The sequence below is a fragment of the Oryza brachyantha genome, chromosome 3, assembly GCF_000231095.2.
Source record: "Oryza brachyantha chromosome 3, ObraRS2, whole genome shotgun sequence".
In the NCBI taxonomy this organism is placed as follows: domain Eukaryota; kingdom Viridiplantae; phylum Streptophyta; class Magnoliopsida; order Poales; family Poaceae; genus Oryza; species Oryza brachyantha.
In genome coordinates this window covers 17943065-18009863 of record NC_023165.2, presented here as the reverse complement: position 1 = coordinate 18009863, position 66799 = coordinate 17943065, and the positions used below count along the sequence as shown (strand labels likewise).

General features: G+C 44.7%; 4 protein-coding genes across 4 annotated transcripts; 3 read left to right on the top strand and 1 right to left on the bottom strand.

Annotated features, from left to right (window-relative positions):
- Window positions 1-12705: 12705 nt before the first annotated feature.
- On the bottom strand, window positions 12706-20028 carry LOC102721824 (protein DETOXIFICATION 40-like; the record flags this gene model as incomplete). Its single annotated transcript, XM_040521772.1, has 8 exons — window positions 19741-20028; window positions 16105-16736; window positions 15941-15997; window positions 15629-15867; window positions 15387-15505; window positions 14608-14694; window positions 14476-14512; window positions 12706-12725 (listed from the first exon to the last, which is right to left on the bottom strand). Coding segments are annotated over exons 1-8 (1479 nt in total), but the record flags the coding sequence as incomplete, so codon positions are not given.
- Window positions 20029-31000: 10972 nt separating this feature from the next.
- Window positions 31001-35729, top strand: LOC102721537 (tyrosine N-monooxygenase-like). Its single transcript, XM_040522435.1, has 2 exons — window positions 31001-32112; window positions 34836-35729. Exons 1-2 carry the CDS (start codon window positions 31120-31122, stop codon window positions 35478-35480), a joined length of 1638 nt encoding a protein of 545 aa, XP_040378369.1. The 5' UTR covers window positions 31001-31119; the 3' UTR covers window positions 35481-35729.
- A 3265-nt stretch (window positions 35730-38994) lies between these two features.
- On the top strand, window positions 38995-48283 carry LOC102720971 (replication protein A 70 kDa DNA-binding subunit-like). The gene is given in 12 exon segments (XM_015835112.1): window positions 38995-39193; window positions 39318-39444; window positions 45943-46002; window positions 46004-46093; window positions 46173-46211; window positions 46213-46447; window positions 46542-46644; window positions 46890-47018; window positions 47094-47174; window positions 47266-47384; window positions 47469-47631; window positions 47716-48283. Coding segments are annotated over 10 exon segments (1587 nt in total). The 5' UTR covers window positions 38995-39193; window positions 39318-39444.
- Window positions 44530-45051, top strand: LOC107303779. Its single transcript, XM_015834466.1, has one exon. It carries the CDS (start codon window positions 44530-44532, stop codon window positions 45049-45051), a length of 522 nt encoding a protein of 173 aa, XP_015689952.1.
- Window positions 48284-66799: the final 18516 nt, after the last annotated feature.

The following is a 66799-nucleotide window of genomic DNA, read 5'->3' as shown; positions in this document are numbered from 1 at the left end:
TGTTTCTTTTTTCCTTCCTTCTCAAGTTGGGCCGAAGTCAAATTTTACTCCTTTTTCTTTTTTCTTTTTCCCCTCCTCCCTCTCCCGGCCTGATCCGACCGAGCCGGCCCGCTTCCTCCTCCTCTCCCGTGCGCCTCCCTCTCCTCCCCCTGGGCCACCCCGGCCCAGCTTCCCCACGCCTCGGCCCAGCCGCCCGCGCGCCAAAGTCCAGTACGCCTCCCTAGCACCGGCCGAGTCGGACACCACCGCCGCCGCTGCAACCGCCGTGCCCGCAACCGCCGCACCGATTCCGCCTCGACGCTGACTCGGTCTCCCCCAACGACCGCCCGCCCTCACTGCCGCGCCACCCCTTTAAATCCCCCTCTCCCGAGCACCACCGCCGCTTTTTCCCGTCCAACCCGAGCGGCCGCCGCGCCGCCCCGTCGCCGCCGCCGTTCGATCTCGCTGTCAGATGCCGATCCTCGCCGTCCAGCCGTGTCGCCGCATCCGCCTCGACCTCGCCAACCCTCCGCCGACCTTTGCTACCGCCGCGACCTCGCCGCCCCTTCATCCTTTTCGCCGCCGCGCCCCAAGCTCCATCGTCGCCGCCATCCAATCTCACCATCCGTGCCTCGTCAGTCTCTTCGTCGGCCGTCATCACCCGTTCCCGGCCATCGCCAGCCCCGCCGTCGCCGGTCAGCACCTCTCCTTCCCTCTCCTTCCCTCTTTTTCCTCCCGGTTGCCGCCGCCGCACCCATGCGCCACCGCCACGCGCTTGCATCGCCGGTCACTGTCAATACGCCCTCACCGCCACGACCCCTCCTCCTCGCTGTCGCCGCCGTGCCCGCGACGCCCGTGTCTCCCTTTGCCGCCGAACCTCTCGCGCCGTCGTCGCCGCCTCCCCGAGCCGGCCGGCGTCCCCGTCATTGCCGCGGTGCGCCGCGTTCGCCACCGGCGCCGTCCCCTCTGCTGCTCGTGTCGTCACCGCCGCGTCCGTCACGTCGCCGCCGTCGAGCCGCGCCGTGTTCGCCGCCCTCCGCCGCCCGCTCGCCACCGGCGCCATCTCCCCCCCCCCCCCCGACCAAGGCCCAGCTCCCCTCCTGCTCTGTTTTGGGCCACTGACGAGCGGGCCCCACTCGTCAGTCGCCAGCCGACCTCTCTCTCCTCTCCTTTCCCCGCGGGGCCCACCTGTCGGCCGCTGCCCTCCCCTTCCTCTCTCTTCCTCCCCTCGGGCCCACGTGTCGGTCTCTCACCTCCCCCATCTCTCACCGACAGGTGGACCCCACCTGTCGGCGCCGCCCTCCCCTCTTCTCGCTGACGTCAGCAACCCCATTTAATTGCGCAATAATTGATTTAGGACTTTTCTAGTTAACTAAAAAACATAGAAAACTTCTAAAATTCATGACTAATTCCTCTAGTCTCCGTTTAGGCCCATTCAAATTTCATTAAATTCATAAAATTGTCAAGAATCCATTAAAAATACTTTCTTTTACTGTTTAAGTAGAGTTTGTGCCTATTTTATTTATTTTTGTGCTTTGTCGCTTACATTTGGACCCCGTCGAAGCACCGGTTTATTTCGATATCGTCGCCGAAGTTCCCCAAGGACTAGAGCAAGGCAAGTGGCACTCATCTTTGATCATATTGTACCTATTATTACAAATTCCCCGCTTTATTTATTCAAATATGCATTGTTTTAATTAAAGTATTTACTGTATTTATCTTCCGGGTAGTCTTATTATTATGCCGTTGTTTATCTAATTTTTTCATGTTAGACCAGGGGTAAGGCGTAGGTTAATGCTTAGCCGAGCTTAGAACAAGTAGCTCATAGGATCACACTTAATCATTACTAGTTCTAAATAGCTATTAATTATGATTCATTACCCGGTTCGGGTCAATGTCAACTAAATATTGCTAATGGTGGACTGTGGGTGCATGGTTTTGAGAGTCGCACCATGGCAATTAAGGACCGGTTCACGAAAAACCCTGGAAGTAATTTAGTGCTAACCACATGCCGAATGGGTAAGGTGGGATTTGAAACATGGCTTCGAACTATTTGACGTACCAAGGCAAGGGTAGGCGTGATGGAGTATGGGCGGGCAATCGTGGTGTAACGAAAGCCTCTGCTGCTTCCGGATCTACCAAGGCATAAGGGGGGACTGCCCGACTTGGTGTAAAGGAGGGGGTGAAACCTGAAGTGCGGTGCGATTAAATAAGGAGGATTATGTGATGGGTCCTATCACGGTCTCCTTTTCGGTATGCCATGGTGGTATGTCGGCGCACGTTCAAGTGTAGTGGAGTCGTGTCTTGTGGGTACAGTAGTACATCTCTGATCAGAGTAAAATCTATCCGAATAGCCGTGCCCATGGTTACGAGCGGACTCCTAGCTTTGCTGTGATTAGTGAACCTTTAATGATTTGGGTAAGTGGCTTTCACTTGGGACTGCTGCAATGTGGTGTAACGTTAAGTAGTGGTTGGGCCTGTCGCAACGTGGTGTAATATTGGACAGTGTTGTGGTATTTTACAACTCTTATTTACTTATTCTTTATTTTATTTAATTGCCTTTATTCAATTTAATCTCTGTTATTTATTCAAATGCTGCTTTATTGTAACTAACCCAAGCATGTCCTTGCTAATCCTTATGCATCATTTATTACCCTCTTTTCCGTGCTGCTTGTTGAGTATGGTGGTTTATACTCAGCCTTGTTTAATTTCGCCCTCCAGAGTTAGAAGTTGAGTCCGATGGAGGTGACTCTCAGGAGTGAGCTGGTCTACCGTCGAAGCTTTGCCTGTGGACTGGAGCCGTACCTGCTGGAGCTAGTCTACCTACCTTTCCGCTGCATTTATCGTTAGAATAAGTGTTATTTTCAATTGTTTCTAGGAACGATGGTTATGTAATTAACATTGTCTTTTTGTATACACTAGCTGGTCTTAGACAGGGATTTTAATATTCAATTAAGTTCAGAAATTCGTGTGAGAAATTTATTGGCGTGACAAGTTGGTATCAGAGCCTCCTTTGACCGTAGGACCAGTCCAATGGAACCCTAAGAGCCCTCTGCTTTTCATGTTTGTGCACTGTTTGTGAAAGTTAGAGTTGCTTTGAAAATGGGTTAGTGCTTTCCAAAAGCGTGAGTTATTTAAAAGCCAAATCTCTCTGGTTGAAAAGCTTGAGTAAATTAATTTACGGGTAAAACTTTCTTTACTTTGTTTCTTTTATGATTTATTTATCTTGAAACAAAATATTGCATCCATTGATTCTTAATCCTTGTTCTTTGGATGGCCGATCACCCCTTATTCCACCGTGGACTTGGAATGACTGGATTCGTGGCAGAGTTGGCAAGGGTGTCCTTCACAGTAGGCTACCCTTATGAGCCGGAATACACCACGATCCACCCTCTCGAAGGCGAGTTTTCCCACCGCGTTAGACTGGAGCTGCACGAAATCCCTGGCTACCTTCCTAACATGGAAGCAGAAGGAGCCGGAGGCTCGCATGAGCATGCTTGCCAGGAGGCTGCTTACAGCTTGATGACAACGCTCAGGGCCAGGCATGACCTGACGTTCCGTCATTCGGCTTACCGCTCTCATCCGGGTCGTGGACCCAATTCCATGGTCAGCAGGTTTCGGTCTGCCTGGAGTGAGCAAGACCCTACCTTCGGTAGGATGTGCAATGTGCTGCAAGGTCTAGACCAAATGCATCACGATCTTCATGAAGCGTCCAAGGCTCTGAATGACGCCAAGCTCACGCAGATCGTCCATTTGCAAGACAAGATCGACCGTCCGAAGAAGGAGAACGCCAGGCTCAAAGGACTCCTGCCGTCGACCGCCGCTCTCCTTCCGAGTACTAGACGTCGCCTTTAGTTTCGTTCTTTAGTCTTTGTGTGTGTTAGCTCTGGTGTGTTAGGTTCTCTTCGCTTGGGGCTAGTGGTGAGCCATACTACTAGTGGAGTTATGGTTGTACTGCCAAGAGTTGTGTGGTTTTTAAGTGTGTTCCTAAGTAAGATAATTACAGTTCATTAATTAAATAAAGCCCTTGTTTGCTTAGCCTTTTCTTTTTCTTCTTTCTCTTTCTGTTCCCTCTCGCTCATATAGATGGTGAACACTCGCAACGGCAACCGTGACACCGACCATTCCAGCACCGAAGGACCACACCCACCTCCTCCACCAGAGAACCCGTCGTTCGCTCAGATCCTCGCCAGCCAGACGCAGATGCTCACACTAATGATGCAGCAGATGCAACAGCAGCAGCAGCAACACCAGCAAGTGATGCAACAGCTTATGAACCAGCACTAGAACAATCAACAGCATGGACCACCCCCAGTGCAATCCAAGTTGCCGGAGTTCCTCTGTGTTCATTCCCCGACCTTCTCGAGCACCACCAACCCCATGGAGGCAAATGATTGGCTCCATGCCAGTGAGAAGAAGCTCAATCTACTGCAGTGCACTGACCAGGAGAAGGTCTCCTTCGCCACACATCAGCTGACGGGTCCTGCCTCTGCTTGGTGGGATAACTTACTGGTTACTCGCACGGCCACCATGAAAGTGACTTGGGCGAAGTTCTGCCTCAACTTCCGCAAAGCTCATATCCTTGACGGAATAGTCACGCAGAAGAAACGAGAGTTCCGTGCTTTCCAACAAGGTACCAAGACTGTGAAGAGTACCTGCATGAGTTTAATCTCCTAGCGCGATATGCCCCCGAGGATGTCCACATTGACGCCGAAAGGCAAGAGAAGTTCCTTGGAGGCTTGTAGGATGAGTTGAGGAAACAGTTGCTTTTGCGCGACTACGTCAATTTTGAGAGACTAGTCGACAAGGCCATCCGTCAGGAGGACCAGCACCTCCAGATGGACAGGAACAGGAAGGCCCCTCAGTTCAGGTCCAACCAACCGCACCCACAGAAGCCCTGGTTCCACTCCGGCCCTCACCCTCCAAGTCAGCAGCATGGGTAATCAACCTTCATTGTATGCCAGCAACGTCCCTTCAATCCCAACAGCTTCAACAATAGTGGCTCGTGCCAGCGTGCTCCAGCTCAACGTGCTCTCCCTGCACTAGCTCCTCGGCAACAGAATGCTTCTCCACCAACAGCTCAGCCTCCTCCAGCCAGGAAGGATACAGGTGCCAAGCCTGGGTGTGCTACAACTGTGGTGACCTAGGTCATTTCACCGACAAGTGCCCAAAGCCGAAGCGCAGCGGGCAAAGGTTTATGCAAGCTCGCGTCAAGCACGCCACCGCAGAAGAAGCACAGGCTGCACCAGAAGTGATACTGGGTACGTTTCCTGTCAACTCCGTACCTGCTACAGTACATTTTAATTCTAGTGCTACGCATTCTTTTATTTCAAGCAAGTTTGTGGGAATGCTTGGGTTAAGAAGGGAAGAGTTAAGGAACCCAATGCGGGTTAGTACTCCAGGGTATAGCATGATTTCGGATCATTATAGCCCAAACGTGCCCATAGAAATCCAAGGGACACCGTTTCTAGCCAATCTCATCCTTCTCGAATCCAAAGACCTAGATGTCATTTTGGGAATGGACTGGCTTACCAAGCATCAAGGAGTGATTTATTTTGTCAAGCGTACCGTCACTTTGACCAGTGAAGGCGGTGAGGTTGTGACTTATCAGTCGCCGGAGTCAGTGATAATCGGGATAGGTCTAAATCAGATGGAAGCGGAAGAGCAATCATCATAAGTAGTCAAGGATCCGAAAAAGTTTGGAGACATACCAGTGGTCTGTGAGTACCCGGAGGTGTTTCCAGATGATCTCACGACGATGCCGCCAGAAAGAGAGATCGAGTTCCGTATCGATCTGGTACCCGAAACTGCACCAATCTATAAGAGACCCTACAGAATGGCAGCCAATGAGATGGCAGAAGTGAAGAAGCAAGTGGATGAATAGCTTCAGAAAGGTTACATTCGACCGAGTAGCTCGTCTTGGGGTGCCCCGGTTATCTTTGTTGAGAAGAAGGATAAAACCAAGAGCCTGTGTGTAGACTATCGTGCTTTGAACGATGTCACTGTCAAGAATAAGTATCCTCTACCAAGGATTGATAATTTGTTTGACCAGTTGAAGGGAGCCAAGGTTTTCTTCAAGATTGACCTGAGATCAGGTTATCACCAGTTGAGAATGCGGGAAGAAGATATTCCTAAAACAACATTCACTACTCGCTACGGCTTGTATGAATGTACAGTAATGTCGTTTGGACATACTAACGCCCCAACATTCTTCATGAATCTCATGAATAAGGTATTCATGGAATACCTAGATAAGTTCCTGGTCGTCTTCATTGATGACATCCTTATCTATTCCAAGTTAGAAGAAGAGCACGAGCAACATCTGCGGACAGTGCTAGAAAAGCTAAGAGAGCACCTGTTGTATGCCAAGTTCAGCAAGTGCGCTTTCTGGCTTTGTGAAGTAAAGTTCCTAGTTCATGTGATCAATGCTCAAGGAGTAGCAGTGGACACTAGCAATGTGGAGTCGATGACAAAGTGGACACCGCCAAACACAGTCTCCCAAATCAGAAGTTTCTTAGGACTTGCGGGCTATTACCGCCGGTTCATTGAGAATTTCTCGAAGATAGCCAAACCAATGACACAGGTGTTGAAAAAGGAAGAGAAGTTCTATTGACGCTGAAAATAACAATCAATGGTCACACACGTAGGCCTAGGAATCAATCTTAGACCATTCCAGTGCAGGACCTAATTCTTAGAAATACCAGACGTGCCAGTCAATTTGATCTTGTAACTGACAAGATATAACATAGAAAAGCAGTTAACCCTGAATTCGCTATCGGTCGGATAGCCGATACCGCTCCAGGACCTTAGCCGATAGACCAGACGACCGGCTTTATAGGAATTTCGTGATAACAGGTAAAAATATGCTCAATCGGCTAAGTCAGAAGCAGGATAAATATCAGATAAGTCAACCCGCAAATTAATCTCAAAAGATCGGACCCAACCGAGACAGTTTTAAGATTACTCGGCTGATCGGACCGCTCTAACATTTATCATCCGCTAAATTGTTAGCCGATATAAGACTAAACATGGAATTTATACAATAAACTGGAATGCTATACTAATTAATCGCATAAAACAATATCAACCAACAACATGTATGCCCATACCAGATCTAGAAGATCGAACCTAATCGAGACAGTACAGATCTAAGCATAACCACGCATGGCATCAGATAAATATTGTAGCACATGAACAATAAGATAGCAAAGCAGCGTAATCCACCAACCAATCTATTAAACTCAGCCGATTGGACAAACCTCCATAGGTAGATCGCACCAAACACATAGATCAGACCTAACCGAGACAGTATGCGACCCAGCGCAATATAACCATAGAGACATGAAGACCAGTAAGGTTAATAAACCGATCAATGAATTATTCAAGATAATGCTGGCTAGAACCCCAGCAGCAAACCCTCACAGGCCCCCAATCTAATCTGATAACATGAATCAAGCAAACCTAATTGATCGAACCGAACCGACAAAATTAGATCAGCAAGACTCACGCGAACAAATCAGACAGAAGAATTTACGAGAACTTGATCGAGAACTACCATTATCTTAAACCAAAACAGATTAAAATAATAATAGAGCTCAGCCCGCCGATCAACTAAACAGAAGATCGGATACAACCGAGATAGTTCTGCTTTAATTGATCGACGGGTTTTGACGAGCTAGAACTTACGTTGCGAAGCTGACAAACCCCACGCCGGAAGCTCAAGCAAGTCGATGATTTAAGGCGATGCGCCAAGTTCAATTGATCGAGAGATATTTTTTACAAGGATCCCGGACGCCTATATTTATAACCCTGGGAGATAACTTAACCGGATAAGAATCCGCTACCAACTAACTTCACATTATTCGAACTCTAATTAAACAACAGAATCCAAAACAAACTTCGAGATAAATTTAACTAATTTACACGGACTCACGGTTAAATACCGAACTTATCTCCATGCTCTGGGCCCAATCGGACTCTCATTCCTGTTCGATTCGAACTCTATCAGCTGCATCCTCCCCACGTTCAGCTTCTTATCTCTAGCCAATCCGAGTTTCTTTATCCAATTCGATCTTTAACCGTGTTTCAATCAATAACGCCCATTTGCCAAAATATGGCGTTAACAAGTTCAAGTGGTCTGCCGAGTGCACTACGAGTTTTGAAGAACTCAAGCAGAGATTGGTGTCAGCCCCAGTGTTGATTTTGCCAGATCAGGCGAAAGACTTTCAGGTTTACTGTGATGCCTCTAGATCAGGGCTTGGATGTGTGCTGATGCAAGAAGGAAAGGTGGTTGCTTATGCCTCTCGTTAATTGAGACCGCATGAGGGTAACTACCCGACTCATGATTTGGAACTGGCAGCCGTAATGCATGCCCTAAAAATCTGGCGATAATACTTAATTGGTAACAAGTGTGAAGTGTATACGGATCCTAAGAGTTTAAAGTATATCTTTACACAGACGGATTTGAACCTCCGCCAGCGAAGATGGTTGGAAGTGATCAAGGATTATGATCTAAGTATTCATTATCATCCGAGTAAAGCAAATGTGGTTGCAGATGCTTTAAGCCGGAAGAATTACAGCAATGCCGCTGTATCAACGGAAGTTTGTGAGCAGTTGCAGCAGGAGTTTGAACGGCTAAATTTGGGTTTAGTCGAACAAGGTTTTGTGGCAACCCTAGAGGCGCAACCAACATTGGAGGATCAAGTTCGTCAAGCCCAAGCAAATGATCCAGAAATAGCAGAACTAAAGAGGAATATGCGAGTTGGTAAAGCTCGAGACTTTTCAGAAGATTAACATGGAACAATCTGGATGGGAAAAATATTGTGTGTACCTGATAACAAGGAACTAAAGGAGTTGATACTTCAGGAAGCCCATCAAACTTAGTACTCTATCCAACTCGGGAGTACAGAAATGTATCAAGATCTTAAGAAAAAGTTCTGGTGGGTTAGTATGAAGAGAGAAATTGCAGAATATGTCGCCTTGTGCGATGTCTGTCAACGAGTCAAAGCAGAACACAAAAGGCCAGTAGGACTGTTACAGCCTCTTCACATTCCAGAATGGAAATGGGAAGAAATCGGGATGGATTTCATCACCGGTTTACCAAGAACCTCTGCGAGTCATGACTCAATTTGGGTAATCGTTGATCGATTGACGAAGGTCGCCCATTTTATACCTCTTCTGGGATCAGACAAGAGAACGTCAAGTTTTTGGGACTGAAGTTTTGAGTCAGGCGGAAGAAAAAGTCATAATTATCCGCGAAAGGTTGAAAACAACTCAAACTAGGCAAAAGAGTTATGCAGACAACCGCCGAAAAGATCTAGCTTTCAAAGCCAGAGACTTTGTGTACCTTCGTGTCACACCGCTACAAGGAGTGCACCAGTTTCAGACCAAGGGAAAGTTGGCAGCACGGTTCGTGGGACCATACCGAATAATGGAACGCAGGGGAGAAGTTGCACATCAGTTAGAACTCCCTGCTAACATGGCCAGAATTCATGACGTGTTCCATGTGTCACAGCTCAAAAAGTGTCTTCGTGTGCCTCAAGAGTAAACCAACTCCGAGCACATCGATCTACAAGAAGATCTGACCTATGTGGAGAAGCCAGCACGGATTCTGGAAACCAGTGAAAGGAAGACTCGGAACCGTGTGATCAGATTCTACAGAGTTAGTGGAGTCATCACTCAGAAGAAGAAGCGACATGGGAAAGGGAAGATGAGCTCAAGGCCGCCCATCCGCACCTCTTCGCCAGCACCTCCGAATCTCGGGTCGAGATTCCATTTAAGGGGGTAGGTTTGTCACACCCGGAGTTTTATCCTAAGCCTAAATTCCTAAAAAGAAATTGTAAATAATAATTGGCTTAATTAACTCAGGAAAAATCCCTCTAAAGAATTAATTTAATTAAATCGAGGTTCGTAAATCGATTAATTGGATTTAAACTTAAATTGCAGAAGTATAAAATTTTGCCCAAATATTAACTTAAAATTCGGCAAAAGTGGGGCTTTCCTCTTTTTTCTTTCTTTTTCCCTTCCTTCTCAAGTCGGGCCGAGGTCCAATTTTTCTCCTTTCTTTTTCCTTCCTCTTTTTCTTTTTTCTTTTTCCCCTCCTCCCTCTCTCGGCCCGGTCCGGCTGAGCCGGCCCGCTTCCTCCTCTCCCGCGTGCCTCCATCTCCTCCCCCTAGGCCGCCCTGGCCCAGCTTCCCCACGCCTCGGCCCAGCCACTCGCGCGCCAAAGTCCAGTCCGCCTCCCTCGCGCCTGCCGAGTCGGACACCACCGCCGCCGCCGCCGAGTCCGCCTCGACGCAGACTCGGTCTCCCCAAACGGCCGCCCGTCCTCACCATCACGCCACCCCTTTAATTCCGCCTCTCCTGAGCGCCGCCGCCGCTTTTTCCCGTCCAACCCGAGCGGCCGCCGTGCCGCCCCGTCGCCGCCGCCGCCGTTCGATCTCGCTGTCGGACGCCGATCCTCGCCGTCCAGCCACGTCGCCGCCTCCGCCTTGACCTCGCCAACCCTCCGCCGACCTTCGTCGCCGCCGCAACCTCGCCGCCCCTTCATCCTCTTTGCCGCTGCGCACCAAGCTCCGTCGCCGCCGCCATCCACTCTCGTCGTCCGTGCCTCGTCGCCCTCGCCGTCGGCCGTCATCACCCGTTCCCGACCGTCGCCAACCCCGCCGCCGCCGATGAGCACCTCTCCTTCCCTCTCCTTCCCACTTTTTCATCCCGGTTGCCGCTGCCACACTCGTGCGCCGCCGCCACGCGCTTGCGTCGCCGGTCACCGTCAACACGCCCTCACCGCCGCGACCCCTCTGCCTCGCTGTCACCACCATGCCCGTGACGCCCGTGTCTCCCTTCACCGCGCACCTATCGCGCCGTCGTCGCCGCCTCCCCGAGCTGGTCGCCATCCCCGTCGTCGTCGCGGTGCACCGTCCCCTCTACCGCTCGCATCGTCGCCGCCGCGTCCATCGCATCGCCACCGCCGCGTTTGCCGCCCTCCGCCGTCCGCCAGCCACCGGCGCCGTCTTTCCCCCCCCCCCCCCCCCCCGGCCGAGGCCCATCTCCCCTCCTCCTCTGTTTTGGGACACTGACGAGCAGGCCCCACTCGTCAACCGCCAACCACCCTCTCTTTCCTCTCCTTTCCCCGCGGGGCCCACTTGTCGGCCGGTGCCCTCCCCTTCCTCTCTCTTCCTCCCCTCGGGCCCGCGTGTCGGTCTCTCACCTCCCCCATCTCTCACCGATAGGTGGACCCCACTTGCTGGCGCCATGCTCCTCTCTCCTCGCTAACGTCAACACCCCATTTAATTGCGCAATAATTAATTTAGGACTTTTCTGTTTAGCTAAAAAATCGAGAAAACTTCTAAAATAAATAACTAATTCATCTAGTCTCCGTTTAGGCGCATTCAAATTTCATTAAATTCATAAAATTGTCAAGAATCCATTAAAAATACTTTCTTTTACTGTTTTAGTAGAATTTGTGTCTATTTTATTTATTTTTGTGCTTTGTCGCTTACATTCGGACCCCGTTGAAGCGCCGGTTTATTTCGAGATCGTCGCCGAAGTTCCCCAAGGACCAGAGCAAGACAAATGGCACTCATCTTTGATCATATTGAACCAACTATTACAAATTCCCCGCTGTATTTATTAAAATATGCATTGCTTTAATTAAAGTATTTACTGTATTTATTTTTCGGGTAATCCTTATTATTATGCCGTTGTTTATCCAACTTTTTTCATGTTAGACCAGGGGTAACTTAAGTAGAGTTAGGCCTAGATTAATGCTAAGCCGAGCTTAGAACAAGTAGCTCATGGGATCACACTTAATCATTACTAGTTCTGAATAGCTATTAATTATGATTCATTACCCGGTTCGGGTCAATGTCAACTAAAATATTGCTCATGGTGTGCTATGGGTGCATGGTTTTGAGAGTCGCACCCATGGCAATTAAGGACCGGTTCACGGAAAACCCTGGAAGTAATTTAGTGCTAACCACATGCCGAATGGGTAAGGTGGGATTTGAAGCATGGCTTCGAACTATTTGACGTACCAAGACAAGGGTAGGTGTGATGGAGTATGGACGGGCAATCGTGGTGTAACGAAAGCCTCTGCTGCTTCCGAATCTACCAAGGCACAAGAGGGGACTGCCCGACTTGGTGTAAAGGAGGGGGTGAAACCTGAAGTGCGGTGCGATTAAATAAGGAGGGTTATGTGATGGGTCCTGTCACGGTCTCCTTTCCGGTATGCCGTGGTGGTATGTCGGCGCACGTTCAAGTGTAGTGGAGTCGTGTCTTGTGGGTACAGTAGTACACCTCTGATCAGAGTAAAATCTATTCGAATAGCCGTGCTCACGGTTACGGGCAGACTCCCAGCTTCAGTGTGATTAATGAACCTTTAATGACTTGGGTAAACTGGCTTTCACTTGGGACTACTGCAATGTGGTGTAACGTTGAGTAGTGGTTGGGCCTGTCGCAACGTGGTGTAACGTTGAGCAGTGTGGTGGTATTTTACAACTGTTATTTACTTATTCTTTAATTTATTTAATTGTCTTTATTCAATTTAATCTCTGTTATTTATTCAAATGCTACTTTATTGCAACTAACCCTAGCCTGTCCTTGCTGATCCTTGTGCATCATTTATTACCCTCTATTCCGTGCTACTTGTTGAGTACGGTGGTTTGTACTCAGTCTTGCTCAATTTCCCCCTCCAGAGTTAGAAGTTGAGTCCGATGGAGGTGACTCTAGGAGTGAGCTGGTCTGTCGTCGAAGCTTTGCCTGTGGACTAGAGCTGTACCCGCTGGAGCTAGTCTACCTACCTTTCCGTTGCATTTAACATTAGAATAAGTGTTATTTTCACTTATTTCTAAGAACGATGGTTATATAATCAACATTGTCTTTTTGTGTACCCTGACTTGTTCTGGACAGGGATTTTAATACACAATTAAGTTCAGAAATTCGTGTGAGCAATTTCTGGGCGTGACAGTCGGCGTCGGGGTGGTGGGATTTGGTGTCGGCCGAGAGCGTGGGGGCGGCCGGCGATGTGGGCGCTACCGGCAGCGGGTAGAAACCATCGGCGTGGGTGCGACAGCTGCGGACGGTGTTGGGGTGGCGGAGGTGGGCATTGGCGTGGCCAGCAGCGGACAAAGCCGTGGGGGAAGACTTGTGGCGGACGAAGCCAGTGGAGGGCGACCAAGATTTCACGGTGTGTTGGGCGTGAGTGTGTAGTGAGGGGGGCGTATCCTGTGTACGATTGCAAGAGAGAGATATTTTAGATTGTTTTGGGCCATCGGATCCGTAGATCTAACGGTGAAAAATCGACTGAGTCAATTCTGTTAGGGTAACCATTGACAAATTTCAACCCCTCCCTTTTTTATATTAGTATAGATTATATGGATTTGTTATTGGAAAACCAGAATTTAACCTATGACGCATCATGGGCCGTTCACCCCACATCTGGCGGAACCACTTCTCAGTCTTCTCAGTCTTGGGTGAGACCGTGAGAGGTTGCCTGGCCTTGTTACTGGTTCACATCGTGGGTCGCTACTGTACAGTGTCAGCTCCATGCTGACGGGTTGTACAAACTTGTGCTCCACCATTGAACGAAAATTATAATTTTTTTATTTTTTGGGCCTTTTTTTATATTTTTTATTTTTAAAAATAACCCCTCACAAAACTTATTTTTAGACATTGACATTTTGGCCACCTCACGCTAGGACATTGTTATTTGGGCGTAGAAATAAAAGCTTGGATTTGAAAAAAAGTTTTAGAAGGCTTTAGTTTTAAAATAAATAAAAAATGTTTGAAAACTAATAAGAATTCATAAAATCAACCCATTGTGAATAGAGTTTTTACTCGATTAGACGGTAGGTAGCACATGGTTTTTATAGAATTAATTTCTGATGACTTATGTCAGGAGCCTTTAAGTTTAACACATATTTACACTATAAAATATGGATAAATTGTGAAATCTTTTGAATGAGTATACCATCCGGTGATTAATATGATTAAAAGCTTAAACAAAATCTCCTAGCCCCAGATATTGGATTGGACCCTAACATTTAATGAAGAGTAAAGTGCACCAGCGGTCTCTTAACTTGTATGCATGTGTCATTTAGGTCCCTAAACTCTCAAAATACATTTTTGGGTCCCCGAACTTATCCGGGGTGTCATATAGGTCCAAACGAGCTCTAACCCGCTCCATCCGCTGACGTGGCATGCCACGGTGGCGCCTACGAGAAGAGAGAGAAAAGAATAAGGAGGAGAGAGAAACCGACATGTGGGACCCACATGACACCACCAACACATAGACGCCACCGTGGCATGCCACGTTAGCGGATGGAGCGGGTTAGAGCTCGTTTGGATCTATATGACACCCCCGGACAAGTTCGAGAACCCAAAAATGCATTTTGAGAGTTCAGAGACCTAGATAACACATGTATACAAGTTTAGAGACCGCTGGTGCACTTCACTCTTTAATCAACATTCACAAAGGTGCTGCCTCCTGCTTCTTATCCTCCCACTTGTTCAATCTTTTCTTCGTTTCATCCACCTGCACATCAATACATTAAGAATGCGATGAACGTTCGTTTAATTCAGACCAGCATGGTGGCCTATCTGCTGTTTCTTCTTGTATAATATGCATACCTCTTTGTTCCAGTCGGCCCTAAAAATAGTCCATGACAAGAGCAGAGCCTGCATGCAGGTGCCACCGAGCATCCCACCCCAGATGCCCTGAAAATTCACCGCCCAACAAGTTAATTCTGAACGAAACTCTCACAGTCATCCTATACACGGTAACTCTATCTTTTTACTTCTACTTATACTTATAAACTATTCCCTCTGTTTCATAACGTAAGATATTTGATTTTTCTGGTTGCAATGTTTGACTATTTGTCTTATTCAAAAAATTATGGAAATATTATTTATTTTGATTGTGACATACTTTATTATCAAAAAAAATTTTAAGCACGACTTATCATTTTTTTATATTTATACTAAACTTTTAAATAAGATGAATGGTCAAACGTAGCAAAAAAAAATCAAACATCTTATATTATGAAACGGAGGTAGTAAATTTTAAATTTTTATATTAAATTTAGTGTTGAATTGGAGGTTTTTACCATAATTTATTTTTCAGCATTAGCTTTTAAATCATTAAGAATATGTATATAAAAAATTTATTCATAAATTATTTTTCAATTATAAATATGTCACTATAGATGGTAGTGGGCTGGGTAAGGTGCGGGTAAAAGTTTTATCCGCCCACATGCATACCAGCGAGCCTGACTTTTACTCGTCCGTGAGTATGCCCGTGGGTAGAGTTTCATATCCACGTCCACGCCCACCGGGTCTCAGGTACCCGTTAGGTCTTAACAAATATCATATTATAGTGATCACAACAGGAACCATATGTATTGGAGTACCTTTGCTCCAAGATGGAACCTGAAGCCGAGCAGAACACCAACAGGAATGCCGACGATGTAGTAGCATCCCACATTCACGAAGGCTACAAACCTCTGCCATCCACAGCCAACAGCCACTCCTGACGTCGCATCAGCAACAATACAAAAACAAGAACGAGTTTTAGCCCGCTAATTAATTTGCATTCGCAATTACTGAAGCAAGCGTGATTGATTCAGTACAAGGTGCTGTAGCTCTAACTCACCGGAGAGGACCGGCTGGATGCCGTTGAGGACGATGGTGGCGGCGAGCAGCGGGGCAAGGTCAGAGACGGCGCGCGCCACGGCCTCTCCCCTGGTGAAGATGTAGCTGACGTAGCCACGGAAGACGAGGAACATGGCGGCCATGGCGGCTGTTATGGCCAGCGACATCGCCGTCACCACCACCACCGAGAACGCGGCCGCCCTCGGGTGGCCGGCACCCAGCTCGTTCCCAACTCGAACACTGCAAGATACAGTAGTTCATAGATAGTATTTTCACAACATTGTACTAATCGTGTCCAGAGATAGAGAGAGACCTGGCAGCAGCGTTGAATCCAATGGAGACCATGAACATCCACCCGAACAGAGTCAAGCTGCATGCAAGTTGCGAACCCATCAATGGTGAAAGCTTTGCTCTCCACTTCTCCAGATTGTCCATGTTCTCTACGGTGTAGGATGCAAGATAGTGTCGTGTGCTCACCAGACAGTGAGGGCGTCGAGGGCAAGCTGCGGGTCGGGAAGCAGCCCGGCGACGAGGACGACGACCTGGTAGTACCACGTCTCGAGGCAGAGCATCACGGCGGACGACGCCGACAGCCTCAGGAAGCCCGGCAGGCCGGAGAACGCCCGCCACGACAGCCCCGTCCACGTCCTCCGGCACCGCTCGCCGGCGACGATGTACGCGAACTGCGCCGCGACGGCCGCCCACCAGCTGAGGCTGAGCACCAGCGACGCGCCGAGGAGGCCCATGCGGAGCCTGTACACGGCGAGCCAGCCGAGCACCAGGTGCAGCGCCAGCGCCGCCGCGGAGATGTAGGCGCTGGGCGCCACGATGCTCTGCGCCTGCAGGAACTTCTGGATGGGGAAGTTGGCGGCGTACGCGAAGATCTGCGGGATGAGGCCGTACATGAAGAGCTGGGCGGCGTCGGCGATGGCCGGCGACTGGCCGAGATGGAGGAGGATCGGCCGCGAGAGGGCGTAGACCGCCGCGAGCGGAACGCCGACGGCGGTGAGGAGGATGACCGAGCGCTGCATGTAGATGCCGAGCATGTCGTACTTGTGTGCACCATACGCCTGGCCACACAGGGTCTCCACGGCGCTGCCCATTCCCAGCTGAAATTAGAAAAGTTTGTGACCGATTTACCCCCTCTTGATTATTGCAAAGGTACGAATTAGGGTGTGTTTTAGTTCGTGAAAAGAAAATTTTTAGATGTCACGTTAAAGATTTGACCAGATGTTAAAAATAGTTTTCAGACATAAATAAAAAAACTAGGAGATTAATTAGGCTCAAAAGATTCGTCTCATGATTTTCCTCCTAATTGTGTAATTAGTTTTTCTTTTTATCTACGTATAATATGTCCAAACGTTCGATATAATGTTTTTGGAAAATATTAGAATCTAAATAGGCCCTTACTCTCTCTACTCTCATACTACTGTAGATATTTGACATCGCCTGAAATTTGTAAACAACACGAAGTACCCCCAGCACATTCAAAAGAGGTTTGCGATCCTACGTGGCACATGTACCCACATCCATCGAGGAGGCGTCAACGGTGACCTTCAACCCTGTTGTTGCTCTAGGGCTCGTTCGCAAGAAATTTTTTTAAGAAATAATTTTATTACTAAATCTCCGGAAAAAATATTTCCAAATCTGAACCTTTTAGCCACGCCATCAACATCGGCGTGGCAAGACAACGATACCACGCAACTTTTTTATCGTGGTGTGGCGTGGCAAGACAATGCTTTGGCAAGATAATCCACGACTTCATAATGAGCCAAGCCAACGTTTTAGCTCATTTGCGATAACGAGGCAGCTCAAGCTAGCTCGCGAGCAGCTCATGAGCTAAACAAGCCGTATCAAAGTAATTTTCTAGATTACTTTATGCTTTGGTACTTATAATTTAAGTAATCTTGATCATGACATTGTAGAGGCATGAAATTAAATTTACATTGTCTTTTCATATTTGAATTAAATTTGGATTATGTTTTTTATATTTATATTTTGTCGGAGGCTGAGCTCCTCGAGCGGGAGTTCGCTAAACCCCTTTTGAGTTCGGCCCAGGGTGCAGAGTCGGGTCCAAGAAAACCCTCTGATCGAGAGAATGTGCACGAAGAATTATACAAGTTCGGGCCGCCACGAGGCGTAATGCCCTACTCCTGTTGCTTGAGCACTATATGAGTAAATACGTAAAGGCTTCTGAGGGAAAGTTATGCTATGTCTTCTTCTGTTGTTCTTTCTCTAATGGTTGGGCAGGGCCTTCTTTTATAGTAGTCAGGGAACACCACAAACGTCATGATCTTACCGACTACCAAAGCACATGCTATCATTACGCTACATCTTTCAGCCCATCATCACGCTTGGTCGACGATGTGGCGACTTGTCCGGTGTCAAACTGCCCTCAACCAGTCCCATCCATCAGTGGGTAGGTGTAGTAGGCGGCTGTGTCGTCCTTGCTCGATCCCATTAGTCAGAGACTTGGTGGAGGGGGCAACGACCTCTCCTGCATGGTCTCTTCAGTTAGACCTTGGGACCGACGGTCACTCGGATCCAGCAGTCTGAACAGGGTTGCCACCCTCTTTTCTCCGTGGCTGTCCGTTGCATTAAATGCGATGGTGACGGGGTAGAGACAGACTGTCCATGTGATGATGGGGGCGTTGCCGCCCTGTCAAAGGCACATGTCCCATTTTCTCCTCTTTTTCTATGGAAGCGAACAGGGGACGCATGCGTGCCTGTGCGACATTTAATGTGGCGCAGGTGCATGTCCACGCCCATCCTGCAGGCGACGCATGCTTCAGTTGGGCACCAAGGCTATGTCCGCCTCACAGTAGATCCCGTGGTGCTCGAGCCGTGCACCGAGGGGGTCGGGAGCATCCCGACCCCTCCGTTTGGCCGACCACCTTCCCGGCCCAACCTCCGGGGGCACGAGTTTTTTGGGGCTCGACCCTCTTTCCCTCTCAGGCTTTGGAGTTCCTGGGCCCTTAATCGCTTTGCGCCAACCACTCAATGGATACCCCGGGCCCATATCTCTGACATATTTTTATGGTCATTGCAAAATTTCTGTGCAAAGAATCCATGTAAATTTATTGGCTTGCGAGCCTAAGAAGCTAGTTCGAGTTGGCTAACAAGCCAAGCCGAGCTGGTCTACTGGCTTGTTTAGGTAACGAGCCGAACTAAGCTAGTTCATTAACCTAACGAGCTATAGTGAGTCGAGTCGAGCCGAGCTAGCTCGGCATTCAGCCCTAGATAGGTTCACTTCGGCTCATTTTCTAGCTTACTAAAGCCAGCTCCTCTCGAGCCTTTTGTTTGAATCAACTATGTGGATATAATTTTTCTTCTTAAGATATAATTTGTATGGAGTAAACAAAATTACGGCTAAATACCAAACAAGTTGATAAATCAAAAGTTGACATCTTCAATTATGATCTATCCATATCATAAATCACAAGTTAATTAATAATAACTCCACATGACAACAAGTGGACAACAAAAATATCTACATTAGAATATGACGAAATTTGCGCATGAAATAAACAAAGCTTAGGCTGGGCTTGTTTTGGAAACGAGCTAGCAAGAAGGCTTGGCCTTGGCTCACTTGTCTTTTGAGCTAATATCGGGGGCTCATCTTTTGAGCTAATCTTGGAGGGCATCTTTTAGGTTTTTTAAATAAAAGAAAAATGTAAAAAAATATTTGTAAATAGAAAATAATTTATGACTAAACTTGTATAGACGTATCTATAACGATTTAAAAACCAAGCCTATAAAATAAAAATCGGTGAAAAAACTTCGAAATCAACTTAAAGTAAAAAAATCAAAATATGACTTATAACCATAAGCCAAAACGGTGTAATCCAAGCCCTTACCAACCTCACGAGCCTAAGTTCTTTTTTCCACCCCTACTCGCTCAATGCCTCAATTTGAAAGACATTATGGCAATTTCAAAATTGACATTATGCCTCAATTTGAACGACATTATGGCATTAATTAAATTTTATTATTTTGTTTCCTTTTTAAATTTGGCAGTGGAATTGTACGATTAATTAACGGCAGCATCGAAGTGGGGTTGTATGCTACGATAGTATCACGAAGAAACACAGATTGTGGTGGCTGAGTACGAACCATGAGACCGTAGGCGAAGATCTGAATGCCGTTGTTTCCCAGCGACGCGGCGGCGAGCTCGAGGTTGCCGAGGTGGCCGGAGAAGACGAGCGTGGAGAAGCAGAGCGCGTTGTTGATCGCGTACACGACCACCGCCGGCGCGGCGACCGGCGCAAGCAGCCTGAGCTCCAGCGCCGCCGCACGCCACGCGAGGCGCGCCCACGGGACGCCGTCGCGGTTGGCCAGAATGTCCTCCAGCCGGTCGCTCAGGCTCTGCTCGTCGGTCGCCCCGCCACCGCTGTCGGCCATGCTTGCTAGCTACTCTATGTTAGCAGCTGAAGTGAAAAAAAAATGGAAAAAGGATCTATGGAACAAAAATGGCTGGAAGCCTGAACTTGAGATTGATGGTACTGAATACAGATCAGAGCAACATATGTATTTACTTGGTTTTATATTATAAGATTTTCTAACGTTGTCTAGATTTATTTATGTATACAAAATATATTCATGGTGCCCGATGCAATGAACTGACGACGTAACGCGTGACCGCGGCAAGTGCAGGATGGACAGAAGAGGCAAGACTGCATCATGCCATGTTCGCTCCTGTTTAAAGAACGTTTCATCTTGTATATCCTTGTCTGGAAGTTGTATTTTGGATACAACTTGCCTTGGCCTTGTCAGGCCGTTGTCAGCTCCCAAGAGTCGGTGATGCGGGATTATTGATCATTTGATCGCCCAATTTCTTGTTTCGAGTAAAAAACAATGTGTCGAACACCGGGTTTACCGGGGGAAGTTTGAACACTTGCACCTCCTGTATCTCTGACACCACGTGCCCAGGAAAACAACTCTCCCCGAAGGCCGAAGCAGCGTATGGCAGTATCTGTTCTGTTCCATAAACATATATATCATGATATAAGTATTTCTGTACCGATCATAATGATTTCATTTATTTCAGACTGCTACGCTACGGTGTACCGTTAGACAATAGAATAAGCTATAGTCATATTAGACAATAGAATAAGCTTTAGTCATATTACCTTGTCTAAATAATATGTTGTTTCGTAGGTAACATGCTACCTCACATGTATCGTGTATAAAACCTCAAATATATCAGAAATGGTATCATGTCTAGATAACAGGTATCTCACATATATCGTGTATGATACCTTAAAGCATCATACTCGGGTAACATGGTACCTCTTAAGTAACATGTTACCTCATGTACTATTTACGATAGCTGAACAATATCATGTCTGGTACTAGTGGTAGCATGAACAATATCATAAGGGTTCTATCGCCCGTCGTGCACATCTGCCACAGCCGAAGCAGGGCCATTCAGGCCGGATGACCCGCTAGAGCTCAGCATGGTGTACTTCCTCCTATCATAGTCCTCCGCCATCGACCTCGTCTGCCTTAGAATCACCTCACCTTGCTCACCCACAAGGGCAGCTGCAGCGCCCCTGGCCCTAGCCCCGTCGTGGCGCTCTTCGCCGACGACCGGCAGTGACATCGCAGCCGAAACGCTGCTACAGCACCTCGGCGAGGCCTGACATTGTTAACCGCCATAAACATCCGCCAGTCAGGTTTTATGGTCGACTGTAATATAGTATTTTCGTTTTTTATTTAAGTTATAAAGAAAAAATAAAAATAAAAACTAAAACATGGTCATATGATGATGGTTACATGCATTCCTAATTAAATTGTTTGTCATGATCAGAAGGCAAGGGTCTTGCCCAAGGACACCGCAACATTGGTTTGTTTGTTCTGAAGGAGTGACGCCATACACTTGATTTGTGGTTGTGACAATAACGTACTGACAGTACACTGATATATAGCATTTCCCTTGTTTCAATCCTTCTAAAGCCAGCTAGATGACTTGAAAGAGAATCTGACCAATTTAAAAATATTACATTGACCACTAAAGATAGTATAAGTGAATCTTTTGATGCCTTTTTAGTCTTCGCTAAACAAGTTAGGCCAAATTTGGCTCCCCCTCCTAACCCCATATTCACTCATTTTTCGCGTATACGTTTTTCGAACTGTTAAAAAATATATTTTTTAAAAAATATTCTAACACCCCTTCTACTCACCCGAATGCGGCCTTAGAAGTATATATATTTTGGAACAAACAAAATACGTATTATCTACAAGCACGGTCGCATGAAAAATTATTACGTACACAATTTGGCGCAAATGCACAAAGGAAGTAAGAGGGAAACGACCTTAATTAAACAAACGCTCGTGGCAGATTGATCGTCAGATATATGTCCTTGATGCTGAGCTACATCTCGAGGCTACACCTAAACTACTCCATCTTGTCAGTGGTATGCGTCGTTAAGGGCGTGTTTGGTTTTCTAAACTTGATTCAACCTTGCCCGGTAGGTGCATCATCTATTTGTTTGGTTTCTCGTACTTAGGTGTTGAACTTGGCTTAAACGATTCTCGAGGGAGTACTTGATCTGGCCCATGGGAAACGCAAGTGGGTTCGGTTTCTAGTGAACTAGGCTCGAGTTAGCCAAACTAATGACAAGATTAGCGAGTGATTAGCATATATTTAAGTCATGTTGATGCTAATTAAATTATATTAATAATTAAAATGATAAGTAACATCCAATAAATTGCTTATGAGATCATTAAACATTTTTAGTATATTTTTTATTTATGCTGCTTATTTAATATCTTTAGTATAATCAACCAAACAACGAACTGATAGATACATGACAGCCAACCATCCAAACAAGGCACACTTGTATTCCCACGTCCTAGTTGAGTATAGCCCGTATATTTCTCATGAGCTAAGCTAAAACTATCCGATCAACCAAACACACCCTAAGTTTACCTCTTCCCCTATCTTGTCTCAATCACGCTATCTCCCTCCCTAGCATGCATTGCCACGACCACCATGCCACGTAGATCGTCCATTGTTTCTCGAGCGAACCTGCTCAGTGTAGCGCAGCGCACCCACGAAATCGCCTACTCCCCCTCTATGCTCTAATGAGTCTATTAAAAGAGAAAATTAGAACACATAGGTTGCGTTCTTTAGTGGTGTGGTTGAGAGGAGGAAAATCATAGGCACATGAGAGGGGCGGGCCGATGTGGGGAGGTGCGGGTGGCATCTAAGGTTCAGGAGCAGAAGTGGGCCGAGGTGTTGGGCTTGACCTGGGTTGAGTCAGCCCAAAACTAAATGGTTTTTTACTATTTTAATTTTCAGAGCATTACATTATTGGTCTGACCCTCGGGCCAGCCTCGTCCAATTACTGCTACGTGATCGGTTGGGCCGGTATTGTGCTACCAGTTGGACTGACCATATAGAGAAGGTTTAGGACCCATTTCAAAGCTTGGCTAAGGCCGTGATTGTCTCCCCCATTTCTAATTCCAGATTCGCCCATTTTTCGCGCGTATACTTCCAGAACTATTAAACGGTATTTTTTTACGAAAAATTTTATAGAAAAGTTTTTTATAAAACATATTAATCTATTTTATATTTTTTAATAATTAATAACTAATTAATCATGTACTAATCTATTACTACGTTTTACACGTAGGATAACTAACCCACCTCCCCCTCATGCCGAAACGCGGCCTAAATCTTTCTATACCCTGAGTTAGGTGCCAAATTTGCATGTCAGCAACATGGTATTGATAAGTTGTCCACGGATGAATTATATGCTTGAATTGGCTTGAAAGGAAATACAAGATCGGTTGACAGGATTGAGTTAAAGGATGAAGCCTGCAGGGTTTATCTAGCTAGGAAGATGCATCAACATGCTGCTAAAACGCATCTATGGGTTTAATAGAAACTTCAGTTCTGTACTCCTGTATTGAAGGACATGTTGAGTTGGTAATGTGGTATGGCAAACAATGGTTAGGCACTCAGGCAGCTGGAAGAGCCCACGATAGGATATCCTGATGACGCTATTCTTGTTCAAGAGTGGCTGGGAGTTGGTGAGAAGCTCAGAATGATGGAAAAGAAAATAGCCAGGATGTTTACATGATGATATCTTGGAGGTTGCTTCAGGAGGAACCTTAATTTGTACTTTGTGTTATTCATTAGTGCTAACAGTACTTGAGTGCAATGGCAAGCCAAGGTTTTGCATTAAGAAATTCTTGTAGGTGCAAATTGATGATGAAGAGTTTAGTCATAATCAAGACAGGACAATCTCTTGTAGATGCATGCCTTTACTGAGCTTGTCAAAGCCAACCATGAGTACGAGTAAGCTTCATTTAGTTTTATTGATGTTCTTGTGTTTTGCCAAAGCTGTATTTCAGGTAAACTATTGTACTTTCTGGTTAGTTGTTTATGCAGTATGCCTTCTTGTTCCTCCCATAAGGGCTAGTGACACAAAGGACCACGAATGGAAAAAAGCAACTAAGAAGAACCGATCGATCTTGGTTACATATACTGCTATATCCACATGAAGAATGTGTTTCCTTAGATGGCTTATATTGCATTATTGCGAAACTTGAAACAGAATCACATGATCATCTAATGTGTGTCGTAATTTCAGTTTTCTCGTTACAACACAAATGGCACTTTGCTACTAATAATGTGTTTCATCATTTTCTACATGATTTTTGCTAGCTCTAAGAAGCAATTTCTTTTATAAACAAGCAACACAAAAACATTAGTAAAGATAAAATTTACATTTAATTCTCATACACATGAAAAATCAACTAATATTTATTAATGCAAAGTCAGCTTAAGATGCAGTCATTGGTATGAGTTAGTAGTTTTTTCACTGATGTGATGTATCAAGAGCCCACATCAGCCTCTACCTTTGAGCATGACACATAATCACCTGTCAGAATAATGAAACATTGAATGCAGTGGTGCTTCATAACATCTACAAGAGTAGCATGCATGTTTGTGACTTTGTGATGAACTATCCAAATATATATCCTTCCAAAAAAATAATTTTAAACCATTCTGGATTTGAAAGTTTCCAAAATTAACAAGAATATTCTTGACCATCATAAGCTTTTTCCAGGACTGGGATCACCTGTCTTTGAATCTTTCTAAGTTAGAATTTTAGATCGCAAATATTGTGTTTCTTTTGAAAAGGGTTGCTACCATGCTCCCTCTTCATTGATAAGTTGAAACAACCACTCGCTTAGCAAACACATACTTCTGACATCTAAATCATGGATTCCAAACACACCTTGATCCCTATAGGTTTGCAAAACACTTGCCATTTAAAAACCCTATACTTTCTTTTCTAGCCAACTTTGCAAGGAAAGCCTAGATTGGAAATTGTCAGTCTTCTTAACACCCCTCTAGTGATTAAAAAAAGAACATAATTTACGTGATGTTTGGTTCAGTCCTGGAACTAAAAATTAGTCACTAGACTAAAATCTTTAGTCTCTACTGTTTGGTTAGAGGGAGTAAAAGAGACCAAAAGTGTATCATATATAGAAATTTTGGTTAAGTGGTAGATGTGAAAGAAAGTTTTAGTCCCAATAAGTAACTCTGGAAGGGACTAATAGACTAATACAATTTTAATCCCCTTTAGCCTCTCATGTTTGGGTTTTTAGGGACTAAAGGAGATTAAAGTGGAGTGACTAATAGATTAGTCACCTAAACCAAATAGTGCCTGAATGGACTAAGCGTCCACCTAATGATGAGTGTTTTTCGTTTCCAAGTACTCAATTTTTTTTAACTCGATCTCCTACCCTTTGCGATCTATATTGTGCAATTTCTTATGGTGCATAGGAATACCCAATGTATTTAAAAGGATACATCCAAATAGCTGAGTATAATAATCTTCAAATACATTCGCTTGACAATAGGAAAACAGAGCACATTTATAAAAATTAATCTCTCAAGTGCTATTGAGAACACATATTCAGCAAAATTTGCATGTTCTTAGCGTGTTTAAAATTATGATCCACAAACACAATAGTATTATCATCATTCTGTAATTTTGTGCATCATCCATGTGGTGCAGTACTGGTGTACTGCCCCGTTGATCCATCCTCTTTTGCTCTAGAAATTAAGATGCCTAACACCACGATATTAAAGAAACAGGGTAAATCAACTTGTCTGATGATGATGCCGTATTGTGCGATATCATCATTTACTCTTAGAGGGTGTTTAGTTGGGCAAATAAAATTTTTTAGGTTTAATGCGAGAATAGTTGTCGGATTATCCAATATCATCCGGTATTAGTGCATGTGGGTTACTGTAGCACTTATGACTAATCATGGACTAATTAGGCTCAAAAGATTCGTCTCATGATTTCTCTCATAACTGTGCAATTAGTTTTTCATTTCATCTATGTTTAATGCTCTATTTAGGTGTCCAAAGATTCGATGTGATATTTTTGGGGGAAAATTTTTGTGAACTAAAGAGGGCCTTATAGCAACACTTCCAACTGTAACAAATTTGCTTATCATTACACCATTCAGCAGAAAACCTTTAATCTTCAAAGTCTGTCATACCAAACACCAGTTAATTAACCTTGGCAGAAACTTTGTCAAAATACAACTATAGAATAAAACCCGTTTAATTTTCTCATGTGCACCACATGATTTGTCTCTCGAAGGATAACCACAATCTCCAATATAATTCTACTAGTCATAAAAGTCATTTGATTTAGAGTCAATTTTACATTTGGGGGAGAACATTGGTTTAGTTAGAAAGGAAGATCTATAGTTGACTCTAAAGGGACAGGGGAAATAAAGTAATTTAGAGGTGTGTATGCATGCTGATTCTAGTGCTGGTATACGAACACTGTGGTGGATGGATGACTAATTGAAGGCCGTCCTAGAAGGCCTACATTAATTAATTAAAAAATCTACAAATTATTACATTAAGCAGAAGCAATAGAAATTCTCACAAGAATATGCAAAAGATAAAACCATTTGCTTCTGCTTAACAAATGTACGACCGAGATATTCCACCACATAATATATGGGTTTATGAAATTCAGTATTATTAAATCCTGGCTGTCTTTAGTTTGACATCATAATTACAGTTTTTTCACGACTTAATATTACCACACTTCACAATTAATCAATTTGGAGTCCTACTCAATATATATGTAGTGTCCATTATATTTTTACATGGTTTAATAAAATTCTAAAATATAGAACTAACAAATACCAAGTTGTACTAGGTTTCTAGTCTCAATTATAGTTTTTATGATTATTTAATTCTAAATTAGGTTTGAAGTCTCATTTCAGAATTAATAAAATTAAAAACCAATTGATAAATATTGGGTTTGATGTGAAAATAGTTGTCGGATTATCCGATAGGTTCAACTTGGCGACGTGGAGACGTTTACGTTTTAAGGCTTCTTATCAGCGATCGTCATCTTGCAAGCACTAGACCTGCATGTCTAGTGCTTATCAACCACGCTCTCACACAATCGACCTCACCATGAAGGTTTTGGTCATGCAAAAAATTGAATAAATGCAATATGTACTGTAGATAAAAGATTATTCTCACAGAATATTTAGTATTCTACAAACCGATCTAGCGGCAACACTGTAACGATAGAATATTCTAAGCAAAACCCACCCTAACTTGGCAAAGGGTACCAAATATAGAGATTTTAGGGTCAACAAAGGACCCCTGGATGGATCTCTATCGAACTCCAACATGATAAAGACTTACCACCCAAAAAACAGTGACACAACACTATAACAGATTATGGAAGCCCTACAAGATTCGGATGTAATTTTAACATGGACCCCAATCCATTAGAAAGGTGGCACTGTTAGCTTTCCATAGGTAGAACGTCAAAAAAGGAGTTCGTACGCAACCAGAGATGCAACATGCTCTTGTATCTCGAGGTTAGGAATGGTAATTTCCCCAATGGGGGCGGGGGGAAATTTAGGCCCGCGGGGATTCGGGGCCAGGGCCCTGGTTTGGACCGGGGGCAGGGACAGGGGAGGATTTACCCCCGCGGGTAACCCACGGTGCCCCAGGGAGCAATTATAGACTTTAATAAATCACCATAAAATGGAGCCCAAATACAACCCAAAAGCCCACCGTCCAAATAAAACCACAAAACCCTATCTTTTCTACCTCCTCCCTCATCTCTCTGTACGCATGGCAGCGGCAGCTCTACCCCAGCACAGCGAATTGGAGGCGGCGGCGGCGCTGCGACCCACGGATCGACGGATCCAGGGCGGCGGTGGTGCGACCCACAGACCCGGCACGGTGAGCTAGAGGCGGCAGCGGTGGTGCGGCAACCCGGACCTGGCGCGGCGACGGTGCTACTAGCGGCGGCGACCCGACCCTAGCCCCATCCCCGTCCCCGACTCCGGCCCTCCGCCGCCCGCACGTCAGCGCCCTTGTCTCCTTATATTAAATAAAAAATTGTTGATATTATATATGTCAAATGAACCGAGCAGTTGTGCAACAAATAGCATGTAATTCAACGTCTAAATTTTTGTGATGTATAAAACAAACATCATTGCTTCTCCTTGTATTACATAAAAACAAATTTAAATCAAATATTGTTTAACACTTTAATGCATAGGAAATGTTTATCACGGGATTTTTTAGTTGACAAATATACCATATACTTTTAAGAAAGTGAAATTACTTGGCATGTTTCCACTAGTCATATTTCCCGTTCATTATTACCTGGAGATGTTCACAAATTTATCTTGTAGTGACGCATTATTTGATGGATCAGCTAATTCAATTGATTTAGCTAAAACGATGGTGCCAACATAATATTGAACATATTATTCCGAAGACACCAAATTCTCATTCCTATTACAATGGATTTATTTCATATTATTATTAGTGATATCTGAGTGCACGAAGTCATAATCGATGAATTAATTAGTGCAGCATTGTGGTATGGCGATGAACACAAACTTTAGGCCCCCTTTGATTCAAATGAAATTAATAGGAATTTTAGATGATTTCATTTCTATAGGAATTTTTCCTACAAAGCCCTTTGAATCAAAAGAATGAACCCTATGAAATCCTATAAAATTCCTATGTAATGCCTCTTCCCATACAAGTTTTGGAGAAAATTTAACAAGAGGTAAAACATCATGGAAAAAATCGTTTGACTCTTTATCTCTCTTTAAATTCCTGTGTTTTTCCTGTGGTCCAATCAAACGATCATTCCTATATTTTTTCTGTGTTTTGCAATCCTTTGTTTTACACTTACATTCCTGTCAGAATCCTATGTTTTTCCTATTCCTTCATTTTTCCATTCCTTGATTCAAAGGGGCCCTTAGTGTTTTGGCATCGTTTTTGGTGTTCTAACTATGTTTCGCGTCAGGTTATGCTAGACTTGGAGTTCTAACTATGTTTCGTGGTCACGGTTGGACTTATATAATTCATATTTAAAGAAACTTTATAATTTGAATGTTTATGTTTTTATCTTTATAGTAAATTTCTATAAGTGTTTGTCTTGCTTCTAAATGAAAAGATAGTTTCAAATATATATGGTGTCTCTGATATATACAAAGTCTCTAATTTGAAAGTCCAGATCATTGGATTAACACGATGACTTTGTTTCATAGAATTTATCCAATAAGTACCTATAGGTTGTGCAACATAGGGTAGATTGACCTATGTAAAATTTAAGACCTCTACATACGTACGTAATGTGTTTGGAGGTACATATAAATGTTAGGTATTCTCTCTATTCATATTATAAGACATTTTGGTTTTGCATAGATTTATTTGTGTGCTAATAAATCTAGACATATATATAAACATATGAGCTTTTTTATCATCCTTAAAAATGTATCATATTTTTTAGTGTAAAAAGTGTATTACCTTAAGGTACTTGTAACTTAAGGTACCAAAAATTTATACTATAATTCTTGGTAGCCTAAGGTATTTTTAAAGAATGATAAAAAAGCCTCAAACATATATATTGATATACAAATGAATTTAGTTAAATATAGAAAGTCTTATAACGTGGAACGGAGAGAGTAAAAAAGAAGCGGTGCCTCTCCTTGCATATCTCACATATGACCTACCACACTAGCCGTAACATTAACAAAGTGCGCCTAGTTTGTTTGTGGCATGTTCCATGAAGTTTCCATCTGAGGTCTTCCTTTGCAACGACTGGACTCGGGGTCCTAAATTTCAACCGAGAACGGGCCAAGATCGACCCGAATCTGAGAGTGTTCTCATCATTCCAAATCCTTTTTTTCCCATCCGACAACGAGCCGTAGGTGGGACGTACTCGTTGACAAGCTCGCACGTACAGCACAGGGCACACCGCATTCTCCAACCTCCGCGTCACACCGGCGATTTTTCATCGCCCTGCGATTTGCGACGCCGCCGCTGCACCAACGCCCCGTGTGCGACGTTTTTCATAATTAATTCCCAAGTCTCCCAGCTCGTGCCTACGCTTTCGCTTCATCAGTTTCAATTCGCACATGCGCGCATATGGCTTGTTGGGTTGATCTTATCAACGGATGCATGCACTGCACAGAACAACAAATAGAACATTCGAATGGCACGCCTTTTTCCAAGACATCAAATTGACATTCTTTTTTGCCCATTAGCTTAGGCAGCTCTACTGATTAATTAATTGTCTCGTCTTTCCTTTGACGAGAAAATGCTAGTGTGGCACCGTAATTACTCTGCTGCTATGGCTTCCATGCAAGAGCGGGGAGACGAGACTCGTTGAATTGCATTAATTGGTGAGTTGGCGACCAGCGTTGGCAACAGAGCGGGTCAGGACCGGTTTGGTAAAAAATGGCACCGACTCTGATTTGGACCCCGCGGGTGAATGGCGAGGACGCAGCCGTGGCGATGGCCGGCATGGAGCCAAGAGGACGGCGGAAGGGACAGCCAGAGCCGTGGAGTTGAAGGGATGGTGGTGGAGTGGAACGAGGAGAGATGGGTGAACTAAGGTGCAGGCCAATGATGGACCCAGAAACAATGTTAGGAGACACTGATGTTTTGTTCGACCTTCGTCCAGACTACTTCAAGACATGGGTGGCAGATAGGATAAGAGGGGCTCTAGCCCACCTAGCATAAGTGACAGATCCGCCGTAGGTGCAGCGTTCATACGGATGCTGTAGCTACTAAGGTATTGTTTTATTGGACTTCAAATACAAAAATTTTAGCCTAAAATACTTCGGGGTCCTGTAGAGACAGATCTTTCCCGTGATCGGGCCGGTAGGGACGGGTCCCCGGCCGGTCCCGGCGGGGAAACTGCACCCTATTGCTGACTATGCACTGGTTGAAGAATGACGAGCTTGCTAGGTGTCGCGTTTCTCTGCGTCTTTCAGACATTTTATTTATGACACTCTCTCTCACTCATCCCTTCCAGAATCCAGATTGCTCGTGTATAAATAGCACCCATGATTTGGCTAAGATCGATCGTCCAAAGTAACACACTTAATTACCCTGTCCATTGCTTCTCTTCAATTTACTCCATAGCAAACTGTAGGACAAAGATACAATAAATGAGATCATCAGACGTCGCAATGCCGGTCACCATGGCGCCAATGAGCATGCCGGCGCTAGCTGTAATACTGTTTGCTCTACCTGTACTCGTCGCGTTGCTGCGGCGTCGACGTCCCCGGAGTAGGGATGACGGTGGCCGGCCGGGGCTACCGCCGGGGCCCGTGGGGCTGCCGGTGATCGGCAACATGCACCAGATGCTTGTGAACAAGCCGGTGTTCCGGTGGGTGCACCGGCTGCTCGAGGAGGCCGGCGGGGAGATCGTGTGCGTGCGCCTCGGCCCCGTCCATGTGGTCGCCGTCACGTCCCCGGAGATGGCCAGGGAGGTGCTGCGAAAGAACGACGCCGTGTTCGCCGACCGACCGACGACGTTCGCCGCCGAGTCGTTCAGCGTGGGCTACCGCAGCGTCAGCATCTCGCCGCACGGAGAGCAGTGGAGGAAGATGCGGCGGGTGCTGACCGCCGAGATCCTCTCCCCGGCCACCGAGCACCGCCTTCGCGGCGTGAGGGAGGAGGAGGCCGACCACCTCGTCCGGTACGTGCTTGCGCGGTGCGGCCGCGACGGCGCCGACGCCGTCGACGTGCGCCACGTCGCCAGGCACTTCTGCGGCAACGTCATCCGCCGGCTGGCCATAGGGCGGCGCCACTTCCGCGAGCCACCGCCGGCGGACGGCGGCCCCGGGCGCGACGAGGTGGAGCACGTGGACGCGCTCTTCGGCACGCTCAACTACCTCGACGCGTTCTGCGTCTCCGACTACTTCCCGGCGCTGGTCGGCCTCGACCTCGACGGCCACGAGAAGGTCATCAAGAACGTGATGAGGACGCTGAACCGGCTGCACGACCCCGTCGTCGAGGAAAGAGTGGAGGAGTGGCGGCTGCTGAGGAAAGCCGGCGAGCGGCGGGACGCCGCCGACTTCCTCGACGTGCTCGCGTCGCTCGTGGACGCGGCGGGGCGCCCGCTGCTCACCGTGGAAGAGATCAAGGCGCAGACCATCGTAAGTCATTTATTGCATGTTAATTATAGTTAATTAATACCCCTCCATATTTTTAATGTACGACACCATTGACTTTTAAGATTACGTTTAACCATTCATCTTATTTAAAATTTATATCCAAATATGCAAAATTATAATATATACTTAAAGTTCCTATAATAATAAATCATATTATAATAAAATAATTAATAATTATATAATTTTTTAATAAGATGAATGATCAAACGTGGACCTAAAAGCCAACGGCGTCACGAGAGTAACATGCATGCATTTTCTCGCGTGCCCGTTCCAGATGGAGTACCGAGTCGTGAATGCACTTCAACTTGACCAACTTGACCATTTATAAGAGGCACATGCCCATCTGATATATCCATAGTTAGTACCTTAATGCTGGCCCCCTCCAGTCAGATTTATGCTGGAATGCTAAATTTCATTCTCTCAACATAAAAATACATTTGATTAATTGCAGGGAGTATATCTCAGTTATTCACTTTTCCTATAGTTATTAGCTATTTAATTTGTAATCGTTCGGTTCAAAAATTTCAAAATAAAAGAATTTCTAATATTTAAAACTGGTATAAAAATATACGCATTTGTAGTATCTATCCCATCTAGCATCCTACCTTCGTTCATTTCTCATTTACTAAGCAGCAAAATAGTACTTTATTCCCAATCTTAATATATACTAAACAATCCAAAGTTTCTTACATTTTAGGACGGATGAACACGCTCGTCTTATCGTTTATGCTTATGTTTAAAAGTTAAAATTTGAATTTTAGATATTATTTTGGATTTTGTGGCTTTTTAATTGTAACTTATTTTCTAGCCTTGCTTTTACTACATCCATCCCAACATACGGTCCTTTTTAGCCATTCTAAATTATCCTAAAATATTTTTTTTGAGTAATGATTACATTAGAGTTTGTAATAACAATGAACAAGTGCATTGGAAATAGATAAAATATGAGATAACTATATTTGGAATTGATAAAGTGAAAGATATTTTAGTCTTTTAGCTTTTTATATTGGAGGTAATTTTTAGATGGAGGAAGTGATAGCTAAAAACACGTATATAAAAGTTTTATTAAAAAATATTTTTTTATTTATAAATATATCATTTCACTTCTTGTATTAAAAAAACCAAAAGATAACTTCCTTGGTATTTTTATGTGGCGGTCATCTAACGAAACTGCCTAACTTGCACACCGTATAACTTTTTTTCATTGTGCACAACGTATAATATTACTTCATATACAAACGGATACGTACCCAGCGATCGTACAAGAGTAGTACAAACTTGGACGATATTGGTGAAGTAAAGTAAGGTACAGGACTACAGGTGCTAGCAAGGAGGTGTTTGGGAGAAGGACTTATTTAATCCTTTATTCCATTAAATATTTGGACGCTTATTATAAATAATAAACATAGACTATTAATAAAATACATCCATAATCTTGGACTAATTCGCGAGATAAATCTATTGAGCCTAATTAATCCATGATTAGCCTATTTGATACTATAGTAAACATGCTCTAATTATGAATTAATTAGGCTTAAAAATTTTGTCTCGTGGATTACCACTCATTTATAAAATTAGTTTTTTTATTAGTCTATGTTTAATACTTCAAATTAATATCCAAACGTCCGATATAATATAGGACTAAAAAGTTTAGCCCCATCTAAACAACCGTGTAACATACTGTATTTTTCAAAAGATAGGCAGTAACTTCAGCCCTATGGAAGTGTGGGGTCTGATTACGTGTCTCTGTGGAGTCAACAGTCAACTTCTTTACCTTTTCGCCATGTTTGACAGCTTTTTTCAGCACTGTTCCTCACCTGCCTTGTACTTGGAGTACTTGTCGGTGAGTATATTTTGAATAGATTGACCGGGAATCGTCGCTTTTTTTTTTCCAATCTTTCATCCGTCTAATTCGTTGTTTCTGTTAACCTAGAGTTGCATAGCACTCTTCACAGCAACTTTACGTATATTTGCTTTGTAGACAGACGCATAACTGAAAACAAATGGGCGATTATGGTTTCAAATTAAGGGACTATTTGATGCTGATCTAGAATGCATGAAATGCTTTGTAGCCAGTAATTCTCCATAAAATTTGATTTCAGATATTACTTATTTTCTCATATAATTAGTCACATATAGGTTTGACTAAAAGTCTCATTGAGTTTAGAAGTACAATGCATTCCTATGTTAACTAGATCGCGTAAAATTTATTTATTGTTCCCGGACACGTGTAGGGGTACACATACGTGCACACTATAAATAATTATAACCTTTGGTCTGGTCTAATTTAACAAAATAATATAAATATCGTGTTTATTATAAACTTATTTTATTCAATTAAAGTGAAGTCGATAAGAAATTACCCACATAATGGACTGCAATCATCCTCCAACATACTTAGGGGTGATTGTATTTGTAAGCAGAAAATAGTTTGTGGATAAAAGTTTAATATACGTATTCTTAGCGATCTAAAATCAAGGCTGGAAAATAAACTACGATGAAAAAATTCTCAAAGTCAACTTTAAATTTAAGGTTAAAAATTCAAATTTTGACTTACAAACATAATCAGAAGGAAAAAATTGAGGCCAAAGGATTTTTCAATGTTCAATGTATGAGTTTCTGCATTATCTTAAAGAAAAGGTTGAGTAGCATGTATAATTTCAGCCGGCAGAATATAACAAGCAAACTAATTGCCAAATCGCTAGGATATAATGATCGCCACGGTGGACAACCCATCGAACGCGGTGGAGTGGGCGCTGGCGGAGATGATGAACAAACCGGAGGTGATGCGGAAGGCCATGGAGGAGCTCGACGCGGTGGTGGGCCGCGACCGGTTGGTGCAGGAGCGCGACGTCCGCGACCTCAACTACCTCAAGGCGTGCATCCGCGAGGCGTTCCGCCTGCACCCCTACCACCCCTTCAACCCGCCGCGCGTCGCCATGGCCGACACCACCATCGCCGGCTACTCCGTGCCCAGGGGCAGCCAGGTCATCCTCAGCCGCGTCGGGCTTGGCCGGAACCCCAGGGTGTGGGACAACCCGCTCGAGTTCCGCCCGGAGCGGCACCTGTCGCCGCCGCCGTCGACAGAGGCCGCGGCGCTCACGGAGCCGGAGCTGCGGTTCATCTCGTTCAGCACCGGGAGGCGGGGCTGCCCCGGGGTGTCGCTGGGCACGCTGATCACCGTGATGCTGTTCGCGAGGCTGCTGCAGGGGTTCGAGTGGAGCAAGCCCCGCGGCGTGGAGAGCGTCGCGCTGCGGGAGGCCGCCGCGAGCCTGGTGCTGGCCCAGCCGCTGCTCCTGCACGCGAAGCCGCGGTTGGCTGCTCGTCTCTACGGCGCCATGGCCATGTAGCTAGTTACCCTAGCTATGACTGGCTAATCCACGAGAGGTTAACGTTTTTTTTTTTTTGGTATGGAATAAGTCATGTTCACAGTGTAGCAGCTGTGTCGTATCGTGCCGTATTTGCCTCCAGTAGACGTATACTGAACTGCTGTATGTTCAAGCAGCAGTAAATAAAACTGTGTACTGTACAGTTACAGTAATACAGATGCTACGGTTTGTTATCGTTACGCTGGTATTCAAATCATTGCTACAATGTTGAACGCATAGTGAGCATTATCGTTTCGCTTTTTATAAACATAAGCAACATAACTTTTAAACGATTAAAAATAATTTATTAATAAAACTTTTATATACGTGCTCTTAGCAATCCAAAAATAAATGCCGGAATAAATTAAGATAAAAGTTTCTAAAATTAACTCTAAATTTAAGTTTTAAAAATTAAAATTTAACTTATAAACATAAGCATAAAAAAAATGAACGTGTTCCTCTCTCATGGATTGCTTCATATATATGTTTGTCAAAGAAAAAAAAACTCAAGGACTACTCGCATGGAATTTAGCTCGAGCTTGTTGGGTTATTTGATCCAAAGTTAATTTCTAATGAGTAAAGTGCACCAGCGGTCTCTAAACTTGTGTGCATATGTCATCTAGGTCCCTAAACTCTCAAAATGTATTTTTAGGTCCATGAACTTGTCAACGGGTGTCATATAGGTCCAATCGGGCTCTGGCCCGCCTCATCCACTGACGTGGCATGCTACGGTGGCGCCTACGTGTTGGTGGGGTCATGTGGGTCCCACATGTCAGTATCTCGCTCTCCTCCTTATTTTTTCTCTCCCTTCTCGTAGGCGTCACCGTGGCATGCCACGTCAGCGGATGGAGTGGGTCGGAGCCCGGTTGGACCTATATAACACCCCCGGACAAGTTCGAGGACCCAAAAATACATTTTGAGAGTTCAGGAACCTAGATGACACATGCACACAAGTTTAGGGACCACTGGTGCACTTTACTCATTTCTAATCTTAGCCTAACATTTATCACCTCTGCTAATGCGGAATTAATTTGATCTACTGACTTGGTCGAGAAGCCATCGCGATTGAATTGATCCTCCTGCTCTGTTTTCTTCTATCCTTTTCTCTGATCTTTCTGGCAGCTTGATGTGGGCATTGATGACCTTCGTCTCCAGTGAGATTAGATCGCCGGTGATCACTTCTAAATCTACAACCTTCTTTTGAGATCACGTCACGACCCCATTACAGTGCCTAATTGATTGGACAACTAGGGCTTTGGTTTTAGAACATAGAACTCCGGCGTCCCCTCCTCCTCTATCCCTCTATTTATATGGCATTGGTGGGGCTCGGGGTAATCTCGAATTTAGTAGGGAGTTTCGATTCTACCTATCACCGAACAAACTCCTATTCTATCTCTTCTTTTCTTGTCAGAGTAGGACACGAATTTCTTGTTTGAGTAGGAGTAGGACGCGGTGGAAAATGGATTCTGAATTTCTTAAACCGGTCACTACCTCTAATTTCTTTTATCCAGTGTCTAACTGAATAAATCAACCGACAGACCTCAGTTCCAACATAAAGCAAATCATGCTTGAGCTTAAACTAAGGCTGGTAACTCCTACACTATTAAGCTCCAATACATCGGTGGAGACTGAGTAGTTAGGATTTTTTTTATATTTTAGGCGTCTTATAGACATATTTTATAAATAGACTCTATAAGAACAAAATAGACCCCTACGACAGCGGCAGGGTTGTTGGTTCAAGGTTGAATATCTCGGCTCAAATAAGCTCCCACCGACATCTGACTTGGGCACCGACCTCTTCCACCTACGCACAACTTCTGACTGCTTTGTCAATTAATTTTAAGGAAAACTAAAAAACTTGATTGTTTTGATTTTATTAGTTGAGAGAAAAAAATATTTCCTGGCATCATGATTTGGATTGACAGATGCTAGGTAAAAGATTATACGTTTTGTGTAGTACTGATAGACGTCATTGTTCAGTCACTTGGAGACTTGAGTTAACATAAACACATTACACATGGTGGTTGTACTTGCACCGTCCATGTATCATCCAACTCATATGGAACATTTGGGTTGATACGTTTCCATATTTTTGTCTTCACATCTTGATACTTAACCCTAAGTTAAATACTCGATTGATTTAAATAAAACATTAAAGGTAAATAAATTACATTCACCGCATGTTTTCTTTAAGCATGGTTAACTCTAAATATTATTACTGCAAACGTACTAATGTTTCAACATACATTTTGTAGAATTACTACATTATATCATATAAGATTATTAGCATATAAAGTGTTGATATTTTTGTAGACAAATTTTACTATATGACACTCAAAATTTGTGTGATTTGCTGCTAGACATCGTAAAAACAAGCCACGATTGAAGGGCACCTTTAAAAAGTAATAATTTGCTAGAGGACACTGCAAGCATTATTTTATTATTTTTAGCCCATTTGGAGAAAGAATTTCTTCAAAAAGATGAGAACACCCCTCGGAACACAAGCTTCCAACCTATTGTTGGAGTGAAGATGGAATATCATACATGGTATTAAAGTACTTGGAGTAATGGCATATTGATAGTTGCATAATATGTAAAAGTATGGATTTATTATTTTTTTTTTTTGAAATTTTGGGAAAAATGGAAAGTTCTAAGAAAAATTGAAAACTTGGAAAAGAACCCCTGGCTGTCGCTCTAGGGTTTTGAAGGGGATCAAGAGATATGTGGACTACTTTGACCAAACCAAGGCACAAGTAATATCTAGTGACATTAATTGGGAAATTCATCATTTCATCATGATTTCCCTCTCCAATTGGACCGAAAATAATAAAATAACTATTGTAGTATCTCTAACAAATTATCGGCTTTTGAAGGTGTCCTACAGCCATGACACATTTTTTTCAATGTCCACTAGCAAATTGAACGAACTTACTATTCGTGATGTGAATTTTGTGTAATCTGCGCCAACTCCTTAATCAGGAGAGATTTAAGGGAGGGTGATCTGCTCCTCCCAGAGCGATTCACGCGTATTTTATATTGGTGTGTTCGTTTCTGTGGTCATCCACGTCTTCTTTTTTTGGTGCCTGCTTCTGCCCCGTGGGCCTTGCCCTATGGTCCTTCACGTTCTTGCGGCACGTTGGCATGCGACATCAGGAGAGAGGCAACCCTTTTGCCTCCTGATTTTTTGGCTTTCAGCTGGGTGGACAACCTGCTATGGTGGGGCCCTATTAGCTTGCTGGGCGGTAGACTATATGGCTCATTTTTCTACACCTGTTGCATTCATCTGCTGTTGCGTATAGTTTTATGGTGCACCGGGACCATGTACATGTATTTCTCCTGCTCCCCTGCTGTACATGTTGGTCCCATGGCTGTACCAGTTAGCAAATTGAAGATAGACAACGCCCTCCACACCTGCTTGAGACGGTGTGCATTGCGAGGAAGCCATAAATGTGACCGATGGTTTTTCCCCTCTGTTTTTTCTGCTTCTTCTCTAGGCTAATCCCCTTTTCTCCTTTTGTTGGTTCGTTCTTGCTTTGCTGCTCATGGCGCTTCTGAGGTAGGCGATCTTTTGCCGTGCAACCTTCGTGGTGCTCGCCTGCTCTTAGTTCTGTCATTCATCTTGTGGCGACCCTGCCGATGTTTCTGCCCTTGGCCATGCTTGCGCGTAAAATTTCTTTGCTCATTTCTCAGCCAAGGTCAGCCCTACATTTTCTTTCTGCTTGTGGCCGATGGGTTCTTGTGGTCAATGAATGTATGTGTCGATGAATCTTACGCGTACTTCTTTCCATCAGTTTGAGGATTTTGGAGTTTTTCGTGCAGGGAAACTTCTTAGGCAGGGGCTGCTGCTGTTCTTTCTGTCGTTTCGCTCTCTTCCTTCTTCCGGGTCCTGCTACATCGACGTCCTCAGCTTCTCGGCTGTCTACGCTCCCGTCACCGTAGACGCAAGGTGGTGTTTCGTTCTCGCCCATGCTATTCTTTGTTTGTTTACGGTATTTTTTGCCTGTGTGCACCTCTTTATTACTTTCTTTACTGCGTGTTGTTTGGTGCGGGAAGGAGGGAGTGAGTCGTTAGCACTAACGGCATATGGGCATAGCTATTGGCTTTTTCTTGTGGGTGAAAAGTACAGGGATAGGGGAAAAAGCTTCTGTCGCGCTTTTTTTGTCCTCATAGAGCTGCCTCATATGCTCTCTGTTTGCACCTCCTTCTTATGCCTCACCCCCCTTTCACCTTCTTTGGGCTAATGCCTCTCTTAGAGTATTTAGGGGTAGTTTGCCTGCTATTTTAAAACTCTCTCTGTAATGCGCGCTGTTGTTGCTAGGATGACCGTCGTTGGGGTTTCCTTTGTTTCATTGTTGAATGCTGTTGCCTCTCATTGTCGGTTGCCCATGGTGTCCTACCTCTGGGAGCTGGATGGTGATGGTATGCTGCTAGTTGGTGTAGAGCGTGTCCTTCCACCCGAAGACCCTGCCAAAAGTTCAGTTAGGTGATTTTTTGGGGTGGCTGTGACAGATCCGCTGATTGTTTCCCATGAAATGGTTGCTTAGCATGCTGTTAGGTTCCTCCAAGTGAAGTACACTTTTACCGTTCATGATTACAACTTCCATATGTTCTTTCCTATAGAAAGGTCGCCTCCTCTATAGTGGATGCTGCCCTCACAGCAGCTGCATGTCTTGGTAGGTTTTAGGCGCATTATGGGGCGTTGGATCTGCCATGTGAGAGTGTGGTCACATAGTGCAGATCTGATTGGTTCACTTTTCTTAGGGAGGAACACTTCTTTTATACCACGTGCGGGCTTTAGATGGGGAGTGGCCTTATCTGTGGTTTGTAGTAAGGAGCCAGGTTGTACTTTTAACTTGCCTGTATTTCAGTCAGTTGTTTATGGTCTACCCATTCTTGCTAATGTATTTTCGTTCCATACTTTCTCGCTTTTGTTTTTTTCCTGCTTACATTCAAGCTATCTTCTCTATTGTATGGCTTAGTATATTTGCTGGGCACATGATCCTATAGATCGCTATGTTTTGTGATTTATGATTGGCGGCCAATGTCAACTCATGTTGCATTACGTGTTCAGCGCGCTTGTGAAAGCCGATTAAGACGTCATGCCTCAATAGGACAGGGTCTGTTCTTCTAGGCGTTCCTATTGTACGATGGGTTTGCAATTATGGGTGAACAGTTTAAAAGGTCAATTTGCTCTCTAGGCTACTTGTAGGCCCCCATTTTTTCTGTCGTAGGCCCTTGCGGCCATCCAATGCCTCTGCAAGTTTTGCTCCGACCGCGCTTCCATATAGTCCCCACGATTGTTCCAGTGTTGCTGCAGAGCCAACGCAGAAAACACCATCTGATAGTGATTTGATGATAATGAACAGTAAAAGTAAGTTTATTTCAAAAAGTATGTCATGTAACACTATTTTCAAAAGCAAGCCAAAATTGTGCTCTTATAGCGTTCTAAGTTTTTGTCAGCATGCGTAGGGGAAAGGTCATTGCTAGATATACCACGGAGTGCTGCTGCAGTCAATAGAGAGAGACATCGTATGAAGAGATTCAGTGATGGACCAAGCTGTTATATCAAAGATGTTCTTAGCGGTATGCTTTATTTGGGTTTTATTACCTTGGTTTTGTCTTCCATGCACCCTAGAGGAAAAAAAAATACGCTAATTTATCGTGGCCTGCTTATCTTGCACTAGTTTTTCATCCACGTAGGTGCCATGCCCTTGGCTGATGCCATCTTACCTTTGCCTAAGGACTATATTGCATCCTTGAAAGGTTTGTTCAGTCGCTTACTATGGACGATTTTGTAATCTTTCCTGCTATCCATGTTCTCATGGTGGCAGCTGTGCAGCTCTGTACCCTTATCGATCTTACTATGGTGGTCCCTCTCATGAATGCCCGTACTGTGGTGCGGTCTTTTGGTACCAAAAAAGGGTAAAAAAGGGGTCAATTGTTTCGCAGCAAAAAATTGTGTACAACCTATGCTGTAGAGGTTGTAAGATTAGCATGCCTGAGTTGAGGCATCCACCTCCTTTGCTGGCTAATCTCACAAGATTTGATGGTGGTGCGTGATCAAAATGATTCTTACGACAAATCCGATCCTATAACTCATTCTTTGCTTTTACTTCCCTAGGGGCTAATATTGATAAGACGATAAATAGTGGAACTATGCCTTGTGTATTGAAAATTAATGGTGTGGTGCACCATCCTATTGGCAGTCTGCTGCCACGACAGGGTGCCCCTCCTAAATTTGCGCAGCTTTATATATATGACACTGAAAATGAAACAATAAATAGATTGAACATTTTTGAGAGGGACAACCCTTCTAATGTACCAGACCCACAAATTGTTGCTGTCCTTGGTTCCATGCTTGATGAGCACAACGATTTAGTTAAAGCATTCTGCTTTGCTAGAGATCGACTAAAGGATCACGGTGATCAAAAGGTTGCACTTAGATTGCTTGGTTGTGATTCAAGAGATGAGATCGGTATAATTTGCCAACAAGTGGTGAGATTGCTGGCATAGTGGTTGGAGACTATTCAGCCGACGAATATACGTGTGTTGTGATGGTTCAGTCTTCCGATGCTAGGCTACCACGTGTCTCTGCATTGCACCCATCATACATGGCTCTTCAGTACCCTCTGCTTTTTCCTTATGGTGAACGAGGGTACCATTTAGGTATGAAGCACATTGACTTTGCTAGCCTCGCTGCTACGTCCAGACAATATGTTACAATGCTTGAGTACTATCGATATCATCTCCATTATCGACTGAACAAACCAAATCTATATACTTGTTGTGGTCATCATAGTGATTCTTTATGTGTTGATTCATACTCAACTGTTGAGTCCTGAAGGCTTAAGTTCATTTCTGATAATCAGCCTAGCCTCCGTTCTGAGTCTGTACAAGGAATAGCCAATGCGATACATCATGGCCTTGAGTCTGGAGATTCTGTGGGACAACGATATGTGCTTCCCTCCAGTCTGCATGGTCTAGAATTATCAGGATGCAATGGCTATTTGCCGCGTTTTTAGGGCTCCCGATCTTTTTGTCACCTTTACATGTAACTCCAATTGGCAACAAATATATGATGCCCTATTGTTTGAGCCAGGTCAGGTGCCGAGCAATCGTTCCGATATGACTGTGAGAGTATTTAACATGAAAGTAAATGAGTTCATTGTAGATATTAGAGAAGGAAAAACTTTTGGTCCGGTCCTTGCTGGTAGGATATTTACCTGCTCTATTAGTTTTGGTTTGTGTAGTGTGTTCCCTAACATTGGTTCTGTTTACATGTAATGCTCTATACAATTGAGTTCCTCCCCCATATTCATTGTTTAGTTTGGCTTGCTGCTGGAAATACTGAGTTTAGTGCTACCATTGTCGATGGTTTTATTTCTACTGAAATACCTGATGTGTTAACTGATCCTTTAGGCTATGCTTTGGTTGACAAATTTATGATTCATGGCACTTGTGGCAATCAGAACAAAGCATGCCCATGTATGAAAAAAGGGGAATGCTCTAAGCATTTGCCTAAATTTTTCCAGGAAGAAACTACCATGGATGAATTTGGATTTACTGTCTACAGACGCAGAAATAATGGTTGATATATTCTTAAAAACGGTACTAAGCTTCATAACAGATGGGTTGTTCCCTACAACCTACAACTTCTGAAAAATACCAGGTTCACATTAATGTAGAATGGTGCAACAAATCTAATATGATCAAGTACATGCTTAAATATGTCACAAAAGGGGCTGATAAAACTAAAGCATTCTTTGAAATTTCTGGAAATGCACCAAACAAACCATCTGGAGACTGTGCTGAATATATCGATGCAAGATTTCTATATACGTGTGAATCTCATTGGCAGGCTTTTGGATTTAATATACACTATAGAATGTCTTCTGTAGAACGTCTAGCTATGGACTTACCAAACATGAACTTTGTTCGATACAAACAAGGATCTGATTTGCAACCCTTGCTATCTAGCCCTGCAGCTAGGAAAACAATGTTGACAGAGTGGTTTGAGGCTAACAAAAAACATAGCATTGCACGAACACTTACTTACTGCAATTTCCCAACACAATGGACATGGGACAGCAACTCACGTAGCTGGCGTCCTAGAACACAGTGCGAAAAAATAGGCAGGATGTACTATGTGAGTCCATTGAGTGGTGAGCTTTATTATTTGCGAGTTCTATTAATGATCGTAAAAGGTGCGATGTCTTTTGTTGATATTAGAACCTATGATGGAGTTGTTTGTCCAACCTTTAGGCAAGCCTGCGAAGCAAGAGGGCTCCTTGAAAGCGATAATGAATGGCACTTGCTATTTGATGAGGCAATAGTCTATGCATCATCAGGTCAACTAAGGTAGCTGTTTGTTACTATTGTGATGTTTCGCTCTGTTGGAAATATCCGGTCCCTCTTTGATAAATATTGATTGTATTTTATAGATGATATTCAGTGACGTGTTAGGATAGTTTTGTCAAATCCTTCTTATATAATACCTCATGATAGACTCATTTCCTTATTAATGAAAGAGTTATGTATAGTGTTTTCAGACAGTAGTGGTAGTATACACGACTATGACTTACCATATCCAGCAATTTATTCAGATGACTTTGTAGGAAATAGAATGGTTGAGGAAGAGCTTGCTCTTAAGTCTTAATGTTGCCACCCTTGCTGCAGAAGTAGACTTGAATATACCTAGGTTGAATACTGATCAAAAAAAGTTTTTGACACGATCATGCAACGAGTAAATGATAACAGACCTAGCTTTTCCTTTGTTTATGGCCATGGGGGTACATGAAAGACATTTCTATGGAATACATTGATTTCTAAAATAAGATCTGAGAAAAAAATTGCTTTGGTTGTTGCCTCATCAGGAGTTGCCTCTCTTCTTCTGCCTAGAGGCCGCACTGCTCATTGTAGGTTCAAAATTCCGATTGATATAGACGAAAACAACATTTGGACAATTAAAAGAGGAACCATAATTGCTGACCTTATCTAGAAAACATCTCTCATAATATGGGATGAGGCCCCCATGACTCATAAGAGATGCTTTGAGGCTTTAGATCGAACCTTACGTGATTTGCTTTCTAAACAAGCACCTTCTAATAGCATAGTTCCATTTGGTGGTAAGGTCATTGTTCTTGGAGGTGATTTTCGACAAATATTACCAGTTGTAAGAAAAGGTTCGCGTGCCTCTATAGTTGATGCATCCATTACGAATTCTCCTCTTTGGTGCCATGTTATTCTTCTTAGACTGACAATGAATATGAGGCTTCTTCATGGTGACTTTGCTGAGCAAGGTCATTTAGATCTTCAGGACTTTGCTGATTGGGTCCTAGACCTTGGTGATGGTAGGTTGCCTGTAACAAAAAAAATTGATGAATCAGAACCAACATGGGTAGACATCCCTAATGATCTACTGATCAAAACATCCGGTGACAAAATAAAGGCCACAATAGATGAGGTATTTCCACACTTCACAAATCACTATAGAGATCATTGCTACCTTGCATGTCGAGCTGTTGTTTGTCCAAATAACTCGACAGTCGATTAGACAAATGATTGTGTTGTTGACATGATACCTAGCGAGCCAAGAAAATATCTTAGTTGTGATACAATTTCAACGTCGAGCGAGCACCTACCTGACTTTGATATCCTTTACCCCTTGAATTTTTAAATTCTATTAACGTCAACAACTTCCCATCCCATAAACTTGTGCTGAAAAAGGTGTGGCGATTATGCTACCGCGAAAATTGAATCAACCCAAGGGTTTATGCAATGGCACGAAATTATTGGTTAATTCGCTTGGTCAGAGGCGGTTAGAGTGTGTAATTTTAACTGGATCAAATATTGGCGAGACAATATTCATCCCACTAATCGCACTTACACCACAAGCCCTAAGTGGCCTTTCACACTTTAGAGAAGACAATTCCATGTTCATATATGCTATGCAATGACAATTAGCAAGAGTCAAGGACAGACGCTTTCACGAGTTGGCGTGTACTTAAAAACCTGTTTTTACACATGGGCAACTATATGTTGTCGTTTCTAGATTGACATCCAGAGAATGTCTTAGAATCCTAATAGAGGATGAAGTGTGTTGTTCAAAAACAATAAACGTGGTTTACGAAGAAGTGCTACCGGCTGTCAGATCCATGGTACATTCTGTTGTTTAGTTTTTTACATAATAAACATTTACATTTCCACAATGCCATCCTGAAGGCTAATATGCTGTGCCTTTACAACTGCACGATGTTGGTGCATAACTACCGCTCATAGCTACAATGTTTGGTGCTGTTGTGCTGTGTTAATTTTTCCTTCTTTGTTGTGCATGTGTTGTCCTTTTGTGCGACTATTCAGCCGCCTATTGACGTGCGGTTTCGCCTACTCTACCATTTTAGCAGTGTTCTAACTCTTGAAACTAATTCTTTTCTCGCCTTTACAGATGGGGGAAGTGCATATTCCTATGCTTGAGCTAGGTGGTGGGAATCCCACTCTCTGCATACAGCATACGCATATCATGGTTGTGGGAATACCGTGACCAAAACAATGTGAGTACCTTGCACTATATTGGCCTAGTTCTGGTCGATCAAAAGGTTATTTCTTCCGGTCCTTTGTGTACTATACATCCCATAAAAAACATGATTTCCTCAGCTAACATTACTGTTTGATCAGGGATCCGGTATCGCTGCTATGATTTATCCTTCATGGGACAAAGAAATTTGGGCATCTGATCAATGAAGGGAAAGTGTACTTGCTTACCTACTACCACATGAAACCCTGCACCAAACACTACCAGCCAATTGATAACAAGATGGTGATTAATTTCACTAGATGGACTACTGTGGAAGAATGTGTCATTGTGCCAGATGGCTTTGCCCAGTATGCTTACTCCCTCACTCCTTATCGTGAACTACACTCCCATGTGGATAGAAAAGATTCCTTCACAAGTGCAGTAGTTATACATATAAAATTAGTTACATATTATATTGGTGGTTTTTGTGATCCTAACATAGATTTTCCTTCTTGATGTCAACATGACAGATACTATTGGAGTCATCACTGAAATTACATCTGTTACAACTGTCCAGATGCGCATCAAGGACGGTGATAGCTTGAAAAGGAACGTCTACATCTGCAACACTGAGTTAGATCTCTCCCCTAATTTTTTGCTATACATATTATTAGCTGATTTGCTGAAGTTCTCTAACACCTTTGGAATCTTATATCGCCCATGTCTAACAACTGCCACCATAATATGTGCTTTAGCACTAGCATATTAGTTTACTATGACAACTCTCTTTATCCCATTACATCACTATTTTGTACTTTACACACTAACAACTCACCATACCACAATTACTTTGTCATTTGTATACACACACAACATAGCAATGAGACAACGAATATTGCTTTATGGGGAGAAAGGGCTACAAGCTTTCCTGAAGAGAAGGTTCTCAGTTCTCACAAGGAGAAGCCACAGATAGTTATCTTTGTTGGTGCACTTGTTAGAGGACATGGAGGTACATACTAGCCACTTTGCATGCATTTTGTTCTACACTCAGTTGTTGTCATGATGTAAAACATTATTGTTCCAAGAAATGTTTCTGTTGGTAACTCAGTTTGCAAATGGTACATAAATATTGACACACCAGAGGTCAAATCCTTGGCTATTAGGTTTGTGCTCTCTACTTCGCCACTAGCAAGTATTCTTTTACCTTCCTTTATATTTATAGTATTTATAGCTGACATAAACACTTTTATGTAGTGTTGAAGGAAGTTATGAGCCAATCAAATGGCTTGATCTACCGGTTGGACCTGTTGTTCAGAACAATGGTGAACAAAAGACAATTACTAAAATTAGAGAGTTTCACCCTTTTAAGTTCAGCATAAGCCTTTTATATCCAGTTAATGATATTGAACTCAACATTATGTGATGAGTTGTATTAACTGTCACCATTCCATGTAAGCAGAAACATGAGTTCTTGGTTACTGTGGTCATAAAAAAACTTAACATGGAATATTCCTAGTGGTATACTGCCTGTGATATATGCAAGAAGACTGCAAAGCCATATGGAAATTCATATAGATGTGGAAACAAGACATGCCCACCGGTTGTTTCAGCTTCACCTAGGTCAGTCATAGTAAAGTTAATAAAACCACACAATATAGACATACATTGATATATCAAACATAATGTCAGAGTGCATTTTTTCAGGTTCAAACTCAGTCTGCTAGCAGGTGATCATACAGCTGACACTACATTCATTGTTTTTGGTCGTTTGGCTCAAAGGCTCATTTGTCGTTCAGTTGAGGCACTGGTTGTTGAAAATCCTGCTAGCAACGACCACATACCAAAAAAGATCACCGATCTTCTTGAAAAAGAATTTGTTTGGAATGTGAGCTTTACAGAGAACATGGCTTCTACCAGAATTGTATCTTTCCAGGTAAACAGGGTTATCCAAGGAGATCAGAGTAGTTCCCTTGCCCTTTTACAATCTCCATCTGGATCCCAAGCATATTCGATGGCACCTTCCATAGCTCTGTCCCTAGTTCCATCTCAAGATCTCTTCATTGGACAGTCAACCCAAACAGGAACTCCATCGATAGGATTTAGTGATGGTCAGCTAGCCCTGGTTAGTCCGTCCAATACTATACAAAAGCATATTAATATAGATGATGAATGTGCATCGAAGATCCATGGACAGGATATTGCTGACAATGAAGATTATGATCAGGTGAGTGCATTCTATGCCTGGCTCTCTAACACATATATCCTCACATGAATTTCTGAACTTAATTGTGTACTAAAATCCCTGTCCAGGACCAGCCAGGGTACAAAAAGACAATGTTGATTACATAACCGTCGTTCTTAGAAACAACTGAAAATAACACTCATTCTAACGAAAATGCAGCGGAAAGAAAGGGTAGACTAGCTCCAGCGGATATGGCTCCAGTCCACAGGCAAAGCTTCGACGGTAGACCAGCTCACTCCTGAGAGTCTCCTCCATCGGATTCAACTTCTAGCTCTCGAGGGGGAAATTGGGCAAGACTGAGTACAAACCACCATACTCAACAAGTAACACGGGAAAAGAGAGTAATAAATGATGCATAAGGATCATCAAGGGCAGGCTAGGGTTAGTTGCAATAAGGCAGCACTTAAATAAACAATCAGAGATTAAATTAAACAAAGGCAATTCAATAAATTAAAAAAAAAAGTAAATAACAGTTGTAAAATACCACAACACTGTCCAACGTTACACCACGTTGTGACAGGCCCAATCACGACTCAACGTTACACCACGTTGCAGTAGTCCCAAGTGAAAACCAGTTTACCCACGTCATTAGAGGTTCACTAATCACAGTGAAGCTAGGAGTTCGTCCGTAACTGTGGGCACGGCTATTCAAATAGATTATACTCTGATCAGAGGTGTACTATTGTACCCACAAGACACGACTCCACTACACTTGAACGTGCGTCGACATACCACCATGGCATACCGAAAAGGAGACCGTGATAGGACCCGTCACATAACCCTCCTATTTAATCGCACCGCACTTCAGGTTTCACACCCTCCTTTACACCAAGTCGGGCAGTCCCCTCTTGTGCCTTGATAGATCCGGAAGTAGCAGTGGCTTTCGTTACACCACGATTGCCCGTCCATACTCCATCACGCCTACCTTTGCCTAGGTACGTCAAATAGTTCGAAGCCATGCTTCAAATCCCACCTTACCCATTCGGCATGTGGTTAGCACTTAATTACTTCCAAGGTTTCCCGTGAACCGGTCCTTAGTTGCCATGGGTGCGACTCTCAAAACCGTGCACCCACAGCCCACCATTAGCAATATTTTAGTTGCCATTAACCCGAACCGGGTAATGAATCATTATTACAGCTATTCAGAGCTAATCATGATTATTAAATAATCCCATGAGCTACTTGATCTAAGCACGGCTAAGCATTAACCTAGGCCTAACTCTATTCAAGTTACCCCTGGTCTAGCATGAATAAAGTTGGATAAACAACGGCATAATAATAAGGATTACCAAAAATAAATACGGTAAATACTTTAATTAAAACCATGCATATTTGAATAAACAAAGTGGGGGTTTTGCAATAATAGATTCAATATGATCAAAGATGAGTGCCACTTGCCTTGCTCTGGTCCTTGGGGAACTTCGGCAACGATCTCGAAGAAATCGGCTCTTCGGTGGGGTCCGAATCTAAGCGACAAAGCAGAAAAATAAATAAAACAGGCACAAACTCGACTGAAATAGTAAAACAAAGTATTTTTAATGGATTCTTGACAATTTTATGAATTTAATGAAACTTGATTGGACCTAAACGGAGACTAGATGAATTAGATATGAATTTTAGAAGTTTTCTAGGTTTTTAACTAAACAGAAAAGTCCTAAATCAAATATTGCGCAATTAAATAGGGCTGCTGACGTCAGCGAGGAGAGAGGGAGGCAACGCCGATAGGTGGGGTCCACTTGTCGGTGAGGGAGAGGGGGGAGGAGGGGCTGACACGCAGGCCCGAGGGGAGGAGAGAGGAGGAGGGGTCGGCCGGCTAGCGGCTGCCAGGTGGGCCACGGGGCAAGGGAGAGAGGGTGAGGCCGACGGGTGGGGCCCGTCGGTCAGGGAGAGAAAGCAAGGGAGCGGGGAGGAGGACGCTCGGCCGACGGCGGCGACCGGCGAGCGGCGACAGCGGCGGCGCATGGTGACGGCGCAACGGCGCGGCGACGACCGACGACGGTGCACGGCTGGTGGCGACGGCCACGGCGTACCGCGGCGGCGCGGCGAGCGACGACACACGACGGCGGGAGGCAGCGACGGGTGTCGGCAGCGACGGCAATGCGACCGCGTGGCGGTGGAGACGGTGCTCGGCCGGCACGGATGCAGCGACCTGCGGCGCACGAGCGCGGCGACGGCGCGCGGGCCGGCGACGACGACCGAAGGGGAAGGACGAGGAGGGAGAGGGGAGTGGGGTCGTTCACCGGCGAAGCGAGGACGGCGGTGAGTCGGCGAGGAGGTGGGACGGCCGATGGCGTACGGAGCGGAGGCGGCGACGATCCGAGGGCAGACGGTGGCGCGCGGACGACGAAGTCGGACGCGACGGCGAAGAGGGCGAGGAAGCGGCGGCGCACGGGTGAGGGAAAAGGGTGGCGGCGGCGCGGCGCGGGATTTATCGGGGAAGGTGGCGCGGTTAGGGCGGGGACGGCCGTTGGAGACCGTGTCGGTCACGACGCGGTCTCGGCGGCAGCCGTTGCGGTGGCGGTTGCAGCGGCGGCGCGTGGAGCTCGGCTCGGACGCGGCAGGGAGGCGGCGCAGACTTGCGCGGCGCGGGCGCGGTGAGCTAGGCCAAGCGGCCCAGAGGGAGAGAGGAGGGCACGCGCGTGGAGGGAAAGGGAGGCCGGCTCGGCTGGGTCGGTCGGGAGGGCGGAGGGATGGGCCGGCTCGGCTAGGCCGGCTCGGGAAGGAAGAGGGGAAAGAGAAAAAAGAGAAAGGGGGAAATTGGACTTCGGCCCAATTTGGGAAGGAAGGGAAAAAGAAAGAAAAAGGAGGAAAAAAGAGAAGCCCCACTTTTGCCGAGTTTTTTAAATTAATTTTGTTTGGCAAAATTTTATACTTCTTCAATTTAAGTTTAAATCTTGTTAATCGATTTGGAACCACGATTTAATTAAATTAATTCTTTAGAGAGATTTTTCCTGAGTTAATTAAGCCAATTATTATTTACGGATTTCTTTTATGAATTTAGGCTTGGGATAAACTCCGGGTATGACAAACCTACCCCCTTAAACGGAATCTCGACCCCGAGATTCGGAGGTACTGGCGAAGAGGTGCGGATGGGCGGCCTTGAGCTCATCTTTCCTTACCCATGTCACTTCTTCCTCTGAGTGGTGACTCTACTGAACTCTGCAGAATTTGATCACATGGTTCCGTGTCTTCCTTTCACTGGTTTCTAGAATCCGTTCTGGCTTCTCCACGTAGGCCAGATCTTCCTGCAGATCGATGTGCTCGAAGTTGGTTTGTTCCTCAGGAACACGTAGACACTTTTTGGGCTGTGACACATGGAACACGTCATGCATTCCAGCCATGTTAGCAGGGAGTTCTAACTGATACGCAACTTCTCCCCTGCGTTCCACTATTCGGTATGGTCCCACGAACCGTGGTGCCAACTTTCCCTTGGTCTAAAACCAGTGTACTCCTCGCAAAGGTGTGACGTGGAGGTACACGTAGTCTCCTGCTTCGAAGGCCAAGTCCCTTCGGCGGTTATCTGCATAACTCTTTTGCCTGGTTTGAGCTGTTTTCAACCTTTCACGGATTATTCTGACTTTTTCTTTCGCCTGACTCAAAACCTCAGTTCCAAAAACTTGACGCTCTCCTGTTTGATCCCAAAAGAGGGGTGTACGACACTTTCGACCATACAAAGCTTCAAAAGGTGCCATCTGCAGACTGGCTTGATAACTGTTGTTGTAGGAGAACTCTGCATACGGCAAATTCTTATCCCATGTTCCACCAAAATCGAGGGCACAAGCTCTGAGCATGTCTTCAAGAATTTGATTTACCCTTTCCGTCTGACCATCTGTCTGCGGATGATAAGCTGTACTGAAATTCAGTCGGGTTCCCAATTCTTCCTGCAGCTTCTGCCAAAATTTTGAAGTAAACTGACTTCCTCGGTTAGAAACAATCTTTTTAGGCACTCCATGTAGACACATGATCCTAGCCAAGTAAATCTTGGCTAGTCTCTTCCCTGAATAGGTGGTGTGAACTGGTATAAAATGGGCGACCTTCGTCAATCGATCCACGATTACCCAAATCGAGTCATGATCGGCAGCGGTCCTTGGTAAACCGGTGATGAAATCCATCCCGATTTCTTCCCACTTCCATTCTGGAATCTGAAGAGGCTATAACAGTCCTGCTGGCCTTTGGTATTCTGCTTTGACTCGTTGGCAGACATCGCACAAGGCGACATACTCTGCAATTTCTCTCTTCATGCTACCCCACCAAAACTTTTCTTTGTGGTCTTGATACATCTTTGTACTCCCGGGGTGAATAGAATACTGGGTTTGATGAGCTTCTTGAAGTATCAACTCCTTTAGCTCCTTGTTATCCGGTACACACAACATGTTTTCCATCCAGATTGTCCCATGTTCATCTTCTGAAAAATCTCGAGCTTTACCAACTCGCATATTTTTCTTTAGTTCAGCTATCTCCGGGTCATTTGCTTGGGATTGGTGAACTTGATCCACCAATGTGGGCTGCGCTTCTAGGGCTGCCACGAAACCTTCTTCAACTAAACCCAAATTTAGTCGTTCAAACTCCTGCTGTAATTACTCACAAACTTCCGTTGATACCGCAGCATTGCAGTAACTCTTTCGGCTTAAAGCGTCTGCAACTACATTTGCTTTACCCGGGTGATAATGGATACTTAAATCATAATTCTTGATCAATTCCAACCACCTTATGGTAAAGATATACTTTAAACTCTTATGGTCCGTATACACTTCACACTTGTTACCAATTAGGTAGTGTCGTCATATTTTCAGGGCATGCACTACGGCGGCTAATTCCAAATCATGAGTCGGGTAGTTACCCTCATGCAGTCTCCACTGACGAGAGGCATAAGCAACCACCTTTCCTTCTTGCATCAGCACACATCCAAGCCCTGATCTGGAGGCATCACAGTAAACTTGGAAGTCTTTCGTTTGATCCGGCAAAATCAACATGGATGCTGACACCAATCTTTGCTTGAGCTCTTCAAAACTCTTGTCGCACTCAAGGGACCATCTGAACTTCTCTTCCTTTTTTAACAACTGATGTCATTGGCTTGGCTATCTTCGAGAAATTCTCAATGAACCGGCGGTAATAACCCGCAAGTCCTAAGAAACTCCTGATCTGGGAGACCGTCTTAGGCGGAGTCCACTTTGTTACTGACTCCACATTGCTGGGGTCTACTGCTACTCCTTGAGCATTGATCACGTGACCTAGAAACTTCACTTCACGAATCCAGAAATCACACTTGCTGAACTTGGCATACAACTGGTGCTCTCTTAGCTTTTCTAGCATGATTCGCAAATGTTGCTCGTGCTCTTCTTCTGTCTTGGAGTAGATAAGAATGTCATCAGTGAAGACAACCACAAACTTATCTAGGTATTCCATGAACACTTTATTCATGAGGTTCATGAAAAATGCCGGAGCATTAGTAAGTCCAAACGACATTACTATACATTCATACAAGCCATAGCGTGTAGTGAATTTCGTCTTGGGAATATCTTCTTCTCGAATTCTTAACTGATGATACCCTGATCTGAAATCGATCTTGGAGAAGACTTTGGCTCCCTTCAACTGGTCAAATAGATCGTCGATCCTTGGCAGGGGATACTTATTCTTGGTGGTGACATCGTTCAAAGCACGATAGTCCACACATATTCTCTTGGTTTTGTCCTTCTTCTCAACAAAAATAACCGGGGCACTCCAAGGCGAGGTACTCGGTCGGATGTAACCTTTCTAAAGCTGTTCATCCACTTGCTTCTTTACTTCCGCCATCTCATTGGCTGCCATCCTGTATGATCTCTTTTAGATCGGTGCAGTTCCCGGTACCAAGTCAATACGGAACTCGATCTCTCTTTCTGGCGGCATCGTTGTGAGATCATCTAGAAACACCTCCGGATACTCACAAACCACTAGTATGTCTTTCAACTTCTTCGGGTTTTTGGCTGCTTCTGAAGATTGCTCTTCTGCTTCCATCTGATTCAGACTGGTTTCGATTATCGCTGACTCCGGCGCCTGATAAGTCACCACTTCACCATCTTCACAGGTCAAGGTGACTGTACGCTTGGCACAATCAATCACTCCTTGATGCTTGGTAAGCCAGTCCATTTCCAAAATGACATCTAGGTCTTTGGATTCGAGAAGGATGAGATTGGATACAAAGGATGTCCCTTGGATTTCTATGGGTACATTAGGGCTATAAAGGTCCGAAATCACACTATGCCCTAGAGTACTAACACGCATCGGGTTTCTTAACTCTTCCCTTCTTAACCCAAGCATTCCCACAAACTTTCTTGAAATAAAAGAGTGTGTAGCACCAGAATCAAAAGGTATTGTAGCAGGTACGAAGTTGACAGGAAACGTACCCAGTATTACTTTGGGCGCAGCCTGTGCTTCTTCTGCGGTGGCATGGTTCACGCGAGCTTGCACGAACCTTTGCCCGCTGCGCTTCGGCTTCGGGCACTTGTGGGCAAAGTGACCTGGGTCGCCACAGTTGTAGCACACCCCAGGCTTAGAACTTGTATCCTTCCTAGCTAGGGAAGGCTGAGCTATTGGTGGAGGTGCATTTTGTTGTCGGGGAGCTGGTGCAGGGAGCGTACGTTGTGATGGAGCACGTTGAGTCGAACCACTGTTGTTGTTGAAGTTATTGGGGTTGAAGGGACGGTGTTGGCGGACAATGAAGGTAAATTGCCCGTGCTGCTGATTCTGAGGATGAGGGCCGGTGTGGAACCGGGGCTTCTGTGGATGTGGCTGGTTAGACCTGAACTAGAAGGTTTTCCTTTTCTTATCCATCTGGAGGTGCTGGTCCTCTTGACGGATGGCCTTGTCGACCAGCCTCTCGAAGTCAGCATAATCGCCCGAAAGCAATTGCTTCTTCAACTCATCGTCCAACCCTCCGAGGAACTTCTCTTGCCTTTCGACATCAGTGCGAACATCCTCGGGGCCATATCACGCTAGGCGATTAAACTCATGGAGATACTCGGTCACCGTCTTGGTACCTTGTTGCAAAGCGCGGAACTCACGCTTCTTCTGCGTGACTATTCCGTCAGGAATATGAGCTTTGCGGAATTTAAGGCAGAACTCCGCCCATGTCACCTCTGTGGTAGCGGTGCGGGTAACCAGAAAGTTATCCCACCAAGCAGAGGCGGGACCCATCAACTGATGTGTAGCAAAGGAGACTTTCTCCTAGTCAGTGCACTGCAGTAAATTGAGCTTCTTCCCAATAGCATGGAGCCAATCATTCGCCTCCATGAGGTTGGTGGTTCTTGAGAAGGTTGGGGGACGAACACGGAGAAACTCTGACAATTTGGACTGCACTAGGGGTGGTCCATGCTGCTGTTGGTTGTTCTGGTGCTGGTTCAAGAGCTGTTGTAGCACTTGCTGGTGCTGCTGTTGCTGTTGTTGCATCTGCTGCATCATGAGGGTGAGCATCTGTGTCTGGCTAGCGAGGATCTGAGCGAGTGATGGGTTCTCTGGTGGAGGGGGTGGGAGAGGTCCTCCGGTGCTGGACTGATCGGTGTCGCGGTTGTTGTTGCGAGTGTTCACCATTTGCAGGGGCGGGAGGGAACAGGAAGAGAAAGGAGAAAAAGAAACGGCTAAGCAAACCGGAGCTTTATTTAATTAATGAACTGTAATTGTCTTGCTTAAGAAACACGCTTAAAAACCACACAACTCCTGGCGGTACAACCATAACCCCACTACTGCTATGGTTCACCACTAGCCCCAAGCGAAGCAAACCTAACACACCAAAACTAGCACACAACGACTAAGAACGAAGCTAAAGGTGACGACTAGTGCGCGGAGGGAGAGCGACGATCGACGGCAGGGGACGGATCTTCTTCCTCGTCTTTGGATCGGCTCCTAGAGTTGTTCGGGAGACCGTCTTCATCTTCACTAGAGGCGGACTCGCTGCTGCTAGAGACTGAGATGGTGCCATTGCGGTTCCTTGCAATGTTGAAGGGGGAGACAACTTCCTCGGGTACTGGGGTTGGGGAGGTTGGTATCATCTGCATCAGTGGTCTTGGTTCATCCGGGGCACCAGGGTAAGACTGAATTCTTGGTGGCCCGCGAGTTTGCTTCCTTGCTGTGACACGAAGCCTTGCACCACCGGGCTCCGGGAGTCCCTTGAGCCTGGCGTTTTCCTTCTTTAGGCGATCGATCTCATCCTGTAGACGGACGATCTGAGTGAGCTTGGCGTTGTTCAGGGCCTTGGACGCTTCATGAAGGTCGTGATGTATCTGGTCGAGGCCTTGCAGCACCGTGCACATCCTACCGAAGGTAGGGTCTTGCTCGCTCCGTGCACATCCTACCGAAGATAGCGGTAAGCCGAGTGACGGAACGTCAGGTCGTGCCTGGCCCTAAAGCGTTGTCATCAGACTGTAGGCGGCTTCTTGGCAGGCATGCTCATGCGAGCCTCCGGCTCCTTCTGCTTCCATGTTAGGAAGCTAACCGGGTATTCCGTGTAGCTCCAGTCTGACGCGGTGGGGAAACTCGCCTTCGAGAGGGTGGATTGTGGTGTACTCTAGCTCATAAGGGTATCCTGCTCTGAAGGACACTTTTTCCAACTCTGCCACGAATCCAGCAATTCCATTTCCACGGTGGAACAAGGGGTGGTTGGCCATCTAAAGAACAACAAGGATTTAGAATCAATGCATGCACAATTTTTTTTCAAGATAAATAAATCACAAAAGAAACAAAGTAAATAAAGTTCTACCCATAAATCAATTTACTCACGCTTTTCAACCAAATAGGTTTTGTCTTTTCAAATGACTCACGCTTTTGAAACGCACCAACCCATTTTTAAAACACTCTAGCTTTCGCAAACAATGCACAAACATGAAAAGCAGAGCGTTCTTAGGGTTTCCATTGGGCTGATCCTACGGTCAAAGGAGGCTCTGATACCAACTTGTCACGCCCAGAAATTCCTCACACGAATTTCTGAACTTAATTGTGTATTAAAATCCCTGTCCAGGACCAGCTAGGGTAAAAAAAGACAATGTTGATTACATAACCATCGTTCTTAGAAACAACTAAAATAACACTCATTCTAACGAAAATGCAGCGGAAAGAAAGGGTAGACTAGCTCTAGCGGGTACGGCTCCAGTCCACAGGCAAAGCTTCGACGGTAGACCATCTCACTCCTGAGAGTCTCCTCCATCGAATTCAACTTCTAGCTCTCGAGGGAGAAATTGGGCAAGACTGAGTACAAACCACCATACTCAACTAGTAGCACGGGAAAAGAGAGTAATAAATGATGCATAAGGATCATCAAGGGCAGGCTAGGGTTAGTTGCAATAAGGCAGCACTTAAATAAACAATCAGAGATTAAATTGAACAAAGGCAATTAAATAAATTAAAAAAAAAGTAAATAACAGTTGTAAAATACCACAACACTGTCCAACGTTATACACCACGTTGTGACAGGCCCAACCAGGACTCAACGTTACACCACGTTGCAGTAGTCCCAAGTGAAAACCAGTTTACCCAAGTCATTAGAGGTTCACTAATCACAGTGAAGCTGGGAGTTCGCCCGTAACCGTGGGCACGGCTATTCGAATATATTATACTTTGATCAGAGGTGTACTATTGTACCCACAAGACATGACTCCACTACAATTGAACGTGCGTCGACATACCACCATGGCATACCGGAAAGGAGACCGTGATAGGACCCGTCACATAACCCTCATATTTAATTGCACCGCGCTTCAGGTTTCACACCCTCCTTTACACCAAGTCGGGCAGTCCCCTCTTGTGCCTTGGTAGATCCGAAAGCAGCAGAGGCTTTCGTTACACCACGATTGTTCGTCCAAACTCCATCATGCCTACCCTTGCCTTGTTACTTCAAATAGTTCGAAGCCATGCTTCAAATCCCACCTTACCCATTCGGCATGTGGTTTGCACTTAATTACTTCCAGGGTTTTCCATGAACCGGTCCTTAGTTGCCATGGGTGCGACTATCAAAACCGTGCACCCACAGTCTGTCACGCCCTGAGTTTTACCCAAGCCAAGAATTAATTAAATAATGCATTAAAAATAATTTGTTAATTAAAGTTCAGGAGAAAACTCAGTGTAATAAATTAATTTAATTTAATTGGAAGCTTTTCGGATGTTCTAAAATGTCCCGAAAGCGTTTTAAATGATTAACAGGATTTATATTTGAATTGCAGTCAATTAAATTTGCTCTAATCAACTTAATAAAAATCGGCAAAATTGGGAGGCAATTTCTTTTTTTTCCTCCTTCCTTTTTCTTTTTCTTTTTCCCTTCTCCCTTTTTTCCCTTTTCCTTTTTCTTTTTCTCTTTTCCTTTTTTTTTCTCTCCTGGTCGCACCTCCTCTTCCCCTCTCTGTTGTACGATCCTCTCCTCCTCCCCCCAAGCCATGCAGCCCCATCTCTGTCTCCACCAAAAAAATCAATTCCAATTAATTAGAATTCTAAATCTTATCCCCTTGAAACATTATCTATTCCTTATTAATAGGGGATGGATAACAAGATTTATCTCTAGCTTCCCCCTATAAATACCCCCTACACCCTTGCCTTTTTTCCCCGTCTCCCTCTCTCGTGCACCTCCTGCCACCTCCTGTCCAGCAGCTGCGCAGCAAGCCGCTAGCAGCCCTGCTGCATCCTTGTTCGCAGCACGTCGCCGGCTGGTCTCTCTCCACCAAATTTCAGGTTCGCATATATTTTATTCTTGCGAATCAATCTAAATTAATCTACCGTTTAATTGTTCAGGTTTTCTAGCCTAACAGCGAGGAACAACCGCAATCTGTCGCTGATCTCTCCACCAAACCTCAGGTTTGCATACGTTTTATTCATGCAAATCAATCTATCGTTAATCTACCGTGTAATTGCTTAGGTTTTCCAATCTATTAGCTAGCATGAGATTGATCTACGGTGCGGAATTCAATTTCCTAAGCGTAGATTAGTTTAACGTTAAAGTCGTCTAATTCTAGTTTAGCGAGTCGTTAAATCTCAATTTAACGGGTCGTTAACTCCTGCCGTTGTTCCGCTAACAGTTCACGGTTTCACGTATCGGATCTAATTTGTGGTACGAATCTCTAATTCGTGCAAGATTTGGTTCTGTCGTGTGAATGCGTGTACTGTCTGCAATTTTCCAAGCCATGGCCCAACCCGCGCACGAAGTCTCCATCGCCTCCTTCGTCCCACCCCTTTTCCTTCTCCTCCCTCGGCCCACTCCCCTTCGGCCCGCCTCCTCTTCTCCTCTTCCCCGCTGGCCTGCCCATTTCTCTCTCCCCTTGCTGGGCCGGCCTGTGGCCGAGGCCCACAAGCGCCCTGGAGTCTAGGCCGCCTCCCCTCTCCTCCCGGGACGCTGACAGGTGGTCCCCACCAGTCAGCCCCATCTTCCACCTCCAACCGGCGCCTGCACCCGCGCGTCGCGCCCGCGTCTGCATCGCCTCGCTGACACGCCCCTGCCTTCGCCGCCGCCCGCACGTCGTCGCCTTGCGCCCGTGCTGCCGTCGCGCTGCGCCGCAGACCCATCGCACAAGCCTGTCGTCGCGCCGCTCGCCCGCACCGTGTCGTGCAGCCGTAACCGCGCGCGCACCCCGCTCGCGCCGGCGCAACCACTTTCCGCTTTCCCGGGCGCCGCCAACCGCCGCCCACACATCCCGGCGCCGCATCCGTGCCACCGCCACGCCACCTCCTCCCGCGCGCAACCATCGCTCCACTTTCCCCGGTCGCGCCGTCGCTCTCAACGGTCGCCGCCAATCCCGCCGCTCCGCTCGCGCCGGCCCAACAGCCATGTCATTTTTCCCGTCCGTGCCGCACAATCGCCTCCTCCGCGCCTGCGCCAACCGTCAAAACCACCTCTCGCACGCGCCGACCGCCACCATAAATCCCCCTGGCCGCGCCGCCGCCTTCATTCTTTTGGCCGTCTCCACCGCCCCGCTTCTCCCGGCGCCGCCCCCTTTCTCGCGCCGACACCGCCGCCAGTCCCCGGCTGCCATCGCCACGGTTTCCCCTCCCTCCATCGTCCTCTGCCTCCCCGCGCACACGCCACGACGCCAAGCCGTCGTCGCGCACTGCTCCTCCCTCCTCTCCCCGTCGGATTCCTTTTCTCTTCTCGGCCATTGCCGTCGCTGGCCGTTGTCCGTCGTGCCACCGTGCTAGCGCGGCCGAGCGATCTCCATCGCCGCCGCCGACCTACCTCGTGCCGACCGTCACCACCTGTCCTCGGCCCTCGCCGACTTGCCGCCGACATCCTCGTCGCCGGTAAGCCGTTGCTGTCCTCTCTATCCCTCTCTTTTCCTCTCCGCCCGTGGCCGCCGGAGCCGACGCCGCCGTCGCATTCTTGCGCGCTTCGGCCGTCTCCGTCGCCCGTTCGCCAGCCGCCACCCTCGCCTTGCTATCGCCGACGCGACCCCGCCACCGTCGGAGCGCCGCCGCGCTCGTCGCGCCACTGCCGTCGCTCTCCCCGAGCTGCCACCATCCTCCTTTGGCGCCGCCGCTCTCAGCGCCGCCGCCGGTTCTCGCATCGCCGTCCGCCGGATCACCGCCGCCCGTCGCCGCCCGCTTGTCCGCGCCGCCGTCCGTCGGTCGCCGCCCTCCGCCGCCTGCCCGGCCGGCGCCGCCTCTCCCCTCTGTTCGGCCGAGGCCACCCCGTCCTCCTCTGTTCTGGGCCACTGATGAGCGGGCCCCACTCGTCAGCCAGTCAGCCTCCCCTCTCCCTCTCTCTCTCACCGTCATGTGGGTCCCGGCTGTCAGCTTCCCTCTCTCCTTGGTGCTGACGTCATGCCTCCAATTAATGCGCAATAATTCATTAAGGTTTTCTGTTTAGTTTAAAAACACAGATAATCTTCTAAAATTCATAAGTAATTCATCTAGTCTCCGTTTAGGTCCATTCAAGTTTCATTAAATCCAGAAAAATACCAAGAATCCATTAAAAATAGTTTCTTTTTCTGTTTCAGTAGATTTATAGCTTGTTTTTCTTGTTTTGCCTTGTTTGTCGTAGGTTTTGACCCCGTCGCAGCGCCGTTCGTTCTCGAAGTCGTCACCGAAGTTCCTCGTGGGTCTAAGCAAGGCAAGTGGCACCCTTCTTTGATCATATTGAACCTATGATTATAAAATCCCCCGCTTTTACATTCAAACATGCATTGTATTCAAATATATTTACTTTATTTATCTATTGGGCATTTACCTTTATACCCGTTGATCCCCATTTATTAATCGATTTAAGTTTAAATCTTATTAATCGATTTGGAACCACAATTTAATTAAATTAATTCTTTAGAGAGATTTTTCCTGAGTTAATTAAGCCAATTATTATTTACGGATTTTTTTTACGAATTTAGGCTTGGGATAAACTCTAGGTGTGACAATCCAGCTGTGAGCAGCCACCAACAATAGCTTGTTGTGATCAAGCATAACATGTCTGCCAGAGACTTCTTTAGGCTGAACAAAGCAATTCCCTAGCTAATACTTTTAGGATGGCCCTACAGAGTGTTGTTCCTATGTTAGATGGATGCATACAAAACCAACTAGCTAGGCTTATTCCTTTTGCAAACAAACTTTGTGATACTCAGTCTATATTTATGTTGTTAGGATTCCACGTTATCATGATTCGTTATAGTACTGAGTACGACAAGGTAATACTAACTACTATAGCTTTACCATCACAGGAATGCCTAACATCCCTAATATTGCATATTGTTATACCATCGTGTGTCCATGTATGATATGATTTAGGCACAGTTCATCGTACGTTTTTGGAAGCCAATCTTTACAACTCCATTTCAAATAAATGTGTGGCTTTAAAACCAACCAAACGTTTGTGCGATAAACATCATCAATCGTTCGTCCTTAAAACTAACATACGTATGAACCCAACTGCACATTGAAGAACCTGTAAAAATATTATCTACTCACCTACCTCCTGCTATTGAAAAGACCATGAAAAGACAACACAGCTAGCAGCCTGGCAACTTGTTGCTCCTTCGCCACCCTATAAACTTCCTGTATAGCCATACACCCTCTTGGCTAGATCTTTTCCACTCTCTCTCTCTCTCCTTTCTCTCAACTAGCAATCCTTTTTTTCATCTTCAGTTCTTCTTTTGGCCTCAGCTATTGTCTGCAGCTTGCTACGTTCCTATCACTATTCTACAATCCATCCATACCAGGTACCATTAGCGCTGCATCTGTTCTTACAAACTGATTTGTAGCATTCTGTCATGTTTTGCTCGCTTGTGATATCAAGTAGATGTAGCCAAACCGAATGGAATAGCAGATAAAACCACAGGAAAATCAAATCTATTTAGAGATACAACAGTTTACCTTACATGTACAATGCAGACACATTCACTACCAATCTTTTATTATGCTTCTTACAGCACCACGGAACATAACCAAAACATGGAGATTACCATGCCTATCACACAGCCATCGACCTATGGAAAGAAACGACCACTGGTAGTAGCAAAATTTTCCAACAAAAAGGAAACGTCACAGTTGTTGGCTGACACTATATACCAAAACATAGTGGTTATCAAAGTACTTGGAGCTGGCAATCCAACCACAACCTAGGTATCAGCGATGCTCGGTTTTGTGTGACTGTCAAATTGATGATTTTGCCTTGCTTCCATATGGACACAAAATGTACATTGCTATCTTCCTGGATCCTGACCAGCAAGAAAAGAAGTCCTAAAAAGCACTAGACAAAAAATTCTTCGCATTCAGAACAAAGCTTGAATTCCAGCATTTCAAAATGAATTTCAACAGCACCATCAACCCATTGCGTCAAAGGGTGATACTGGCATTAGAAAGAGTGCCACCTGAGTTATGGAACAAGGAGGCTATAATAGAGTTGCTCGACAGCACTTGTAGAATTGAAGAGCTATATGCAGAGCACCATATCCAAGATCTTTCGGTGTTTAGGTTGGCAACATGGACAACAAACTGTGATCTTTTCCCCAAGATTATAGAATGGAACATTGACAGAAAACCAACAGAGCAATAATATACTGGTATGAATTGGAAACCAAACAGAGATTTATCTATCGTACTGATTCACATCGAAAAGTTATTTGACTACAATGATGAAAGCAATGGAAATGAAGACAGTGCAGAGGCCCTTACATAGGATCAAACCAAAATTCCTGGACTGCCAATTATCAAAAGATTTGAATGGCTGCCCGGCAAGATCGACTCCGATTATGGCTCAATAGAAGGAGGCTCACCGTCAGTGCTACCACAACGTTATCCACTTACCCTCACAAAGACCAGATGTTTGATCATTCTCAGTAGCAGACTATATAACAAGGCAATGCTATATTACATATTCTTTGTTTTGCTTGCTCATAAAACTCCATGAACATGTAGCACCACATAATACCCCTGCTGTATTAACCTTTACGCACTACATTTACTGCAACATGCAATTCCTTCCTTTCATCTGTTACTATGTTCCTATGATCATATTTGCTTTACTTGATCCTCTCTACCATGCAACCATAAAGCTGTGCGTTAGCTGCATAACTCTAAATGAACGGAGAGAGGGCAGCGCGAAGCGCACCCCATGTCCTAGTCTCATTCGCCAGCCAGCCAGGTGCAGCAAAAAGCCTTCTTAGGATGTCATATAGTGGCATCATACTCGAGCCAACCTCGGATGGGCGAGTCAAGTTCAACACCGGGATGGTGGCAACAATGAGCTTACTCCTAGTAGCTTATGTAACCATCAACCTAGCTTCAAGCACTTAACTTCAGCTCACATCTTCAACTTATATGCTACAGGAAAAAAAATAACCGATTGACATACTGCTTATTTCCGATATGCAAATTAAATGAGTTGATGTTGGTGATGTAGGAGCCAGTGTCCCCATGGTCGCTGGAAGGTAACCCAAGTCGAAGGGAGACCTACTAAATGAATCTTGGTGAGATGTGGAGTTGGGTTACCGAAGCCCAAACCCACTCAACAAGTAGAGGAGGTGTTTGGCCAACTCATCACCCGACGGCTATCAACATGTGTCCCATATGAAGAGGGACGTATGCATCTAATTGCCTTCAAGCCTGGTGTCAAACTGATATCATAGGCGGCTACTATATGCTCCTGTCAGGGCATTCAAGGAGTGTGCGTTCGTATCTTCCAAAGGGGGTTTTCAGCATGCACGCCCTGTCACATCCATGCAGTTTGTCATGTCATCATCATTATCGGTCGATATCAATATAACTTCTGCATTACCCAGTATGTGTGCGATACGATGGAAACATTTGACCCTGTGAGTTGTGTTGACCACCTAGAAGCCATAGAGGTAAGAGAATGCTAATCGGTACTTGGACGGATCAGCACTACTCGCCAGCAAGGATAGCATGGGACATTAAATGGCTCCTTGTGAAGCCATAAGAAGCATTTGTTGTTTTCCCGCACTCATTCCTTCCACAATCATTGTGATATCCCCTTGCAATCTTAAAGAAGGGCATTGCCTTGAAAGGGACAGGATGCTATGCCTCTGCGCGGCCCAAACCTATATTCTTCTTAGACTTAGTTCTTGCGCACATCCATCCTAACCATTTGACACGTCCTTCAACCGTCTTGATCTCATCCCATAGACCAAACCCAAAAGAGGGGCCTCTCACAGTCCCTTACTCAAAGACTTTCCTCCGATAACTGGTCCAAGTATACTTGCCTTCTAGCTCAGCTTCAGCAGTAGTGTCTTCGAGCTCACCTGCTCATAACCAAGCTTGAGTTGAGCATCGTTAATGGGTGGACATCGGAGGATAGAGTTGGATGAAGGAAAATGATATATTTGTAAATAGAAAAGAATTTATGAATAAAAATTTTAAATATGTATTATTAGCGATCTAAAAGCCAAAGCTGAAAAATAAAGTTCAGTGAAAAAATAATAAAATCAACACCAAATTTAAAATTAAAAATTCAATTTTTGGTTATAAGCACACAAGTAGAAGCCAAAAGGTGGGGTATCCAAGTGTATCATGAATTTTAGTATGTGTGGTCCAACTTACCTAATTTTTTAAACGGTACAAATATAATATGCCACACACAATAAAAATATAAAATTGATCATATGTATATCTTATAAATAATTTATCTATGTTTTATCTTCACATAAGTTATTTTCTTATGCATCTGTCAGCCACTTATTTTTAATAATTTATATGGGGTATTTTAGTTAAAATAGTTGAACAATACACACATATCAATATTTTTGCCATGGTTTGAATATTTATAGGATTTCTCCCTATATTCATATAAATGCTAATAAATCCACATACATATATAGAACATATACATTGATTCGTAAATAAACGTACAGTAAATTATGCCGGTGGTATAAGAACTTGTGAGGTAGGTGCAATCCAGTGCACAAACTTGTAAAACACTTGTCTTGGTGCATGAACTTGTGTAGTTGGTGCGATCCAATTTCAAGATGTCACGATAAGCTATTTTTTCTAAGTTACATGTTGATTAAGACACTTTGCAGCCACTTATGGTGAGTATTCTAGTCCATATAGAGTTGAAACTGATGTTGCAACTTTTGTGGGGATTTTCTTCATTTTAAAGATTTAGTCTTTCAAAAGAAAACTAAGAGAATTAATATATACTATGTCCTTTCAGCTGACACATAGAGCGCCAGGGTTCGCGAAACCGTGTAACTCGTGAAAACCGTGGTACCGCGCACCCGCGGATCCCGCACGGATACCGCCAAAACCGCAAAAACCACGACAAATTTGAATCTAAAAATTTTAAATTTAAAATCCGCGGTTACCGCGTGGTTTCGGGTCAAAACCGTGCGTATCGGCCAAAAACCGCGGCTAGTGTAATCCGACAATTAGGTGCAAAATAATTTTGAAAAAAACTGTAAAAATACAAGAAAAATAGAAAACTAGTACGTAGCTATATTTGTGACATTTACGACATATTATATGGGGAAAAAAGAAAATTTTAACATATTTTTTTCTAAATTCTTGATAAATTTTGGCATCACAAGTATACTTACAATCAAATATTACGTATAAAACTAATACATGTTTACAAACATGTGACTACATAGCTTGGGTACTGGAAATTAACAAAAAGCCTACAACAATATATTACTAACTATCTACATCACAAATAGCTAACGCAAGTAAAAAATATGCCTCATGTATCAAGTATCAACTACATAGTCAGCTAAGTGCTGCAAACATTCAAATATGTGTTTCATGTATCAAATACATACTTAACTAGGTGCTATGAAGTGTGAACAATACCTTTTTTATTTTACCTAACCATTTTTCGGTATTGGATTTTTATTCATTCGTAAATTTAGTTTTTTCATTAATTTTTTTCACCAAACATCATTACAAATCAATCTCTACATCATATATTTTTTCCACAAATTTCCTTAAATTTTTTAAATTTGGATCAAATATGCGGACGGTTACCACGGTATACCGAAGCCGTGCCCCAGCGGAGAGCACGGTTACCGTGGTAACCGTCGTGGTTTTCGCGGTTTCGCGAACCCTGTAGAGCGCAACTAGTTCATCGTAATAAAAAAATATTGTCATTTTTTGAGC

What these genes read in the sequence shown, in the direction of transcription:
- LOC102721537 (XM_040522435.1), top strand. Translation starts at nt 31,120, where the DNA reads ATGAGATCATCAGACGTCGCAATGCCGGTCACCATGGCGCCAATGAGC. An exon ending in AGATCAAGGCGCAGACCATC is followed by an intron (nt 32,113 to 34,835) that starts GTAAGTCATTTA and finishes CCAAATCGCTAG; the next exon opens with GATATAATGATCGCCACGGT.
- LOC107303779 (XM_015834466.1), top strand. Translation starts at nt 44,530, where the DNA reads ATGACTCATAAGAGATGCTTTGAGGCTTTAGATCGAACCTTACGTGAT.